The 72,089-nt window shown below is 41.0% G+C and overlaps 1 protein-coding gene across 3 annotated transcripts; it reads right to left on the reverse strand.

Moving 5' to 3' along the window:
• Positions 1 to 30,582: 30,582 nt before the first annotated feature.
• Positions 30,583 to 58,818, reverse strand: SNX20 (sorting nexin 20). Of its 3 annotated transcripts, XM_089689488.1 has the most exons (5): positions 58,708 to 58,818; positions 55,967 to 56,046; positions 50,329 to 50,462; positions 39,708 to 39,859; positions 30,583 to 31,972 (listed from the first exon to the last, which is right to left on the reverse strand). In XM_089689488.1, the coding sequence occupies exons 3-5, from the start codon at positions 50,453 to 50,455 to the stop codon at positions 31,286 to 31,288; spliced, it is 966 nt and encodes a 321-aa protein (XP_089545614.1). In that variant the 5' UTR covers positions 50,456 to 50,462; positions 55,967 to 56,046; positions 58,708 to 58,818; the 3' UTR covers positions 30,583 to 31,285. The 3 variants fall into 3 exon arrangements, with proteins under 3 accessions (XP_089545614.1, XP_089545616.1, XP_089545615.1); XM_089689490.1 differs by lacking the exon at positions 50,329 to 50,462; XM_089689489.1 differs by lacking the exon at positions 55,967 to 56,046 and having other exon boundaries at positions 58,708 to 58,801.
• Positions 58,819 to 72,089: the final 13,271 nt, after the last annotated feature.

Consider the following 72,089-nt stretch of genomic DNA (forward strand, 5'->3'; position numbering starts at 1 on the left):
CCTCATTGTATACCTAGACGATATCCTTATCTTTTCCCCAACTTTGGAGGACCATAGGGGTCATGTGAAGCGCGTGTTAGAACGGCTCCGCCAACACAGCTTGTATGCCAAGGCAGACAAGTGCTGTTTTGAACAGAGGAGTATTTCATTTCTGGGCCTAACCATCTCGCCCATGGGAATAGCCATGGATCCCCAAAAGGTTTCGGCCATCTTAGACTGGCCAGCCCCCACCGATAAGAAAGCGGTCCAACGCTTTATTGGCTTCGCAAACTTTTATAGAAAGTTCATTAAGAACTTTTCGGGCCTAGTATCCCCTATCACCCAGCTGACCAGGCAGGGGGTCCGCTTCCAGTGGACGCCTGAGGCACAGAGGGCTTTCGAAGCTTTAAAAGAGTTGTTTACGGCAGCTCCTATTTTGAGCCACCCTGATTCGTCCTTGCCATATATCTTGGAGGTAGACGCATCCGAGAATGCGGTCGGGGCAATCCTGTCCCAGAGGAAGGGCATCAAAGAGCTTGTGCACCCGGTGGCTTTCTTCTCCAGGACACTAACTCCTGCTGAAAGGAATTACGATATCGGGGATCGGGAACTCTTGGCGATCAAGGTGGCACTAGAGGAATGGAGATACCTGTTAGAGGGGGCGGTACACCCGATATTGATTTTCACGGATCACAAGAACCTAGAGTATTTGAGAACAGCTAAACGTCTGAGGCCACGTCAGGCCAGGTGGGCACTGTTCTTTTCACGGTTCTGTTTCCATATAACTTATAGGCCAGGGTCTAAGAATACGAAACCTGATGCGCTCTCCCGCATGTTTGGGGACCCCGAAGAGAGTCCCAAGCCGGACACCATCCTGACCCCAGGGAATTTCCTAGCTCTCCAATCAGAGCTTCATTCTCAATTGCAGACCGCATCCGTAGGTATGCAAGGCCCACCCGGTGTCCCCTTACTAAATAGGGAGGGACTCCTCTGGAAGGAGGATCAGATTGTGGTCCCTGAGGAAGCCCGTACATTGGTATTGGGATACTGCCATGATCACCCACTGGCCGGGCACTTTGGGGTACGTAAGACCTTGGAGCTGTTACAGCGTACCTTCTGGTGGCCTAATATGGCCAGAGAGTGCGAAACTTACGTAAAAACCTGTCCTGTTTGTCAGAGGAACAAGCCTACTAGGAATAAGGCTTGGGGTCTCTTGCGTCCATTACCAATACCCGACAGACCATGGACAATGATTTCCATTGACTTTATTGTGGAACTTCCACCCTCTCAGGACCACACAGCAATCTTCGTGATTGTAGACCGCCTGTCCAAGATGGCCCATTTTGTACCTCTAAAGGACACACCTACGGCCCTTGAGACAGCACGTGTATTTATTAAAGAAGTGGTAAGACTCCACGGAATTCCCAGGGATATTGTATCTGACAGAGGGGTTCAGTTTACATCCAGGTTCTGGAAAGCTTTATGTGATACCCTGGGAATTAAGCTGTCATTCTCCTCTGCTTACCACCCACAGACCAATGGCCAGACGGAGCGTACAAACCAGACCCTAGAACAGTACCTCAGGTGCTATACCACCTTCCTCCAAGATGACTGGTTTACTCTCCTGCCACTTGCGGAATTCGCATATAACAATGCGAGTCACTCGGCTACTGGACAGTCCCCGTTTTTCGCAAACTACGGGTTCCACCCTGTATTCCTGCCAGATCTGATCCCGGAGGTCGCAGTCCCGGCCACGCAGGATATGTTGAAATTTTTGTCAACCAATAGTAAGGTATTGCAGGAAGCAATGGCAAAGGCCCAGGGTGACAAAAAGAGGGCTTTTGATAAGAAGAGAAGGGGGGAATTGAGTTTGCAGCCAGAGGACCAGGTTTGGTTGTCCACCGCAAATTTGAAAATGCCCTGCCCTTCGAAGAAACTGGCTCCCAAATTCTTGGGGCCCTTTCGTGTGAAACGTAAGATCAACGAGGTGGCATACGAGCTTGCACTGCCCGAGTCTATGAAGGTTCATCCGGTCTTCCACGTGTCCCTGTTGAAACCAGCAACTCCAGATCCCTTCCCGGATCGAAGGTCCAAACCACCGGAGGCAGTAGACGTGGATGGGGAGGAGGAGTTTGAAGTTGAAGCTATCTTAGATTGTAGGAAGAGGGGAGGCCGAACTCAGTTTCTGGTTAAATGGAAAGGATATGGGGCGGAGGAAAATTCATGGGAGCCGGCCCAAAATGTGCACGCCCCAAGACTTGTGCGGGAATTTTTTCGGAACCAGCCATTCGGTAGGGGTCGGTGGGGCATCCGGAGGTTGCCCGTAGGGGGGGGCAATGTCAGGGATCCCGGGTCCTCGGCGGTGCGCGCATGCGCAGACGGCCGATCTGTCCCGGCCGACGATCGCGGCGGCGGCCGCGCATGCGCAGTAGCGATCGCGGCCGCACCAATGGGAGAGCAGGGCGCTCTATTTAAAGCTGCCCTGTGCATCTCCAGGTTGCCGCAAGGTCTTGTTCCTGATTCTGTAAGTACGCTTCCTAGTTGCCAAACTCTGCCTGTTCTGACTTATGCTGACCCTCTCCTGCTCTGACCCCGGCTCGTCCCTGACCATCCTCCTGCCTGACCCCCTGTACCGCGCTGCCCGCTACCTGTTGATCCTGGCTTGTGACCCCGACCATTCTCCGCTTACTCCCCCTGTACCACGCTGCCCACACGATACCGACCCGGCTAGTCTGACCTTGCTCGCTCCTAGCTGTCACCCATCCATCCCGCTCGGATCGGGACCTGGCATCCGTCCTTCCCGCTCGGATCAGAATCTGCCACCCCATCCATCCGCTCGGATCGGACCTGTCGTCCCCTTCGCAGCAGGCTCATCCCGGGCACATACCCCCAGCGGGACCCCTCTACCACCGCCGGGGGTGCCCAGGGGCGCGACCTGGTCTCAGTCTTGCACCAAGTCCATCCCCACCATCAGGGGCCCTGGTGAAGAGGCAGACTGGGACTTAGACTCCGCGTCCTGGGAAACCCCGTGCTGTGGACCACTAGAGATCCCGTTGGGCGGAGCCTGACACAGTCTGTCCACTCTCCTCTAACCTCTGACATCAACAAGACATTTTTGCCCACACAACTGCTGCTCGCTCACTGGATATTTTCTCCTTTTTGGACCATTCTCTATAAACCCTAGAGGTGCATGAAAATCCCAGCAAATCAGCAGTTTTTGAAATACTCAGACCAGCCCATCTGGCACCAACAACCATGTCATGTTCAAAGTCGCTTAAATCCTCTTCCTTCCACATTCTGATGCTTGATTTAAACTTCAGCAAGTCATTTTCACCATGTCTAGATGCCTAAATGCATTGAGTTGCTGTTATGTGATTGGCTGATCAGTGTAGTAATTGCACTTACAAATATGGACGCGAACATCCATTTCGGTAAAGACCCTCTATCTTGTATCATTTCTCACTCCAGATCAGCTCCCCCCTCCCTCTCTGTTGAGTGACACGTGGTCCTTGTGTGCTGGGTTCAGAAGTGCACAGGACACCGTTGGATATCCTTCATGGTTGTAAACCCAATTAGCTGATGCCAGGGTGTCTGGCAAACTCTTGCTCTGAAGCTGATCGTAAAGCCATAAACCTGGCAGTCACTGAACTTCAAAAACATTCCAGGATAGCAGTAAAACATATATCCCATGTGAAAAAACTTTTTCATACAATTTCGTAATTTCTCGTAGGTAATACCATAAAGCAAAACATATATTCAGATTGGTCATTTTAATGCGAGTTGCCTGATATCTTACACAACAAGTCTACAGGAGAGTAGGAAGCCATATAGTTCTACACTGCTCCATGTACCTAGGGAAGGTTATTGACCATGATATAAACTGCGAGGGATTTGGTCATAGCCTGAGTTCCCCGCCTAAAACACCCCTCCCCAAATGAGGCGATTGGTTCTCTGCTTTAAGAAGACACCCTGCTGGGTTTCTAGAAAAAGGCTGTTATGCTTGGAGCAGTAAGTTGAAGAATTCTCCCTTTTAACATCAGGAACCAACTTTGGGAGAAAAGGCACCCTTTTGCTTAGGACCCTTGAAGCTGCTTAAACCAAGGCTGACGGCAAGTATCCTACCTCTCTAAACTTCTTTCTGTTATCTCTCTGTTGTGGTATTGCTCTCTGTATTTATATATACAGTTGTATTAAAAAAAAATAGCAGGGTGTTGAAAAAAAAGTGAATAAAACTCAAAATCCTTCTAATCGCTTTTATTTCCATACACACAAATGCATTGGGAACACTACACATTCTATTCCAAATCAAAACATGAAGAAAAATATCGAATTTGTGTTGTTACTCTAAAAAAATTGAAGAAAAGTGAATATTAGACTGTTCAAAAAAATAGCAGTGTTTGTATTCTTCTTTACAAACTCAAACATTCACTATATAAACTGAAAAATGTTTGAAGATTTTGCTTTCCTTTGAATCAATAATTCATATTTTGTTGTATAAGCACTGTTTCTGAGAACTGCTGTACATCTGTGTTGCATGGAGTCAACCAACTTCTGGCACCTGTGAACAGGTATTCCAGCCCAGGATGATTGGACTACATTCCACAGTTCTTCTCTATTTCCTGGTTTTGCCTCAGAAACTGCATTTTTGATGTCACCCCACAAGTTTTCTATTGGATTAAGATCCAGGGATTGGGCTGGCCACTCCATAACGTCAATCTTGTTGGTCTGGAACCAAGATGTTGCACGTTTACTGGTGTGTTTGGGGTCGTTGTCTTGTTGGAACACCCATTTCAAGGACATTTCCTCTTCAGCATAAGGCAGCATGACCTCTTCAAGTATTCTGATGTATTCAAACTGATCCATGATCCCTGGTATGCGATAAATAGGCCCAAAACCATAGTATGAGAAACATCCCCATATCATGATGCTTGCGCAACCAAGCTTCACTGTCTTCACAGTGTACTGTGGCTTGAATTCAGTGTTTGGGGGTTGTCTGAGAAACTGTCTCCGGCCACTAGACCCAAAAAGAACAATCTTACTTTCATCAGTCCACAAAATGTTGCGCCATTTCTCTTTAGGCCAGTCAATGTGCTCTTTGGCAAATTGTAACTTCTTCAGCACGTCTTTTTTTCAACAGTGGGACTTTGCGGGGGCTTCTTGCAAATAGTTTGGCTTCACATAAGCGTCTTCTAATTGTGACAGTACTCATAGGTAACTTTAGACCTTCTTTGATCTTCCTGGAGCTCTTGGCTGAGTCCTTGCCATTTTGGCTATTCTTCTATCCATTCGAATGGTAGTTTTTTGCTTTCTTCCATGTCTTTCAGGTTTTGGTTGCCATTTTAAAGCATTTGCGATCATTTTAGCTGAGCAACCTATCATTTTCTGCACTTCTTTATAGGTTTTCGCCTCTCCAATCAACTTTTTAATCAAGGTACTCTGTTCTTCTGAGCAATGCCTGGAACAACCCATTTTCCTCAGAATTTCAGAGAGAAATGCACTGTAACCAGCATGTACAACCTTTGCTGCCTTCCTTCCTTAAATAAGGGCAATAATTGCCACCTGTTTTTCAAAGAATGAATGACCTCACTAATAGAACTCCACACTGCTATTATTTTGAACATGCCCCTTTCAATTAGTGATCCAATTACACAGAAGCAGCAGCATGCATGTCATGACTGTTGGGTCTACTACACCTGCTAGTAAATTATTTGCCATGTAGAAATATCATTTCTACAAAAAACAGTGATTGATCAGGTTAGTGATGTCTGACTGCTATTATTTTGAACACAACTGTATATATTGGCTACATTTATTTCTGTAAATATTTTATTTGCACCATTTTGACTTTTTTAGTAATAAATCCTATTATCTGAAAAGTGTTGAACTGTTTCTAAAGCTCTTTAATGCAAACTAAGAATCCCTGTCTCTGAAGAGCCCTACTGTGTGTTTTAAACTTCTGAATACATCTGCCTGCGGTGACAGTGTGTATACAGATGATTATTCAAACATCATAGTGTTACAGCTAAGATTGTCGAGTTTCCTCCTTCTCCGTGCAAAAAGGCAGTGGTGGCAGTGTGAAGGGTTAATTGCGTAATTAACCTGACCCAGTAACAATCGCTCTCAGGCTGCGGTACATAGATTGTGGTCCATTAGCTTGAAAATCTTTGTGCAGGGTGCAGCTGAGCGTTGTATTGTTACGCACATGACAGCGCGGTTTTAGATTGGCTAGTCCTTCGGTCACAAGTTGGTTAGAAGGGCTGGGGGTCTGACACCGCGTCCATCACAATCAGCAATTTGTGTTACTAAGCAATTGGACAGGTGTACCTAAAGAGGCCGGTAAATGTATATATATATACTGTACACTGCTCAAAAAAATTAAAGGAACACTTTGAAAACACATCAGATCTCAATGGGGAAAATATCATGCTGGATAGCTATACTGATATGGACTGGGTAATTAGTTGTTTAATTGTTAGGAATCTAAGGATGCCACACCGTTTGATGGAAATTAAAATTATCAGCCTACAGAGGACCGAATTGAAAGACCCTCCGAAAATCAAAGTGAAAAAATGATGCAACAGGCTAGTCCATTTTGATGACATTTCATTGTGGCAACTCAAAATGGTTCTCAGTAGTTTGTATGGCCCCCATGTGCTTATATGCAATTCTGGCAACGTCGGGATATGCTCCTAATGAGATGATGGATGGTGTCCTGGGGTATTTCCTCCCAGATCTGGACCAGGGCATCACTGAGCTCCTGGACAGTCTGAGGTGCAACCTGGTGGCGTTGGATGGAGTGAAACATGATATTCCAGAGGTGTTCTATTGGATTTAGGTCACGTGAGCATGGGGGCCATTCAATAGTATCAATTCCTTCATCCTCCAGGAACCGCCTGCATACTCTTGCCACATGAGGCCAGGCATTGTTGTGCACCAGGAGGAACCCAGGACCCACTGCACCAGCATAGGGTCTGACAATGGGTCCAAGGATTTCATCCCGATACCTAATGGCAGTCAGGGTGCCATTTTCTAGCCTGTAGAGGTCTGTGCATCCCTCCATGGATATGTCTCCCCAGACCAATACTGACCCACCACAAAAACAGTCATGCTGAACGATGTTACATGCAGCACGACGTTCTTCACGGCTTCTCCAGACCCTTTCACGTCTGTCATGTGTACTCAGGATGAACCTGCTCTCATCTCTGAAAAGCACAGGGTGCCAGTGGCGGACATACTAATTCTGGTGTTCAATGGCAAATTCCAATCGTGCTCTATGGTGTCGGGCAGTGAGCACAGGGCCCACTAGAGGATGTCGGGCCCTCAGGCCACCTTCATGAAGTCTGTTTCTGATTGTTTGGTCAGAGACATTCACACTAGTGGCCTGATGGAGGTCATTTTGTAGGGCTCTGGCAGTGCACATCCTGTTTCTCCTTGCATAAAGGAGCAGATACTGGTACTGCTGATGGGTTAAAGACCTTCTACTGCCCTCTCCAACTCTCTTAGAGTAACTGCCTGCCTCCTGGAATCTCCTTCATGCTCTTGAGACTGTGCTGGGAGACACAAAAAACATTCTGGCAATTTATGTGCCATTCTAGAGGAGTTGGACTGCCTGTGCAACCTTTGTAGGGTCCAAGTATCGCCTCATGCTGCCAGTAGAGACACTGACCCTAGCCAAATGCAAACCTAGTGAAAAACAGTAAGAAAAGATGAGTGGAGAAAAAAATGTCAATGGCCTCCACCTGTAAAACCATTCTTGTTTTGGAGATCATCTCATTGTTACCCATCTAGTGCACCTGTTGTTAATTTCATTAACACCAAAGCATCTGAAACTGATTAACAACCCCCTCTGCTACTTAACTGACCAGATCAATATCCCAAGGGTTTAATTGACTTGATGCTATACTCTGATTAAAAAGTGTTCCATTAAATTTTTTTGAGCAGTATGTACTGTATATATAGATAAATATTTTATTCTATCTTTTCATGTGACAACACTGAAGAAATAACACTTTGCTACAATGTAAAGTAGTGAGTGTACAGCTTGTATAACAGTGTAAATTTGCTGTCCCCTCAAAATAACTCAACACACAGCCATTAATGTCTATGGTCATCTACTATTTACTTGCGAAAATATACCGGTACATTCTTTATTTATAGCTGAGCAGTTTGGTGCCTATTTCTTGATATCTTATCATAGTTGTGTGAAGGATACTGATACTTGTGCTTATATAGGTGTAGCACCCACCTAGTTTAGCTAGGGGGAGCTAGATCCTACTGGTTAGACAGGAGCTGAATAACAGCTCAGGTGTAATAGCCAGAGGAGTGAAATTGTGGTTAGGGCTGAGAGGCTCTGCAGGCCAGCCCCTCTGGAGTTTCCTCCTGCTCTGAGGCATTTTGGAGAAAATGGATCTCCTATTAAACTGTCATATGCTTAGATAGGGAGCCTGAGATGACAAGGGTGATCTCTCCTACTACTCAAATCCAGGCACCCCTTGATAGGGAGATAGGAAGTGTAGGAACAATGGAGTGGTAGGAGTGCCAGTGGGCACCACCAGAGTTTGAGAGCAGTGCCAAAGGTAGAAACAGAGTCAGAAACAAGAAGAGTTGGTAACTTGCAGACAGTGAAGTATCAGAGGGTCAAGCAGGAATCATGGTCAACAAAACAAGCCAGGGTTGATACTGGAGCAGATAAGCAGAGAAAATGTACAGTAGCTTTAACTAAAATGTTTTTGTATGTTCATTGGTTAGCTGAAGGGTTTGCATGAGGAGAGTATATCACATCCAATGGCTTGTGTTCACAATTTCAAAATCCATAAAGGTATGTGTGAAATGTTTCACATCTCCAAACATTAGCTGAAGCTTCTTGTTCAGACTGGAAGTATTGTCTCTCCTTAGTAGTGAGTGCTCTGCTGGCATACTGAATAGGTGTATAATCCTCTGCCATGTTGCTGTTGAACTAGGAAGATACTTAAACCTGTAAACATGGCAGACCTCCCAAAGACCAGGCCTGCCAAACAGTGCCTTATAGCCTGTATATTAAATTGTACTTTATATCACCCAAAGCAACAGTCATGTAAACACATATTTGTAAGGTTTTACAAAATCATATGTAAGCATTTGAGGATGATCTCACCCCATTTGCAGATTTGTAGGGTTCAGTCAATGTATGCTACGAAAACTGACACATACTGGAATTCACATATGGGAAGAAACCTACACTGTTCTAATATCTGGAAACAACTTCCCTACAGTGTATGGTTGGGGTATACAGATTTGACTCTAAAAGCTGGGGTTAATACAACCTGATAATATCCTCGTTTAAGTCAAAGTTGCTGAAAATCATTGCTCGATTTACGTCTTACGGAATATCCTCAGTTGCAGAAACTGGAAGCTTTGCCATCATTGCCTAATTAGTATATTGTATATCCACACAGAATGGGATACTAAATGCCTTTGGTATGACATTTATTAAGGATACCTAAGGAATGAGTCCCAACTATAGCTTATTCCTCCACACTTGTAGGTATAGGTGGAGGTTCACTAAGCTGCTTTCTTGTAAGGTGTCTTCATAACTGGATCACTGAACAATTCCTCTGTTAGTGCCATAATCACAAGATTTTCCTAACCTAGTCACACAACTGTCACCTGTTTCCCCACTTGTTGTGCAGCTTGCCTAGCCCTATAGTTTTCAAAATAAATATTTTTCTTTGTTAAAAAGTAATGCCTTAAAGCAGTATTAAACCCAAAACCAAAAATGTAATATATTGCAGCTTGCCAATGTGTGGTGGCTGCATTAGGTTTGCTTTCCTTGGCTTTTTTCCACTTTGTTTTCACCTGGTGATCTGGCCAGTAACACACCTCCGGTACTAGAGTGCCCCCATTCTGAATGAAGGAGCACAGGGGCACCTTTGGAGAGCAGCATTGTCAACTACATTCTCAAAAAACACTCCAGCACTAAATCCAGGAGTTTTCTTCAACAATATGTCAGTCCACAATGCCTCTCCGGGTGCAGCCCCCCACAGACCAGGAAATCTTCAATATACTGCAAAAACACACAGGAAGGTCCTAAATCCTTGTGTATTAACATAAATACATTTTTTAAATCCACCAAGACAAATGGATACTCACAGACCGATAAAAACTATAAGCATGTGACTGATGTACTTCCACCAAATAAGGTGTAACCCGTCCCAGGACCAAATGGTTAGAAGTGTGACACATTTCGAGAGATTGGCTCCTTCCTCAGAGCTAAAGTAACCTGATGCTCACTAGCCCCTTATATAGTCTCAGATCAATGGGGCACTCCTCCTAGGAGATAAACCCAAGGGTGGAGTCTAAGCCATAACAGTGGATGATCCAGCGACCTACCAGCAATGTTTGCAGGTAGCCAGTAACGTAAACACCATGGTGTTCCACACCCATGGAAAAATCATTTTAAAAATACAAATATTAAAAACATAACAATCAAGCAAAACCACTCTCCACATGTGGCAATGCACCCAAGCTTAATAAATATAAATGTATATATGTATAAATATATGTGCACATAAATCATCCCAATTGGTGATCACTTTGTCATATAAATGTAACTGCATTGTCTCACCCATGTACTGTATCCACTCCCTGATGGAAAATAAATCACACTCCATGTGTGTGGACCAAACTTTTATCTTCGGGGTTGCTGGAAGGCTCTGTGTATATATATCGTATAATATAATACAAAACATAGTATATAACATATAAAAACCTGATTATCTCCTATCAAAATAAATATAAGAGTAATTAAGATAAATTCAAGAGCTGTGGTTACTATAGAAACTGCAAATGAGACCAGTGATGAGACTATAAATCTACCTAAACCAAAGTGTGTACATCAATACCTTCGTACAGAGCCCTCAGGGAAAGAGAAGGTCTCTATCTTGCATCATTTTTTAAACCTTCTGCCCTGATCACTAACCCCAACAATGGCCTCTACTCCAAACACTTTAAGACCTTTAGGAGTTCTTCTTGTGTGCATCCCTAGAGTGGCGTGAGACAGAATGCTTGTCAAATCCATGAATGATGTTCCTTTTGTGTTCCCCAAAACTTATTCTTAAAGTGCGTGACCTTTTGAGGAAAGTGTAAGAAATACTAGCAAATTTAGATACACTAACAAATTCCAGCTTACACTGCAGTTACAGCACACAGTTTTTTTTATCCTTTTAGGACAAAGGTTTTACATGAATAAATAAAAGCTGATCAATGTAAGCACCCTTGTCAGAGGTAAATGGTTTGTCTCAACATAAATAAAAACAGCTACATTTGCAGGAGAGTGTGCTCTCTTGAAAAACAACACTTACTGGCTGTATCACCAGATGAAAATAAAGTAAATTAAGCCTAGAAAAGAAAAAAGAATACAGCCATCACATCTCGGAAATGGCAAGCTGCAATATAATACATGTTTACTTTTGGGTTTATTATTGCTTTAAGCTGACCATACACTTGTAGAATTTTGTTTTGTATGTTCATACAGAAATTCTGAAAAGTCATTTGTTGGTAGAGATGAGAATGATGGAAAAAATTGTTTTGTTTCAGATTTGTTTGTTAAAAATTTAGTTTCATCATATTTTTTATGTTGGCATAATTTGTTTTCAGAATTCATTTAGTATATTTGGATTAATTTTGTATATTTGTTATTTTCAAACCGATTTTAAAATTAGACTATATTTGTTCTATTTTATTCTAGTCTATTTTTTCTATTCTATTCTACTATTTCCTAGTCTATTATATCCTTGTTTTATTCTGTTTTATTCTATTATATTCTTATCTTTATATTCAATTGTATTCTATTTTATTCTATTCTATTCTTTTCCTTTGTATTCTTGTCTATTTTATTCAGTTCTTTTCTATTCTATTGTATAAAACAGCCTAAGTAGGAATCATAATCTTTTTTTTTCACTTTTATACCTTGCTGTATTTATTGCAATATGTATCCATTTAATATTCAAATTGACTTTCAAATTAATTTTCAGTTTGTTATAACTTATTTTGGATTTGTCGAAATTCATTGCTATTGTGATTCGGAAATTCGCATACATACAAATCTCCACATAACAAAAAATTGCATGTGTGTTTGTCAGAGCATTTAATATTGCCATCACCAAGTCAACTAATTCTGTTCCAAAGCTCTAAGAAATAAACTCCACCTTTCAGATCAAGGTATATGTTACACCCATATTTAGGGTGAGCCAAGCAGACTTCCTTCCACCTCCAAAAGGGCTCCCACTGACACCATGCATGGGGTTCTTCTCCCCTGAAGCAGCTGACAGATTTGAAATCAATGCTCTATACTTGAAAAAAGTCTACTGCATCATATGGACTTGTAGTTCTCAATGGAACACAAATGCTGTGATCACAACACTCATAGCTCTTTATCTGAAGGTTCATGCCTTGGTACAGATATAGAACTGGAGGAAGACTTTGCAGGAGCCCGGCACTGCACCCAAAATCCACTAAAAAGTAATAAGTGCACAAATTGTTTCTGCAAATATATTGCATGCACATTACAATATGTAGGATTTTTCCTGAACAGAAGCCAAATTCACAGTAGGAATTTTGTTCATTCAAGAAATATTTTCCACTCCGCTCTTTTGAAATTTCTTTTCATTGTGATTGAAAAAGAAAGTTGATTTGAGTCTATTAATCATTAGAATATGAAAAAACACTGTATTTTGAACACAAAAAAAAATTCTACTAGTGCATGACCAGCTTTAAACTCTGGCTGTATCATTATGTGGAGCTAAACAAATCCCTCTCAGGGAATAAAAAATGTCCCCTGTAAATGTGGATTCAAGTTTTTTCCACTTGCCCCAAAGCTGTGAATTAGTAATGGGATCCTGAGAATCATCACATTTTCCTTGTCAATATATAGTGTATGATTCAAGTAAGTAAGGTATAAACATCAGGTTGTTACTCTGTTCTCCAGCCAAGCAGAACTCTAACTGCATGAGCTGGAATGAGTTATGCAATTGTAATTGGTACTCCTCTCAGTTTGATACATCACTATCCAAGAAATACTACACATGAAAAAAGTCTTGATCGCAGAATATGTCGAATTTTTGGGTGATAAAAGAAGCACATTTCAGAGGATCCAATATTCAAATGTGGCTTACTTGCCAACTTGAGGTGTTCTTTGTAATATGTATGGATGTTTCACACATGTCCCCAATATACAAGGGTTGGACAAAAAAAATGAAAACACTACATGATTTGCAGGTGTGAAAGTGATGGCAGGTTTCACTTTGAGACACCTAGCTGACAGGTGGGAAGCCTCACTTTCGTCATTCACTGCTTATGCTCTTAGTAATACAGGGTCATGTCAGAGCTTACTGAGCTTCAAAGAGGGCGGATTTTTGGTGCCCACTTAGCTGGTGCATCTGTGAATGAAGTTGCCAATTTAATTGCCGTGTCGTGAGGTACAGTATCAAAGGTTATGATGGCATATGCAGTTTCTGAGTAACCGTCTTCTGATAAGCATAAGCGTGGTCGACATGGTCAACTGACCAAAAGAGACAAAAGAACATTGGGCTGGATTGTGACCTGGAATAGGAAAACAACTGCTACATAGTGGCTTCAGAGATCAATCTCAGTTCCGTGAATAGCAATGGGAACAGGTCAGTACCCCAGGTATCCCCATCCAGTATAGAGGTACAGAAAATCAAGAGTTAAGTGAGTGCATGCATGGAGTCTGCGCTAGGTACATAGCAGCTTTATTCTGTTACTTGGAGTGTGGTAGTAAACATACGCTGGATCAGTGGAGAAGGCATAGGCTCTATGTGTCCCTCCTAAATGCAACAAGTGAAGTAGTGTGTATATCAACCGCAAGAGAGTCAATTAGAGTTCAATCGTCTGTTCGAGAAAAGGTACCCCATGTGCTGGAGAGTGACCTGTTTCAGGTCCCTAGCATAACCCAGAAGAACCCACCCCCAGGTAGGCCTCCCATGTGACCCACACTTGGTGCTCAACGAGTAGGGTAACATGGAGAGAGTGTCACCCGCCTGCCCACAGCTTGCACATTAATTTGTGGTGCCTTGTATTTGCTGAAATTAAATGATCAGGATCAACCAGGGGCATATTTACCACAAGGCAAACAAGGCATTTGCCTAGGGCGGCATTTTTTAGGAGGGCAGCACTGCCCCCTGGAAGAAGGGACACATGCAGCATGGGGACCAGGTGGGATCCAAGAGAGGCTGCGGGCTGCTTGATGGTGTATGCAGAGTCAAATGTTGTTTCCAGGGATGTCCAGAGCTGTGAAGGTTAGTGTCTCTTTCTGTTGCCATGGGGGGGGGGGGTGGTGAATGTTAGTGGAAGGCTCTCCCAGGTGGGGCAGATGGGGCAGGGGTGTTGTTGGTCACTGTCAGGCACTTCCCGCGGAGGGGTGGGGGTTGGGGGGGATGTCTGGTATTGGTCGGTGTGAGACAGGGTGGGGGGGCATCTGATTTTTGTCTTGCCTAGGGCAGCACAAAACCTAAATGCACCACTGGGATCAACACAACATCCATCAGATACAGTCATTTAAAGTGACACTAAACTTTGATTTAAGAAAAAAATTCTATACAGGTATGTATTCTTTACTAAAAAAAGTTCCTTTTATTGCTCTCAGCCTCCTCCAAATTCCTTTTTTTCCAGCTGTGCTCTGACTACCTGTTAGAGGGTGGCTCCATTTGTTCGACATAGTCCCATTGTATGTAGAAACATAACCACCTCCTCTTCCTCTCTCCTGAGATGGACTAGAGACTATGGGATTTGTAGTGCGCATAGAGCAATGCACATGACTACAACTTGCACTGCTTCTTCCTAGCAAATGGAAGTTAGAGGATAAAGGAGAGCTTCCAGAGCTAACAGAGGCAGACAAACACAGTAAGAAACAATTTAATAAAATAGAAATAGATTACATGGTCATTATGCAGTGGATGCGTATGGATTCTTTTTGGAGAATAAGAATATTGTTTTGTGTTACTTTAAATGCCCTGCAGTACAACACTGTGATTATATGTGCTGTGTCACAATCATTCTTAACATTCAGCTTTTGAAAGGAAACAAATACCAGTGTAGATGAAAAGAAAGATCAAGGAATAGATATCAAACACATCACTGTCATAGTGTAATTATAAAGTGTACAACACATTAGGTAGGTTCTTTCTTCTATCAAAATGTTTGACTGCAGAAAGAAATAGCAATTGAGAGAAAAAAGCAGGCTGCCACTGATGATCTCCTTCTGCATGAGTGGTTGGAGCCAGATCAGGGTGCAGAAATGGTAGCTGTTGTCCACTAACCCTAGACTTACCACCTTTTGGTCCATGGAAAATCGAACAGCAAGTCTGAATGTGGTTTAGTCATAATAGCAATGGAGAAGCCAGGTTTGCATTTATATTACTGTACCCAAAATTTGTTTTCTGTCTGGTAACTACAAGCATTTTATACCTCATAAAACTTACAAATTGTATTCCACGATTTGTTCCATTTATAAATGTTCTGAAATTGTTTCTGGTACAAACATTTTTTAACCACTTGCACTCTAGAGGATTTACTCCCTTCCTGACTAGGCCATTCTTTGCGTTACGGCGCTGTGTTACTTTAACTGGCAATTGCGTGATCCTGCAATGCTGCACCCAAATGAAATTTCCATCTTTATTTTGGTGGTATTTGATCGCCTGTGCGTTTTTTTATTTTTTGCGCTATAAAAATTAAAAAAGAGTAACAATTTTGAGAAAAAAATCTATATTTTTGACTTTTTGCTATTAAACATGTCCAGTAAAAAAAATTAAAAAATCAAATTTCGTCATAAAGTTAGGTCAAAATGTATTCTGCTACATGTCTTTGCTAAAAAAAAATCCCAATACGTGTTAATTAATTGGTGAAAGTTATTGCATTTACAAATGGCGTTATATATACTGGGATTTTAAAATTTTACTAGTAATGGCGGCGATCAGCGACTGATAGTGGGACTGCGGGACTGCAACGGGCATTCTGACACTTGGTTTCACTGACATCCCCAGTGACACCAATACAGTGATCAGTGCCAATAAAAAGTCCTAACACTGTACTATCGGCACGGGGCAGGAAGGGGTTAACATGTGGGGTGGTCAAAGGGTTAACTGTGTGCTGTGTGCTGTTTTACTATGGGCTGTGTCAGTGCTTACAAATGTAAGCACACTGCTTTGCATGGCTCTGCTATGCAGAGCCATGCAAAGCAGTGTGCAAGAGCTGACAGGGGAGAGAACTGTATTGTTTACATACAGTTATCTCTCTCCATCGGCAATGCTCTGCGATCACTGGGTGCCGGTGACTAATCACCGGCCAGGACCCAGTGATTGATAGCCGAGGCCGCAAATATCGGCGCGGGTAGGGAGCATACACAGCTCGTGCATGCCCCCTACCCGGAAATGCAAAATCACGTATATATACGTAATTTTGCGCACCCCTGCCGCCCTGTAGCAGTATATCTGCTATAGGGCAGCGGGAAAGCGGTTAAAAGCAGTTTTAAACCCAAAAGCAAACATTTACTATAGTCTAGCTTACCAGTTCTTAGATGTAATGGCTGCATTAGTTTCCATTTTTAGTTTTTCACTTGGTGATCCAGCCAGCAAGTCTGTTATTTTTCAAAAGAAAAGCTCTCCAGCAGAATGTATCAGTTTACATTAAGCACCAGGGGTGCTTAAATGGTTAGGTTTTATTTATTTATGTAAAACCTTCATCCCAAAAAGAAAAAAAATAACTGTTTGCTGTAGCTGATTATAATATGTGAGCTGGATTTTGAGTTCAATTTGTTAAATTGTATTCAAATCAGCTAATACATTTAACACCTCCCTTACCCACCAGACTGACAGTGTTACTGTCTGCTGTGCATCCTGTGCTTGTTCATCAAGAGTTGTGTCTCCCTAATACTGGAGATGTGTTACTGGACAAATTACCAGGTGAGAACAGAGGGCTCCCCACCAAAGTAAAGAAAATGTGTGAAGTGTGAAAATTATGTGAGTTGCTGACCCACTGCACTTTAACTAGAGGGAGGCACTGGCTCACTGTTCATCGAATGCTTTGTACTTTTTTCAATGACTACAAGGTATTCTAGGAATGGACAAGGTGGATATCATGATATAACTGTCCCTCTTCTCCACCTCATCCAATCAGAGAATGCCTTGAATGCATTTAAAAATATACAAGGAACTGAGTACTGCAATGATTTCCAGCATCCCCAACGGTCCTTCGGGCATGAGATATGCATACTTACATTGTGCAAAGTTGGACCAATGTAAGCATGCAATACAAATAATTCCTGGAGTTCAACTTTAATTAGGATTAACTGAATTTTGGTTAATAGAGGATTAAACTTTTATTAAAAAAAAACTTTTTAACAGTCTATGCTTCACACTAATTAATAAACAAATGGTACAGCTGTAGCCTTCATGCATAACTAAATAAGTTCAGGTTCACACTGCACATCACATGTGATTTGCAGAGGAATCTCACCGCATTCCTGTGCAAAACACATGCTATTTCTGTGTGGTGCAATTCGAGGCATATATTTTGTATGGCTCAAATTGCACCGCATTCGCACCAAAATAGTGGAGGATCCTTTTTTTTTGTCCACACCAGAATCGGATCACATGGGTGTTCATAGAAGTTGGTTTATTAACATGCACAGTTGCGCCATATTTTGAGTGAACCAGTTTTAGTAAATCTCCCCCACTGTGTGTATCAGGAACTGTTGTCAGTGGGCTTGATACAGAGTGACTGGCTGACATAAGAACAGTATAGTTCTGTTGATTATACCCCGACATCTGCTCTCCTAGTGTAATCAGTGTGCTGGGTTGTCAGTGGACAACCCAACCCTGAACATGCAGGAGACAGCTGGGGTGACAAAGAGACAGGAAAGCCCCCCCCCCTTTCCAGGATAGAACCCTCATTGTTTCAGCAAGTTGCCAGTGAAGCTAGACCTGCTGATTCACTTAGCTGTTTCTGTTCAGCAACTCAGAAAGTCTAGAAAAACAAAAGATCAGGACGAGATCCAGGAAACTATACTTTTCAGAAGGAGAGGTCAGCAAAGTCAGTCTACATATCTCTCAGCAGAGGTTTCATTTATAAGGAGGATTTTAGATGTTATAGTAGTAGTCATACAAGAAGGGTATAAGAGACTGTGGCAACCTGCTGATCACCAGGTCATGGGCTGCTCTTCCTTAGGTATGGAATCCCAGAGTCCTATTTGAGACAAGTATCACAAGATAAAGGTATATTGATAAGGTGACCTTTTATGTAACCCAACTTAAAAACTTCCTGCGAATACTGCAGAAATATTAGATGTGTGGTTGCAAAGATTGCTGAAAACCAAGTAAAAAAAATAAGATGGCTTGTCTTTCAGGTGAAATAATGTCACTTTTCTTTAAGGATCTTTGTTCTGTGTGAGACATATTAAATGTGCCTAAAGTTTGAATAAACGCGATGAGAAACAGGCAGAATTACTTAAAGTACAACCAAAAACTCCTATATGACAATCTAAAGAAGTACCAAATCCAGGTACTATGTAATGCACAAACGTCCTTTACCTTCCTTGAATGAGCCAAATTCTCCTTTTAGCATCCAGAAAAAACAGATGCATGAAAAAATGGTGATGCAGAGAAGAGCATGACTATATACAGCCATTCACTTGCATGGCAGGCTGTATGCAGTATGTAAAGCAAGGCAAAAATGATGTAATTTTCTTTCTATGTTGATGGATCGACTTCAATACAACCAGCCTACCCACAGATGGATCAAATCTTGCATGGTACCTGCAGAACACGCCAAGGATCAATCTATCTGCGGCCAGCTTAAGGCTCCAGAGGCACGGGGAAGCACTATGAAATTATGTTAGGCATAAAAAAAGCCTGATAAACCCCAGTGTGCATAAACCCTATCTTCATTTACAGCCATAAAGTTAATTACAAAACATTAATTGGGCTCTTTGTTTTATGATTTTCAAACAAACTGTGGCACAAATTAAACATACTCAAATTTACTATATTTTTTTTGTAATATTCAATTTATTAGACATTTTTCAGAAAACATATAGATTAACAACAAAAAACAAGCTATGGCCAATTACACAACAAAATAATAAATACAAAATACAAAAGAGAGGAGAAACATGCCGTGTTGTACAGGGAACATCAGTATAGATATACATTCAGGAGAAATAAGACACTTCCCCACCCAAAAATACATATATCCTACAGGATACAAAGAAACGCTCTCCACACCATTTCGATAGATAAAGGCTATGTTATCAAATAGTCCAGGAACAGGAATTCACTGGCCAACAAGATCGCTAAGCAATGTACATGAACAACAATCCAATATTAATTATTATATGAACCAAAGTGCAGTACTCCTCAATCTGCCACTGAAAGCGGGGAAGTAACCCAGCCGCTCCAGACTTTATCAAATTTACGGGGTACTCCTCTATTAGCATAAGTGGCCTTATAAAATGGGAGGGTCTTATTTATAAGAGCTTTCCAATCTGCAACAGTTGGAGCCTTGGGTTTCTTCCAGGACAGCACAATGAGTTTACGTGCATAATAGAAAAGGAGAGTGAGAAAAGTACAAATGTCCTTAGTGGGGGCCAAGATATCCACCAAATTCTGGAGACAATGTTGCACAGACAGACTAAGGGGTATGCTAGTGACCAACTTGGCACACTGAATTCTCCAGACCAGTATCGCTGTATGTCAGGGCAGTCACAGAAAACATGCATAAAATCGGCTCCAGAGACTGAGCAATGCCAGCAGGAGGATGAGTCTTTACCAAATATTTTAGCTAGCCTAACAGGAGTCAGATAAATATGGTGAACAAATTTATAATGGATAAGCTGATCCCGAGCAGAAATGAGCCTGACAAAGGGAGCATCCCAAATATCCTCCCAATAGGCATGACATTCAGCCTAATAAAGACAGAAACTTACCTAGTAATATGTAGCCCCAAGTATTTAATCTGAGTCACCCACTGGAGGTCCAAAGTAGCCTCCCAAGGCTCACAGAGGTCCCTACCTAATGGCAGCACCTGAAACTTCCGCCAATTCACCTTCAGGCCAGCAAAGGAGGCCGCATAGTCTAAAATGTCCAAGGCAGCAGGTAAGGAGACTATAGGATCCTCTAGAAAAAGCACGACATCATCAGCATATAATGCTGTCTTTTCAAGCAAACTGCCCACCTGAATGCCCCGCACCAAGGGGGAACTTCTCAGGGCCAGTGCAATAGGTTCCATTATCAGGGCAAAAAGACTGGGTGACAATGGGAAACCCTGTCTCATGCTTCTGCTGACAGAAAAGGGAGCTGATATTCTACCTCTCGACTTAATGGCTGCTACTGGATGGTCATAAAGCAAGCCAATCCATCTGAGAAACACCTCCCCAAAAACCATATGGGCCAAGACCTCCTTCATAAAACCCCAATCCAAAGAAGTTTAAAAAGACTAGAGCACGCATATCCAGGCCCTCAGGATGTAACTCTGTGTGTGTAAAAAACCCTTCTCAAGTTGATATCAGTCACTTTGTGTGGCATAAAGCCGGTTTGATCAGAGGACACCAATAAATGTAATACTGTGGATAATCTGGTAGCTAGAATTTTAGTGAGTATTTTGGGATCTGTATTCAAAAAGACTATGGGCCTGTAAGAAGAACATTGCAGAGGATCCTTATCAGGTTTGGCCAATAGGACCACATGAGCCTCATAAAAGGACCATGGCAGAGATATATTGTGCAAATTGTCCTCCCAGAGGCGGTGGAGCCTGGGGGATAAAGCATCCATGCAATGCTTATACCATTCTATCGGAAGCCCATCAAGGCCTGGCGATTTACAATTAGGAAAGGATGCAATAGCATTAGATATCTCCTCAACTGAGAACAGAGCATCCAGACAGGTCTGAGCATCTTTCGTGAGAGTGGGGAGAGGGAGATCTGCCAGGAATTTATTCAGGACAGCTGCGTCATACACTGGTATAGGGGAGTACAAGTTACTATAATAGTCTACAAATGCCTGGAGGACTCCCTCACCCGAGGTTTGAAGCATACTGTTTGGCAAGTAAACACATGGTATAACAGTAGGAGCATAAGCATCAGCTGTCAAATTTACTATATGTTTAATGCTGATGCAAAATTTGTTTCTATATAAGCTTTTCTCAACTAGGGTTCGTTCACAGGTTGCTGGTGGTCCCTTGAATATTAATTCATTTTTACATCTCAGATAGGTTGCCACTGACACCAATGATCTTTTTAATTGTTTGTAAGGGGCTGGGTTTTCCCAATGGCCACTAATGTAAGAAACATTCTTCCCATTGGCCACTAACAAAAGAAGCATGCTTCTCATTCGCTATCAGTGTAATAGCCCATGTCCAATCGTTGGCAAACTCATGCAAGCTCCACCTCCGAAACATCTCCAAAATATGTTCGTTCCTAACCCCAGACACTACTAACAACTCGTTCACTCCCTTATTATCTCACGTCTGGACTACTGCAACTCCCTTCTCATCGGCCTAACTCATCACAGACTATCCCCGCTTCAGTCTATCCTGAACTCAGCGGCCAGACTCATCCACCTTACCAACCGCTCCTCTTCTGCCACCCCCCTCTGTCATTCCCTCCACTGGCTCCCGATTGCCCAACGCATTAAATTCAAACTACTAACACAGACATACAAAGCCATTCATAATGCTGCCCCAAACTACCTCACCGACCTGATACCCAAATACCACCCTACCCGTAATCTTCGCTCCTCACAAGACCTCCTACTATCTAGCTCCCTGGTCTCCACCTCCCACACCCGACTGCAGGACTTCTCCAGGACTTCCCCCATCCTCTGGAACTCACTACCCCAATCCATCAGACTGTCACCTACCCTCCTCACCTTTAGGCGCACCCTAAAAACCCATCTCTTCAGGGAAGCCTACCCCACCCTCACCTAACAGCTGATCTCCACTCCTCCTACCACTCCATCCCCCACAGCCACTTCTTCCTGTACCACTATCCCCTCCCTCCTAGATTGTAAGCTCGAAAGAGCAGGGATCTTGAATCCCTCATGTTTTGTTTTGTTACTGTATTGTCTCATGTTCTGTCCCCCACTATAATGTACAGTGCTGAGCTGGAGGCTCTTCTCCACTTATCACCGGTCTAAGGAAGCTTTTCTTCACTAAAACACTGATGAACTCACAATCAATGTGCAGGAGCCCTACAATTTTTACACTTTGTTTAGTTTCTTGCCATTGTTAATATTTGTTTCATTCCATTATTATTTCTGAAAAAGGTCATCAGAACTAGTGTTCCCATTGGAAGAATTCCTCTCGCTGAGCAATAATGTGACTGCTGGGTTCTCGGGTCCACAGAGAACGGTGATTGTCAATCACTACTCTATGCTCTGCTTTTCCAGTGCTTACCTGAGCACCTGGATGAGAGACTGAGCCAGCTGTTGGTCAGAAATCTGGGTGGAACCTGACATTATTGTCAGGATCGTCTCAAAGACTTGAAGTGGGTCTGTGACATCAACCAATAGCGGACTTTAGCCCGCTTGCAGTGGCTATCCCTTGTGAGAAGTAAGGACTGAGTAGGAAAAAACCACCAACAGAAATTTTGTCCATGACCAAAGAAATGGTTAAATAAAAGGTATTGCCAAACTAGTTCATGCAAAACAGAGTGATGTTTGTTGAGGCACCAGACTGCACAAGTGTAAATAAAGATATTGGGGTCATCAACCTAAATATTGGTTCATGTAATGAAGGTCAGGTGTTGGCACAGTTGCTGATGGAGTGTTATATGCCAGAGAAGTTGATGTAATGCAGGGTTGCTGATCTGTGGCAAGCAGTCTAGTTTCCAAGGGTAATGATGAAGATACTTGTTATCCTGGATGAGAAGCTAGCAGGATCTAACAAATGCAGTGGCATGGGTGACGGCTCAGCAGCAATCCCAGAGATAGTGCAGTGCAGGTAGATTTGAGGGTAATTAGTAGGGATGCACTAATACCTTTTTTTCATCAGAGAGTACTAGTACCGATACTTTTGGTCAAGTATTCACTGATACTGAGTACTGATACTTTGTGGCCATAAAGAATACCATGTGATTTGAACAGGAATGCAGTGCGATACCTGTCCAGACCGCATGTAGCTTGTCATAGGAAGTGCTGTCACACAAGGTAAAGCCGCTTCACAGATCTGGGGATTTGAAATCCCCGCGGCTTTCTTTCCTTTCCTTGCAGGGATGACAGTACAGGCTAGACAACTGCTTGGTCAGCATCATGATGGTGCTGACCAATCAGAAGCTGTCTAGACTGTACTGTTATCCTTGCAAGGTGAGAAGAGGAAACCATGGGGATTTAAAATCCCCAGATCTGTGAAGCGGCTTTATCTTGTGTGACAGCATGGGATCGGTGCATGGAGGTTTCCCGTACAACTCCTGGAGGTTAATTTACTAAAACTGGAGAGTGCAAAATCTGGTGCAGCTCCAGTTCTAGTAAATCAACCCCATAGTATGCAAAAGAGACTAATGTGACACTTAATAGCAAGAGTTTGTCGCAATGCTCCCAAAAAATGTGGGGAGATATGTTTAGGTGGGATATTTTTAGTACAATGTATCAAAGGGAAGCAGGAAAGGTCGGCTGATGAGCCATAATGCAGATGATTAGGTAGCACCTAAGGTACTATGTATATCTTATATGGAGGAAACTAAATGTTCAGTTTCCTCTAGGATAGGTTAAAGTGTTACTAAACCCACAACAGTAAACTCAGTCTGTATATGCAGTAAAGCATACTTGTTATACTCACTGTGGAACCTAAGGGGTTAATCCTCTGCATTGTGTAAAAAGGCTATTTGATCCTTTCTTCTCTGCTCTTCCTCTTGTTGAAATGACCACCTGATACGGACTGAATCCGTAGTCATATGCACATGCTCAGTTTGGTGTGTATTGCTAGAGAGGTTTTTTTTTTCTTGGGAGAGTGCATGTGATCAGCACAGGGCCAATCAGTACTGTCCAGACAGAGGGTCAGAGGTTTCACATCCTCCTAGAGCATAAAGAAAACTCCTCCTACAAGCTTTAACTGTTTCCTGGCAGCCCTATAGCAGGAATACTGCTACAGGGCGGCACAGATGCGCAAAATCACGTATATATATACGTGATTTTGCCTTTCCTATCTGCGCCGCCATTCGACGCCACGGCTGTCAATAACCGGACTCAGGCCAGTGATTTCTCATCGGCGCCCGGTGATTTCCGAGGATCTCCGACGGGGAGGAGGACTGTTTAGTTTACTAACAATCCTTCTCCCTGTGATTACATTGAAGCACACACATCCCGCCCACTAATAAAACATTCCCTACACTCAGTTAACCCTTTGATCGCCCCTCATGTTAACCCCTTCCTGCCCAGTGCCATTAGAACAGTGTCAGTGCTTTTTTGTAGCACTGATCACTGTATTGGTGTCACAGGGGATGTCAGTGACACCAAGACAGTTCCCCCCCAGTGTCAGAAAGTTTATCCACTGAATATCCAATTGCCTCTCGGGGGATCAGGAAGGTATTTTTTCCTCTGTAGGAGCAAATTGGATCATGCTTTGCTGGGATTTTTTGCCTTCCTCTGGATCAACTGTGGGTATAGGATTATAACTTTTTTTTTTGGCTGAACTGGATGGACTTTTGTTTTTTTTTCAGCCAGACTAACTATGTAATTATGAGTACAGAGCAGTAAAACAAAAATAGAACATTTTACATTTCAGTGCAGTAATTTCTCATGTGTTTATTTGTTTAGGCCCCTTGCACACGAGCGTCATAATTTACTGATATTTAATCAGGAACTTTTGACTCCAATGTGCATGGGGCATCTTTACTCACCTATACTCAACATTACTCAGGTCTTTACACACAGTTTTTGACCCTTTGCACACAAGCATCACAAGTTCCTGAGTGAATATCAGTAAATTATGGCACCCCTTGTACACGAGTGAACCTGTGCTTTCATGTACAGGCACATATTTGCTAATTTTAACATGAAGTTGATATATTTGTTACTTTTGCAGCGGTATTATTCAGTATATATTGTATTTATCACCACCATGTTGTTACTTGAGCTGCAAAATAGCGAGTGGGTTGTATACTGATTTTGTAGTCTTTGCATAACATAAGCCTTCTTCTCCAGGCCCTCTGTGTTATTCCTAGAATGAATGATCTGCAAACTAGGCTGCTGAGCAATTCACAGCAAATGCTTTTCTGCCACCTAGTGGTAAATTATCATATGCTTTTAATGCTCTGGAAATGTCAATTATGACCAAAAGAGTTTAATTGAATTTTTCTGTTATGTCAGCTATGGTCAAAATAAGATTCTAAAATTTACTTTTACGTAAATATTTGTATTACAAAATAATCTGTTAGATGTTTCCAAACCATAGGCACGAGTGACCCATTAAAGAATATGTAAACCCAACATTTCATATTCTTGATACATGCTATTTATTCGGCATCCTGTTCTTTTTGTATTGCTTCCTTTGTGTGAAACACGTGGTGTTGTTGGCAGTCTCTCTGCTTTCCTATTAAAACTGACCACACTAAGCAGGAGAGCACAGCATGGTCAGTTCTCTAGCTGTGCTGAGAACTCAGTCTGCTCTCCTCCAATGATCAGACTTGTGCTGACAAGCCTCCCTGCACAGCCTGTCACTGGGAATATCTGTATGCAGCTGAGAACAGAGGGTATGTAATCACATATAAAAAAGGGAAAGCAAGGTATTTATAATGTTTTTTTTATTTCTACACACAAATGTTTTGCCTTTCATTTCTATTTTAAACTAATTGGGTTGTTTTACAAGGTGAGGGTTCACATATACTTTAATTCAGGAAAACAGAAGTGAATTTAAAAAGTATAATATAACATAACTGTGCGCACTTTCTTCTTTGTAGATTGTTGGTGTTTCTTTAGACAATGAAAAAAGTCCAAATAGCAACTTGTATACTAAAACACAAACATGAGCATATTGTTACAAGTGCAGACGTTGCTATTTTGCTTCAGTTTTATTGTCTAAAAAACACCAAATATCAACATTTACCAAAGAAGCAACAAACAAAAAAATAAAAAAAAGTTTTTATTCTCACACTTTACTGAGGTGCAAAAGTAATCAGGTTCAGCCACCCAGATCACTTCTACAAAAAGTCAGGAGGCAGCAGAGCAATTTTAAACAAATTATTAATGTGGTGAACATGTTCTTTACAGTAAAAGGGTTAAAACAATCCCACCTTTGTAGTTGTCTCCAATGTATTTTGTTGTATTTTGTTTGCATGCAACATTTTGACTAAACAAATATGTAAAGTTTAGCAAAATGTCAAAGGAGGAAAAATCACTTTATTTTGCTCAATTTAGTAATACATTTTTTTCTCATTAAAGCTTTAACCAGTTGCCGCCCGGCCTATAGCCAGATGGCGGCCAGGCAAACAGCTCGTCCCTCCAGGTGGACGCCATATGGCGTCCTTTCAGGCATGCGCATTGCGCCTGCCCACAGGGCTGCGCAACGGTGCGATCTGTTACTGGCCGTGTACCTCGGACACGACCGATGACAGATCTGTGTACCGGCCCGTTGCCAGTACCATGTGACCTGCTGTGACCAATCACAGTGTGTCTAGCTGTGAATGGTCACAGTAATCACATGCACAAGCTGGGCCAATCACAGCCCAGCTGTGTCATGTGATTAGCTGTGGCCAAATCACAGCTAAGCACAAAAAAAAACCCTGAATGAATCGATTTCATTCAGGTAAATGCTTCCTCATAGCAAAGAAATTCTTTGCTATAAGCAAATTGTGTAAAAAAAAAAAATACTGATCACTTCCCCAAAGTAGTACAATGTTACTATGGTAACGTTATACTACTTTGGTCATAGTGAAATATGAAAAAAGAAAATATAAAAAAAGAGAAAAAAATGTAATAGAAAAAGAAAATACAGAAATTTAAAAAAAAGTATAATTTTTTTTTTCGTACTGTCACCAGTCAGTGTCCCTGATCACCACCATGCCAGTTATATGAAGATGCTGTACAGTACTGGTGAGAGTATGTAAAAAAAAATAGTGAAAATTTTTTAAATTTTTTCATTTCCGAAAAATTATGACAAAAAAATTACAACTTCAAAAAACTCGCCGTGCCTCTTATAAAATACGTCCGATTGTCTACTTTGCAAAAAGGGGTCATTTGGGAGATATCTGTACTGTTCTGACATTCTTGGACCTCAAGAAATTAGATTGGCTGTCAGTACTTCAGGATTGATCAGTTTTCAGATATATCCCATAGTTTGTGAACTCTATAACTTTCCTACAGACTAAATAATACATCCTAATTTGGGTTATTTTCACCAAAGACATGTAGTAGAATACATTTTGGCCTAAATTTATGAAGAACAATTATTTATTTGCAAACTTTTATAACAGAAACAAAGAAAAACGTGTTTTTTAAAAAAAAATTTTGTTCTTTTTTTGTTAATTTAGCAAAAAATAAAAACCCCAGTGGTGATTAAATACCACCAAAAGAAAGCTCTAGTTGTGTGAAGAAAATTATAACATTTTAGTTTGGTTACAGTGTTACATGACCGCGCAATTGTCATTCAAAATGTAAAAACACTGAAACCTGAAAACTGGCCTGGACAGGAAGGGGGTAAAAGTACCCTGTATGGAAGCGGTTAAAAATAATTAGCCAAGATTCATAAGAACAGCAGAAGGGACTGGAGTGAGTGCACAACTGTCACATTTTATTAAAGGTTTATCCCGCCCAAAATGATATTTCAGTTTTTGGTTGACGGTGGGGAGTTAGTCCACCTCATGAGTTCCTGTACCTTTCAGACATTCTGGCTGTAGTATCTCTGTCATTGTGCTACTAGATACATACACCTTATGTGTTATAAGAAGATACCCCTCCTCCTATCACAGTATATTAATCAAATATTTTCAATTGGGCAGGATCTCCATTTCTTTATTTGACTTGTCTACACACCCCATACATTTGTATTGGTACTATTTAAAAATGTCAATATCTGTTAAGCACTTTATCATTTTGATGTTCTCCACATATAATGTTTATAGATCAAATTTATGTAGTTATAATTTTTCTAGTACATTTCATTGGGAGACAGTAAGGACTGACAAGGGGTTAAATTCTTACACATTGTTCGGTTTCAATGCACCATTTCTTCAGAGAGTGAGGGATATTATTCAGTGCAAGGAATCAATATACTGTCAATATCAGAAAATTCTCTAATACCATATAATTAATTTGATATTTAACACTACAGGTGAAACTCGAAAAGTTAGAATATCGTGCAAAAGTTAATTTATTTCAGTAATGCAACTTAAAAGGTGAAACTAATATATGAGATACTCATTACATGCAAAGCAAGATAGTTCAAGCCGCGATTTGTCATAATTGTGATGATTATGGCTTACAGCTCATGAAAACCCCAAATCCACAATCTCAGAAAATTAGAATATTACATGCAATCAATAAAACAAGGATTTATAGAACATTATCGGACCTCTGAAAAGTATAAGCATGCATATGTACTCAGGACTTGGTTTGGGCCCCTCTTGCAGCAATTACTGCCTCAGTGCGGCGTGGCATTGAAACTATCAGCCTATGAGGTGCTGAGGTGTTATGGAAGACCAGGATGCTTCAATAGCGGCCTTCAGCTCTTCTGCATTGTTCGGTCTCATGTCTCTCATCTTTCTCTTGGCAATGCCCCCTAGATTCTATATGGGTTTCAGGTCAGGCGAGTTTGCTGGCCAATCAAGCACAGTAATCCCACGGTCGTTGAACCAGGTTTTGGTGCTTTTGGCAGTGTGGGCAGGTGCCAAGTCCTGCTGGAAAATGAAGTCAGCATCCCCATAAAGCTTGTCTGCGGAAGGAAGCATGAAGTGCTCCAAAATCGCCTGGTAGACGGCTGCGTTGACTCTGGACTTAATGAAGCACAGTGGACCAACACCAGCAGATGACATGGCTCCCCAAATCAACACAGACTGTGGAAACTTCACACTGGACTTCAAGCATCTTGCAGTGTGTGCCTCTCCATTCTTCCTCCATACTCTGGGTCCTTGGTTTCCAAATGAGATGCAAAAGTTGCTCTCATCAGAAAAGAGGACTTTGGACCACTGAGCAACAGACCAGGTCTATTTTTCTTTAGCCCAGGTAAGATGCTTCTGATGTTGTTTGTTGTTCAGGAGCGGCTTGACAAGAGGAATACGACATTTGAAGCCCAAGTCCAGGATCCGTCTTTGTGTGGTGGCTCTTGATGCACTGATTCAAGCCTCAGTCCACTCCTTGTGAAAGTCCCCAACACTTTTGAATGGCCTTTTCCTGACAATCCTCTCCAGGCTGCAGTCATCCCTGCTGCTTGTGCACCTTTTTCTTCCACACTTTTCCCTTCCACATAACTTTCTTTAGTGTGCTTTGATACAGCACTTTGGGAACATCCAAATTCTTTTGCAATTACCTTTTGAGGCTTTCCCTCCTTATGGAGGGTGTCAATGATGATTTTCTGCACAACTGTCAGGTCAGCAGTCTTTCCCATGATTGTGATTCCCACTGAACCAGACTGAGAGACCATTTAAAGGCTCAGGAACCCTTTGCAGAAGTTATGGCTTAATTAGCTGACTAGAGTGGGACACTCTGAGCCTAGAATATTGCACCTTTTCACAATATTCTAATTTCCTGAGATTGTGGATTTGGGGTTTTCGTGAGCTGTAAGCCATAATCATCACAATTATGACAAATCACGGCTTGAACTATCTTGTTTTGCATGTAATGAGTCTATCTCATATATTAGTTTCACCTTTTAAGTTGCATTACTGAAATAAATGAACTTTTGTACGATATTCTAATTTTTTGAGTTTCACCTGTATATACTTACAAATCAGTATCCACCATTAGATTTCTTATGTTTCCACTATACCATCAATCCCCAAATATTCTGCAAAGAACCAGGGGTCAAACAGACTAGGTTAAAATGTGTAGACATTTGGGTTGGAACTCCACTCATATCCCCGAAGCCAGGGTCTCACTTGTTCAGTCACAGGTTCCTGTTTAATTTCAGATTCCATCAGGGGTATAGTATCAATGGATGTATAATAACAGCGCTAGTGTCTGTAAAAGTATAATATCATCCTAATGCTAGGTTCACACCTATTCATGCTGTGCGGGTTGCGTTTCCATTGGCACGACAGGCCAGTCACTTGAATAGGCTGCAGTGCCTCACAAAATGCAGGGAAAAGGTCCCTGCATCTTTCCAGAAATTTCAGCCTGCACTGGGAACCGCACTACAATGTAGTTCCCAGTGCGGGTGCGATTTCCAGTGTGGGCAGCATTCCATTAACATTAATGGCACCCGCCCCTGGGTCCTGCATTTTGTGTGCAGGTGTTTTTTTTTCATTTCAGAACACAGGCCAAGGACTCAGCAAAGGACTGCTGATGTACTGTTATGCATATACTGTATGTTGGCCATATGTACCTACACAAATTGGACATGTCTATTTTGTAATATATAATACATACACCACTGAAAGGGAAGAATATTGCAGGTAATGATAAAACGTAATCAGAGGTTAGCATTTATTACATTTTAGTGCTGAAATAGGTTGTCTGTTCACAATCTTCATTGCTCCAGTTATAGTATAATATAGCCTGGGTATTCATTCTACAGAAGCATTTGTTACCTATATCACCATTATACATGATAAATAATGTTTATCACTTTGCAGAAATAAGTTGGATTTGAAAACCATTCCGACAATAGTAATTTTAGACATTTCTAGAATAGTACAGAAAAAACACAAATATATTTAAGACACAGCTGCAACCTCTACTGTCCATGCGCACTAGGAACAGAACAAAATGTCAGAACCTCCGGCAGAAAAAGCGACATAACAAATGCTCATATTAGCTCGTATTGCACAAGAGTTTAAAAGGATTTATGGGCATTTGCTTTTATAAGGGTTTTTATTCCAAAATATTCCCCTCTGCTCATTTTTCAGTGTACACTTGAAATGCAGACTGTTCCTTAACACCGCTTTAAAGAGCGTTTTTAAGTTTTTAGTGGTTTTTTTCTGCTTAAAAACTCCTCTCAAAAACATACTTATGATAGGTTTTTTTCTGCCTTTAAACACTTCTCTTGCAATATGCTCCTAAATGTCCTAATGTGCATGGACACATAGAACCACATAGAGCTGCTACAGGCAGGAGAAAAAAACCACAAAACTCCTGTAGAAGCATTGTTTTGTAAGCTTAGTGTGCATGGACACTTAATCTGTAGGTACTCTCTCCTTTACTACAAGCTCCTTCAAAGTGATCATTTCACCTTCAAAGCTGCTCCTTGTTTTCCTATTTTCCCCATGTTCAAATTTTTCCCTTAAAGACAGGAAGTCTTTTCCTAGTTTGTATGCCAATGAAATCAAAGTTTCCAATAATGGGTTGTAATATCTATGTCTTGGGAGTTTCTGCAGAAGTTCCAGTGCCTTCATTCCAGTCTCATAAGCGCTTTCTAATTGGTCCATATCTTTATGGCAAACGACTAGGGCACATAGAGTTAGCACCATCATGATGGGACAATGTTCAACCAGTTTTTCTTGAAGGTAAAGAACTTGTTCTAATGTCTCTCTAGCTTTTTTGTACTGTCCTCCTCTGATACAGCTGTATCCTTCCTCTAATTCTGATTCTATAAAAAATGCAACAAATTGACAAGATTTTCTCACACTTCGTATAGCATACAACTCTCCAAGGTAGTCTTTAAGGGCAACCATCCTTTTACGAATTATCTCCTCAGTGAGGTTTCCCATGAGAATTTTCTTAGGAAAGACCACATCTTCCATTTCATCCTTAAAGTCTTTTAATAAGTTTCTATGAAGTCTCTCAAAATCAGAGTATCTTCGTTCAATGAAGACTTTCTTCCCATCAAAACTTCCTGTCTTGATGATCACAATCTTGTACAACTGTTCAAGGGAATGAGTGTATAAGTAATAATAATGTAAGTAATATATATATATAATATAGCCAATAAGTATGTTAGATTTTTGCATTTTCTACCTTAAAATATATATATTTTTTTAGTTTTGGTTAGAGTTAGGTAGTGTAAATAACACTGTCTGATTTTATTGCTGTCATTGTTCGCGCTGAGGAGATTCACCCTCTCTATTTGTCTTGCTGACTTTGTCTCTGAAACAGAAAGTGAAAATCCCAAATGTTGTCACAGAGACATGGGGTGAGCAATAACCTTCTAATGGGGAACCTGTTTTCTAGCCAGAACTGTCTAGGAAATTTCCTTGTAAATTCTGTTTCTCTTGAGCAACAAAGGAAAATCTTCATGATGAGATACAAACATCGAAAAAATACAGGGGTCTTAACCATTGCATATGCCATACACATTCATGACACAACCCCAAAATTACATATTGATTTTCACCAGTTCCTTAAATTGTAATAACTGCAAAAGCATTGTAAATTTTATTATTTCTTTGTAGTATATGTGACTTGTTGGTGGGGTGGGCTGAAAAATGATCATATTGTGAAATTTATCACAATATAATCATGCAGAGCTTCCAAACTCCATTGTATAAGCAGAGACTTCTCATGACTTTGCTGAATTCAGCCTTTAATGTTTGGAATATGCTTTTCACCCACTAATCCTACTCTTGTCCTAATTCATAGCATACTTTATTTCACCTCCCTCTTTATTCCTTTATATAATAACTCTAAAAAAACTTTAATAACTTTAAAAAACAACCCCCTTTATACGATCAATGTACATTGCAGGGATTTTAACAAACCTTGTTGTAAATTCATACCTGTTTCTTCTCTGGTGAAATAGCTCTTTGTTTGAATTTGAATAGGAGTGACCTTTTAATTATTATTCAGCTGATGCACTTGCAGTGTTCTAATGAGGGAAGCTGAAGCTGCAGTGTCTCCATCTCTTTAGAAGTAAATAACCCTTTAGAAGTGTCCCATTAAAAATTAAATTACATTTCTAGGAATGTTCTGAACACCAACAGCGTACAGAAAGCCTCTAGTAAAAGGTAATTTTTAATAACATTCAATTACAATATGGCTTGTGTAGCAATTGTTTATGCTTTTTTTTTGCTATTTGTTTTCTATGAAAATAAAGTTACCCTTTAATAAAGTGACTCTGAATGAGAATCAGCAAAACTCAAGAAGGGACTGCAATGTGCACACCACAAGATGCCTGTACTTATCTCCCTGATACTCCCATGCTGTTTACTCCTAAGTAAGAGTAAGTAGGTAAAATAAAAGCCCAACTCCTGCCACTTTTTTGTTGTTTTGCATGGAGCAAGTAAGTGTTAATATGTCTGTTTAAAATCCAGTATTACACTGTCTCACCCTACTCTACACATGATCAGTTGCTCTCTATTTTTCGACACTGTGCTGAAAATGTAGAGGCCGATCTGCTGATGGCCTAAAGATTTACTGCTGCTTAGGGGCTCTGAGCTTCAGCAAAATGGCAGCCTCCAGCAAGGAGAAACAGGAGCAATGATGGAGGCAATTTACAGCACAGACTAATTTTGGTAGCATAATTATTGTTGTGGAATGTGTGTTCCTTGATAAAGGACATTATTTTTTACTAAGTTGTTATGAGTAAAGTTCTCTTTTAATACATCATTAAGGAATCTAAGTATAATAAAAAAAAAAATAATAATTTTTATTGCACCAACATTCACATGAAAATCACAAATAATACCCACAATGTTTGTAATATCTATGAAATGTCAGTTTCTTTTGCCTTTTGCACGACACATGTAACATTCCTTAAAATTTGATCCAAACAGAGAAAAAGCCTGAAGAACAATTGACTTGAAGAGGAAAAGAAAATAGACTGACACTATAGTTTAGAATATTCAACCAGAAGGGGAAATAATGTAAGGTCTCTGCACTATGTACAATAGTTATGGGCTGCGGATCCGTTCCCTGTTTATAAGGTTCAGCAAACAGATGAACAGAAGGGTGATTGGCCAAGACAAACCTCCAGCAGAAGCAGCAACAGAAACATTTAGAAGTGGTATTACTTTTGCTATTGAATGTGAAAGCTTCCAGCTCAGGGCTCCTGGTAGTTACACAGCTAACATCCACCAACATCCCAACAACCAATGGCTCTTTACTGCCTGACACATTCAGCTGTCAACCAGGATTCCCAGCTGACAGGTAAATGTAAATAAAGGTGGGAGGATAGTGTGAAAAAGGTGGTTTGGCTTCCCCCCTAAAATTCATACCAGGTCCTACAGGACTGGTATTTTAAGAGAAAAGACAAAAAAAATGGCGTGGGTTCTTTTTCAAAATCTAAAATCTATACCAGACCCTTATTCGACCATGCAGCCTGGCAATCCAGGAAAAGAGGAGATCATATACCCATGTTGATGAGGACAAGGGCCTCTTCACCACAACCCTAACATGGTGCTTGTGTGGGTCTGCAGGTATGGCTTATCAGCATCTCTAAGCCTCCTTAAACAATAAGCGGGGCCCCAGATACCACCTTCCCTGATTTGTAGGAGTATGTTGCATATAGTATCCCTACTCATTCATGAAAAAATATGTCCTTTGATTTAAAAAAACAAAAAGTCCCACAATTTAAATTCACCATCAATTACATTGTCCAGCAATACAGATTCATGCAAATAACAATTAACAATGTCTGCCAACTCACCTGTCATGTACCTGATAGGAGACTGAAATGAGGAGGTTGGCTTTACTTGTGTCACTAGCCCTGACCCCACTGGAGGTGGAACAGAGGGTGTTTAGGGACCAGGGGGACAAGAGCGCCAGTAGATGTTGTTTGCAGCTCTTGTGATTGGTGACTTTGGAAGACTGATGAACCTCCGATTCAGGCATGGTAGTAATATGCAGAGCTGGTAGGGTAGATCACCAGGTGTGCACCAGAGCAAGGCAGGAAGCAGGGGTGGGAGACAGGAGCAGTGTCAAAGGAATAGCCAGGGTTATCAACGGGCGGACAGTGAGGTACCAAATCAGAAGCAAGCCAAAGTCAGGAGCAGAGCCGAAGTCAGGAACCAGTATCAAGCAGGAGAGTAATCAGAGTCAGGTCAGGAACAAGTCAGGTCAGCAACAAGGAAATCACACAGGAACGAGTAGGAAATGGAGAACAGCTGAAGACCAGTCAGCACTCAGCACAGGCAGAGGAACCTTTTAAATAGTCCATCTGGCGCCAATCTTCGCCGTGCGTGTGCACGTATGCGTGCATGTGCGCGATCGTGCATTTCTGTGCGCATGGCAACGTCTATTCACCAGCCGTCTCACGGGAATTCCCTTACATCACCAAATAAAGAAACCTGACAACAGCCAGGGGCAGATTCCCACCACTAAAGTAAAAGGGGTGGGGACTCCCAGGTGAGGCCATTGGCCAAATATGGACAAGACCACAACCCCCACAGGGTTGTGTAAAAGTGGTTCTTTTCCCCATCAACATAGGGAAAAGGTCCTTTGACAGGAAGGGTACCCCCATTTTGAGGTCATATGGCCTAGTATGGTTTGGGGGGGGGAGCATGCTTTTCACTTTTTGTTTTAAGTGTGGAGTTTCCCCCTAAAGTCCATGCCAGACCTGAAAGGGGGGGCCCAGTGCCATTTTTTAGTGTATCTTTGGTGGAGCCCCCCTTAAGATCCATACTAGACCTGAATGGCCTGGCGTTGGGAGGTGACCACACACCATTTTCTTTACACTGTTCCCACCTCTTTGTTTACACTTGTCACTCAGGAATCCCTGGCTGACACCTGAATGTGCTGGGCAAGGATGCATCAGCTGTTTGTTAGGATGTCCTATCAACCAGGAGCCCTGAGCAGGAAACTCACATTTAGCATCCGTTTTAATATATTTCAATTCCTGCTGCAGCTGGAAGAACAGTTGAACACCCCTTCGTTAGGTCATTCTTTGAACCTACCAAACAGTGAATGAACCTACAGCTCATAAACATTGTATGCAGAAATCTCATAATATTTCCTCTTCTGGTTGAATGTTCTTAGCTTCTAGTGTTAGGCTATTTTTTCTATTGGTCAAATGTTCTTCAGCTCTTCTAGTCGATTGTTCTTCAGGCTTTTTTTTCTCTTAGTATTGAATTCTAGGGAATGTTACATTTGCCCTGCTAAAGGCAATAGAAACCGACATTTCACACATATTACAATCATTATCATGTTAACAGTGACTTTCACATGAATGCTGAGACATCTGCAAAGCAATTTTGTATACCTTGACCCCCTAAGTGTTTTTTTTTTTATCACAAGTAGTGTAAGTACTCGATTTGATCTGGTACAGGGGAGGACTAACCATTCGAGCACTGCCTGAGGCCTTGGGGGGCCAGTAGTGGACCTCATGAGCAGGGCTGTGTTTTTGCATAGGCACCCCCAGGTGCATGGATGGCCCCTGCAGTCCCCCCTTCAACAGAGGGGATCGTGTGGATAGAGTGGGTGATCAGTGCAGCGGGAGGTGGAAATAACTGAAGACAATATTTTGTGGCTCTCACTGCAGCAGCTGAAAGCCAACATCTCCTGCTTCAGTGAGAGCCACAAAAGATCAGTTCCAATTGTTTCCCCCACCTGCTGCACTGATCTGGATTTTTCTCACTGCATCACCCCCCCCCCCTCCCCCGGGTGTCTGCACCCCCTCACAGCGCTGCCGGTGGGAGAGAAAAGAAGAGAAGTTGGCAGCGCTGTGGTGGGGGGATGGGGGCACACAGCTGGGGGTGGTGGGAAGAGGTCCCTGCAGCAAGAGAAATTCAGATCACTGCAGCATGCTGTAGGCACACAGGGGGATCTTCAGGATAGAGAGTGGGAAAAAGGCTAGTAATTATGTAATTTACCAGTCCCTTCCTTTACGAAGTGATCACAGTGAGTGATCGATAGTGATCACTAAATGTATTAATTCATAACTGAAGCATAGTAAACATAATACGCCTCTGTCTCCTGTTCATTCCTCTGCAGTGCAGCTGAGGCTACAAAGAAAGGGACTAGGGAATGTGTCCTCAAAAGTGAAAGCCCTGATATCTCCCCAAAGCCTCCTCTCAATAACATTGTGAAAAAAATGTAAAAAATTATTCAATTAAAAAGAATTCAAAATTAAAATTAAAAAACTGTAAAATAAAATATTAAAATTTGTAAAAAATTAGACTAAAATCAGACAAAAATGTACAATCAGCCACGTCAAATATGTGGCATAATTTAGCCGGTCACCATCTCCCTTGTAGGGGCCCCAGTGCATTACTTTGCCCCGGGGCCCATGATGCTGTTATAGTGGCACTGCCCATGAGAGGCTCCTGGTACCTTTATTGGGTTGCCAGCTTTAAGTCTCCTTCCACTCTGTATGTCGCTGAGCATGGGTCTGCTGCATTAATGCTGCTGCATAAAGATGGCTGCTGTGCGGTGCCCATCTTTACATATGGGGACCCCATGATCTCCTTTTGCCTGTGGGGGCCCCATGAGTTGTCAGATCTGGTATCAACTTGTACAGCAGGGTTAGAGTGTGAGGTAAAGAAGCAGTGTGGCAGAGTACCCACTTACTCACCATGCTCAGATGCAAGCAGATTGCCCTTCTCTTGCTATATCTGTTTGATAGCTGAAAGAATACCTGTTGATCCTGCCAGAAATCTTGTGAGCTGGTAACTTTCTGAGCTCTCTGCCTCTGCCACTCTCTTATCAGTTACATCAGTGACTTTTCCTTTCCTAGAGTTACAACACTGCTTCTTCAAAGACATAGTATTGTGAACGAGGGTTGTCCCTCTAGAACAGGAAATATTTTATTGGCAGGATCACCTGGTAAAAGTAAAGGAAAAAGAAGCCTAAATAAAGAAAACTAATCCAACCACTGCATCTAGGGACTATTAAACTGCAATATATGTACAATTTTTATTCTTTAGTTTTGATACACACTAATTTTTTTACTTTAATAGTTAGGCCTCAAAGCCATTTTTGATTTTCAGCTATTTGTCTATCATTTCAGCAACATTGGTATTCCATATGATTCAAGGCTTATATTATGTTCACCGTTTTGGGCACAGCTTCCATAGTTAAGGTCCTCTTATTAGGAAGTGTAGGGATTTCATATATTGTATAATGGATAAACAATCTTTTCTAATTTATTTATTTATCTCAACCACTAGCTTCCTGTTTTTGATTGGCTCCTTGCTGTATACTATACTTGTTGTTGTGTCTACTTAAAGAAATTCTGAGTATTTTATGAATCAAAAATTCCCCTTAGTAAACATGTGTTTTAAGATCATGAAATACAAACAGATACAAAACCTTGTCTTGAGCAAGGTTTGAGGAACAGCTATGAATTTCAACATTTTCTGTGTCGCATTGCATCTCCATACTTACAACATACAGTTTAAGAAAATGAAATGGGAAGCACCGTCAAAAACTATTTGTTCAGTTGTCATTTATTAACATGTAAGATTAATGCAGCTTGACTGACAAGTTATACTTAAGGCCCTCATAGATGGCTCAAATTTTTACTGATTATTGCTGAATTGGTCAACATTCGAGCCATAGGTGGCCCTGCAAGCAACAACTGGCTCAGGTAAAATTGGATTAATAATTGACTGAGCCAGGCCGAACAGTGAATTCATCTTATAAAACGCTGTCACTGTTTAGCAGCAATGTATTCAGGTGGTCACAGACGCCATGCCTGCTTTGAAACAATAGTTGGCAGTGGAGATTCATCCATCCATGCTAACAGCATGGATGTGGGAATCAATTGATTTTCTCCTGTTCAGCCCACAGGCTGGATGAGAAAAAAACAAGTCACGTCTGGTGGGCTTTAGCACCCATTCAAAGCAGTTTTTTTGGGCATCCCCTCCATTTGCTGCTGATATTGCTATCCTATCTGTATGTTGAAAGAAGGACTGAAGCCAGTAGTACTACTTTGCTATCAGATACTTAAAGACCTGTTGTATAAAGAGTCAGTGGGGATGATTTACTAAAACTGGTGCACTCAGAATCTGGTTCAGCTGTGCATGGTAGCCAATCAGCTTCTAACTTTGCTTCGATTACGCTTTGACAAAAATCCTGGAAGCTGATTGGTTTCTATGCAGAGCTACACCAGATATTGTAATCTCCAGTTTTAGTAAATAAACTCCACAGTCTTTTGTGAGACTGACAGTTGATGGCATGACATATCATCTGTTTGCAGTCAGTCTTCCTACAGTATCTCACAAAAGTGAGTACACTCCTCACATATTTTCACTTAGGGGTGTATTCACTTTTGTTGCCAGCGGTTTAGACATTAATGGCTGTGTGTTGAGTTATTTTGAGGGGACAGTAAATTTACACTGTTATACAAGATGTACACTCATTACTTTACATTGTAGCAAAGTGTCATTTCTTCAGTGTTGTCACATAAAAAGATAGAATAAAATATTTACAAAAATGTGAGGGGTGTACTCACTTCTGTGAGATACTGTATGAGCATTTTATCTGTGATACAGGTCTGATAAAAAAAAAAATCATAATGAAGGTGACTATGCTTGTAAAGCCACAAGAGGATAACAATTCAGACAATGTTCTAGAGCAAGGGACTTCATTTTCAGTACAATGTCATCATCACCCTGGATCTACAACATCATCTTTTCATCAGTTAATCTTGACATTCTACACAACACTTCTATGCAGAGTTTTCTGGTCATATACTAAATTTATACTGATTTTATTTTTCCTTACCACAAACTTGGACAGAAAATCCTCAGCAATGCGAGTTGAGTGGATTTGAAAAAGAAGCCGAACTGGCTTTCCGTCATATTTCTCCTTCTGCCAGTACAGCTGGAGTTCTCTTGTAGTCATAAGATGATGCTCACGAGGAGGGGAGTTGTTATCTAGCCATAAAAGTTATAAAATTAGTTTGAAGAAAACATGTGATACATTCTGGCTATAAAATACACTAGTGTCATTTAATAATGTGTAGTATGTTAAGTCTGTTACATTGAAGAGACTCTAAAAAAATAAAAGGCAGCCAGCAGGCATAAAACTATACTTGCAGATACCTAGAGGAGCCCACATATACCTGCAGCAGTTTTCATTAGGCCTCGTTCACACCATACGTGCAGAAAAACTGATGGAAACTGACACGCAGATTTCACTTACAGAGACATCAGTTTACATCAGTTTTCATGCGCACCTCAATGAGTTTTATACTCATTAGAGATTCCTGTGCAGAATAAAATTTGCAGGTGATACTAGTGTTGTGGTGTGAACAGGGCACATAGAGAACAATTGATTTTGTTGTGCCCTTGCAGAACGTGTGCAGAAAAACTCAAGTCTCTGCACCATGGTGGGAGCAGGACCTTTCTCTTTGCTACAGCTGAGTGCAAGCTATTTCTACCAGAAAAGTACTGACTCTTCTTTGTAGTGATGGAGCTTCCTCACACCTTCCTACCATCCCGTTGGCCAATGGTGCAGCTCATCATAGGTATAAGCCAAAAGAAATGTGGGAAAGACCAAGCTCCAACACTACCAGACGTGTCTGAGCTTCACTCATTCAGAAAGACATGTATTTCACCACAGAGGGGGATGAGAGCAGTAGGTTTCTGCACTTTGTACCTGCTAGCAGCCCTCTTTTTTAAGGGATTGAGTCACTCTAAGGGTACATACACCTGTAAACTGCAATACAATAGTGTACAAGTCATATAAATCACATAATCTGTACATATTTATATAACTGATTGAACTAGATGGACTTGTTTCTATTTTTCAACCAAATTGTAAATGTGAACACAGGCTGCACCATAGTCACATTTAGGCCTGTAATAGGTTTTCTTTATGTTAAGGAGTACAAGTTATGTACAGATGGTGTGACCCACATTAAAGCCAATTGGATTCACTTTATGCTTCTAATGGCCTATCTACAAAACTATACATTTACTATAACAACAAAAATGTAGAGGGACAAGTATGCAAAAATATGAAAGTCATGTCAATAATTGTTTAAAGGTAAACACTACAATAATAATTCATAATACTTACTGGAAATGTACTACCTACCTTTTAAGGATATATACTTATGGAAAGGTCAGGCTTTCCAACATACTCTTTCCTGTCATTTATGATGAGCTCAGCAGCTGTGCCAGAAGAGAGAACATGCTGCGCATGTGCGTCCCGAATGAACAGGATGACGCTCCCTCCCATGACTCTAGGGGCACTAGTGCAAACATATCCCTCCTTACAATAACTCAGAATGGAGCTATCACTGACTGCAATGGATTTTAAAAATATCCTTTTAAATGCTGATTTAGATAACATTGTTCAAATAAAAGGAAACTCTGGCTAGTAGGTAGGTTTAGCAAACTATGCTGCTTTACTCATATGGGACAGAATAGTGTGTTTTTTGTAAAGCTAAACTTACACTTTAATGAGGGATTGTTGTATTCCAAACTATACACATTCTAAATACTAGATTAACTTTAAAAGCGGTAGTTAAGTCCAGACCTAAAAATAAAAAGCTGTTCCCCCTGCAGGTTTAAGTCATAATGTGCTAGTATGCACCACATACTAACACATTATGATAAACTTACCTGCAAATGGAGCCCTTTCCTATCTTCGACCAATTGAATGCATGCACATGGGAGTCACATCACCGCAGGCTGTAAATGGACCCATAAGGTTAACTTGTTGGTATTGCTATCTTAAATTTTTGATGTTGATGAAAAAAAATTTCCCAGGAAGGCAGCTTCTAGACTCCAGAGGATCTCCATGGCCTCCTTGGCTTGTAGTGTAATGCAACAAAAAAGTAAATTGAAGTGCCACACCATGGCTAAGAGGTCCAGATACAACTTTAGGGGTACAGTCCAAAGAGTATCCAACACAGTTTGGGGGTCCACAAACACCCACTTCATCAGGGCTTGATTGGACACAGTGTAAATAGACTAGAAGTAAACTGGAACGTTTTTGTTATTTATTCTAGTGTGATTACAAGCCCAGGCCTTGACCGCAGCTGGTTTAGCAGCCTAACCAGCAGATGGCAAAGCCTGTGTTACTCAATGGACTTCCTCTTGACATTAGAATAAAGTTGCATCTGGACCTTTAAGCAGTGGTATGGCGCTTCAGCTTAAATGTTTGTTACATGACAGGGATGTTAGAGACAGATAGAGTTCATGTCTGCTTTATATACATCCCCATAATAAATACAGGACATGCAAATTAAGGCACTATCACTATCTAGCATCATCATCTCTTCTCCTCTCTGGTTTTCCACAGGAAAATTATGCCTTTATCTGTTGTGTATGTATGCTGTATCTGTCATCTTGCAAAAACACACACGTGGGTAAATGTTGCCTCAGATATCTGTTAATTTATTCTTTGCTATTGACAAATGTTTGATTTGTTTCCTTGTCTGATCAAATGAACCAATGTATATCATTACAACTCTAGTCTATCTTGAAGTCTGTGTGTGAAAAGCTCCCTTTGCCATGCATGTGTCTTTTATCTACTCTAAGTTGAATAATTGACAGGCACTCTCAGTATAAAGCTCGCCATACATTGGTAGATATGAATGTTTGTACAAAAATTATCATCAGTAATTTAATAATGCCTACAGAGACTTGACAAATATCATTCAGAAGTACTTCAACATTTTGTTTACTTTTAGCATTTGATTATGGAATGAATGGAATTTCCCAAATGAAAACCACATACGCTGTTGGAAATTTGTTTGTTCAAGAAATATTTTCTATGCTGTTCTTTTGAATTTTCTTGCCACTATGGTAAAAAATAAATAGTTTTGATCCCACTAACGACTGAAAAACAAAATTCTACTAGTGTATGCAAGCTTAAGTTTAGTTGTTCTTATAAGAGGAAGCACAGACAGGGTGTAAGGCACAGACAGAATCCATCTCTACTTTAACCCCTTGGCACTGGCACCTCCCAGCCTTTTAAGAGGTTTCTGATGCAGGGAGGTGGGGCGGGGTGGGGTTTTAGTCACGTGACCGCTGTGATTGGCTGCCACAGCAGTCACATGACCTGAAAGCTCCCGACTGCATGTAGCGATCGGAAGCTTTCCGTGAAGTGTTGGTTTTACATTGGGTACACAAATATGTGGCCTCTCGGTGCCAAGGCCCAGTCACCGAGAGGCCACATATTTGCCAGCGCCAAGGAGTTACAAGTACAAGGCACTTAAAATAAGGCACTTTAACAAATGCAGACCCAAGAAACGACTGACAAACAGAACTCCAAACAGACTGCAAGTAAACCTGACTCTCTCTAGCTCTTTCTTTTTTAGTCTGCTTCTGTTCTTTCCACCTTTTAACATGCTTTCTCTCTTCCTTTCCTTCTCATTACAGTGTCTTCTCTCCTTAAAGCAGAACTACACTCTGTCAGGTACCGACTGGTGGTGACTCTAGAGATCCACAGGCCGGGATTCCCCAGGGCGCGGAGTCTAAGCCTCAGTCTGCTTATTCACCAGAGCCCCTAATGGTGGGGATGGACTTGGGGCACACTGAGACCCGGTTGCGTCCCCCGAGTACACCCAGCTGCGGTAGAGGTAAATGCCAGTGACACGTAGCGGATAAGAGCCTGCTGTGAAGGGGTGGAGCAGATCTGGGCAGTAGCAAATGGATCCGTGCAGGATGGATGGACGGATGACACCGTGGAGAGATAGCGAAGCCAGGCAGGCCAGGTCGGTAACAGCGGAGGCGAAATGGTACAGAGCAGTAGGCAGAGAGTAATCGGGTCACGGGCCAGGTTCAGCAGCAGGAGGTCAGATAATCAGGAACAGGCAGAAGAGAAGTCAAGACGAGCCAGGGGTCAGGGCAGGAGACGGTCAACAGCAATCAGGGTCAGGCTAGGTCGGCAACAAGGCAATCTCAGGAACAGAACGAGCAGGAACAACAGGAACAAGACCTTACGGCAATTTCAGCATTGCAAGGGGTCAATTTAAATAGTGCGCCCTGCGCTGTCATTGGTGCCAGGTGCGCATCAGTGTGTGGATGCACGGCCACGATTGTTGCCTCGGTTGCCTATGTCCTAGCGCCCGCATGCTGGTGCGCATTGGTATTCCACGCATGCGCAGACTTGTGCGCCGCTGCGGACCTTGAGATCCCTGACACACTCACTTAAACAACAATGTCTTATTTTGTTCCCCTACCTCTCTCTTACATAAATGCTAACAAAATTTATTAACATTTTTACCATTTTGTTGCATTTTGAGCTGCAAGCATTACTTTCTGGTGTCTGGCCTAGGCATCACTAGAAGTACCAAGGATATTAGTACTCATGACAGAGAACGCTTTGCCTTTAGCATCCCATTCCCAATCTCCTTAGACCATGTTTAATGAGATGGGATGACTACAACTGGCTCTTCTGGCTATTGGACTATATCACCCATGGACTTCTGCTCAAATGCAGGGCCTCTGCATTAGCTGACTACATCTGCATGCTGGTGTTTGGCTCACACACCCTGACTGCCCTACTCCTATCCTGGCATATACATGGACACTTACTACACCCATGACAGCACTACAGGAAGACTCAGTCTAAAAGGGAACCTAGCACCAACTTACATAATTCCCTATTACCACACTATTCTGGAAGAGAGTCACCTAGTAGCAGACTTGCTAACTGCACCTGTTTACAGTACATGCAGGCCCTGCAACCTTTTTCATTAGAGCCCTGCAAGTGCATTGGTTGATCAATAAAAAGTCACTTCCGTTCAAAATCAACATCCAAAAGACTTAGAAAAACAAATAGCTTTACCTTCAGTGCAGTAACAAGTAGGACTCTTTAGGTTCCTGCTCCTCTTGGATTCTGAAGATATTTCACCCAATCCTGGAGCCCTACAATTTAATTTCAACAAGCACTCTCCTTCCTCTGGCAGCAAATACAATCCTAAAATCTAATTCTTTTCTCCTTTGGTCCAAAAACCAGCCCCCTTCTCATGCTCCTCCCTGGGATTCCAACAAGCTCACATCCATGCATGACATTTTATCACCAACTCCTTTAACCTATTTACTGTTACTGAAACCTTGCTTCTGGAATCTGCCTCTCCAGCTGTTCCATGCCCCAGGAAGGCCTCCATTGGACTCACTCACCCAGACCAGTGGATGAAAAAGAGGTTATGTCAGATTCCTTCTATCCCCACAAAGCTTTTTTCAAGTTCTTCCCACACCTCTCTCTCTATCCTTCTCTTCTTTTGAATCACAATTTTCTCAAATTTCTCTGAGGATTACTGTGATCAAGGGGTGTATCATCCATGGGTGCAAACTATACAAGGAGGATGGAGCGCACTGTGCTCTGACCCATATTGAACCCATGGATAAGAAGCCTGAGGCACAGCAGCCATGCCTGTCATTGTCTGCTCTTTGGCTATTATCACAGAGGATCTATGTACCTCATTTCTCAGTCACACACCGATCCTGTTTCTGGAGCTCAGAGCGGCTGTTTGGGGATGTGTACTGCTTCTCTGGGGTGGGGCAGAGAGGTGTTGTCATCTGCTGAAGCCTGGGGGAAAGGAAACCCCCCATGTCTGCAAAGATGTTTATGAGAGTTTAGGTAAAGAGGGGAACTGTGCAGATGAGTTGGAAGGGGGCTAGAAAGACTGAGGATGGGGGGGGGTTCTGTGAAGATCGAGGATGGGGAGGACTGTGAAGCCTGAGGATGAGGGGGGCTGATGAGAAGACTGAGGATGGGGGGAACTGTACAGACCAAGGACGTGGGGGGGGAGGACTTTGCAGACATTCTCACTCGTACTCAACTATATACTTTATATTGTACATTACAAACTCCTGCACTATATACACTATATTGTACATTACAGGCCCCTGCGCTAAATACACTATATTGTACATTACACACTCCTACACTATATACACTATATTGTACATTACACACTCCTACACTATATACACTATATTGTACATTACACACTCCTGCGCTATATACACTATATTGTACATTACAGGCCCCTGCGCTAAATACACTATATTGTACATTACACACTCCTACACTATATACACTATATTGTACATTACACACTCCTACACTATATACACTATATTGTACATTACACACTCCTGCGCTATATACACTATATTGTACATTACAGGCCCCTGCGCTAAATACACTATATTGTACATTACACACTCCTGCACTATATACACTATATTGTACATTACAGACCCCTGCACTATATACACTATATTGTACATTACACACTCCTACACTATATACACTATATTGTACATTACACACTCCTACACTATATACACTATATTGTACATTACACACTCCTGCACTATATACACTATATTGTACATTACACACTCCTGCACTATATACACTGTATTGTACATTACAGACCCCTGCGCTAAATACACTATATTGTACATTACACATTCCTGCACTATATACACTATATTGTACATTACAGACCCCTGCACTATATACACTATATTATACATTACAGACTCCTGCGCTAAATACACTATATTGTACATTACACATTCCTGCACTATATACACTATATTGTACATTACAGACCCCTGCACTATACACACTATATTATACATTACAGACTCCTGCACTATATACACTATATTGTACATTACAGGCCCCTGCACTAAATACACTATATTGTACATTACACACTCCTACACTATATACACTGTATTGTACATTACACACTCCTACACTATATACATTATATTGTACATTACAGGCCCCTGCGCTAAATACACTATATTGTACATTACACATTCCTGCACTATATACACTATATTGTACATTACAGACCCCTGCACTATATACACTATATTATACATTACAGACTCCTGCACTATATACACTGTATTGTACATTACAGACCCCTGCGCTAAATACACTATATTGTACATTACACATTCCTGCACTATATACACTATATTGTACATTACAGACCCCTGCACTATATACACTATATTATACATTACAGACTCCTGCGCTAAATACACTATATTGTACATTACACATTCCTGCACTATATACACTATATTGTACATTACAGACCCCTGCACTATACACACTATATTATACATTACAGACTCCTGCACTATATACACTATATTGTACATTACAGGCCCCTGCACTAAATACACTATATTGTACATTACACACTCCTACACTATATACACTGTATTGTACATTACACACTCCTACACTATATACATTATATTGTACATTACAGGCCCCTGCGCTAAATACACTATATTGTACATTACACATTCCTGCACTATATACACTATATTGTACATTACAGACCCCTGCACTATATACACTATATTATACATTACAGACTCCTGCACTATATACACTATATTGTACATTACACACTCCTGCACTATATACACTATATTGTACATTACAGGCCCCTGCACTAAATACACTATATTGTACATTACACACTCCTGCACTATATACACTATATTGTACATTACACACTCCTGCACTATATACACTGTATTGTACATTACAGGCCCCTGCACTAAATACACTGTATTGTATATTACACACTCCTACACTATATACACTGTATTGTACATTACACACTCCTACACTATATACACTATATTGTACATTAAACACTCCTATACTATATTGTACATTACACATTCCTGCACTATATACACTATATTGTACATTACACACTCCTGCACTATATACACTATATTGTACATTATAGGCCCCTGCGCTAAATACACTATAGTGTACATTACACACTCCTGCACTATATACACTGTATTGTACATTACACACTCCTACACTATATACACTGTATTGTACATTACACACTCCTGCACTATATACACTATATTGTACATTACACACTCCTGCACTATATACACTATATTGTACATTACAGGCCCCTGCGCTAAATACACTATATTGTACATTACACACTCCTGCACTATATACACTATATTGTACATTACACACTTCTGCACTATATACACTATATTGTACATTACAGGCCCCTGCGCTAAATACACTAAATTGTAAATTACACACTTCTGCACTATATACACTATATTGTACATTACACACTCCTACACTATATAAACTGTATTGTACATTACACACTCCTGCACTATATACACTATATTGTACATTACAGGCTCCTGCACTAAATACACTATATTGTGCATTACACACTCCTGCACTATATACACTGTATTGTACATTACACACTCCTGCACTATATACACTATATTGTACATTACAGGCTCCTGCACTAAATACACTATATTGTACATTACACACTCCTGCACTATATACACTATATTGTACATTACACACTCCTGCACTATATACACTATATTGTACATAACACACTCCTACCCTATATACACTGTATTGTACATTACACACTCCTGCACTATATACACTGTATTGTACATTACACACTCCTGCACTATATACACTGTATTGTACATTACACACTCCTACACTATATACACTGTATTTTACATTACACACTCCTACACTATATACACTGTATTTTACATTACACACCCCTGCACTATATACACTGTATTGTACATTACACACGCCTGCACTATATACACTATATTGTACATTACACACTCCTACACTATATACACTGTATTGTACATTACACACTCCTACACTATATACACTATATTGTACATTACACATTCCTGCACTATATACACTATATTGTACATTACACACTCCTGCACTATATACACTGTATTGTACATTACAGGCCCCTGCACTAAATACACTGTATTGTACATTACACACTCCTACACTATATACACTGTATTGTACATTACACACTCCTACACTATATACACTATATTGTACATTACACATTCCTGCACTATATACACTATATTGTACATTACAGACTCCTGCACTATATACACTATATTATACATTACACACTCCTACACTATATACACTATATTGTACATTGCACAGCTGCATGGGAATGGCTGAGTGATGCTCGGATGAACTCTGCATTATTTCTGGTGTGGTCTCACAGCCAGAACCCAGCACTGTGTACTGTATGTAGCTAAAGCTACATGCAGTACATACAGTGCTCAGAGACACAGTGAAGAAAATAGTTTGTCTGGACCAATCTGGTCCAAATGAACCATTTAATAGGCTCCAAACCATAGCTTTCATTTTATGAATGGCCTGTAAAATGCAGAAACTGTGGACTTACATTATTGTACAGTATATAGCTATCAGGGTCTGAATCTAAACCTAAGACCTCTGTGGTGTTTGAATGTAGCTCTACGTGCTGTGTCACCTGAGATGCTTGACAGCTCCCTGCCTGATTCTTTAGAAAACTCTACTTTGTATCTTGCTTCTGGTAAACCTCCAACTCTTTGCTCCTCCCATTAACTTCCTGATTTACGCCATGTCTCTGCACTTCCTGTTTGACAGATTATTGTGCTCTTACATACCTGCTGCTATCTCTATTACTTGTTATAGACCCTTGGCTAATTCATTGACTACACTTCCGTATGATCCCTTGTATATACTTGTATATTACCCCAGCTGATTACTCATGAACCTCTCTACTGCTACAGCCACTGGCCTCCGAGCCAGTATATTTATCTGACCTCAGCCAAACCCTGGGAGGGGATGCCCACAAGGTGGCCGAGGAGAAGATAAATGTTTGGAAGGCTTGTTCAGGGCTCTCTCCTGGGGTCTCTGGCCTGGGAGGTAGCTGTGGTACTGAGTAGCTGCTGGGCCTCAGCATGTGCTTGACTGAGGGCTTGGAAGAACCTGGATTTAAAGATTTTTGCTACAGGACACTACCTTAGAGAACTGAGCTGGAGAAAGAGCCCCTTCCACTGAAGAGTGTTGCATGGAAGCTGGCTGGGGACTGCTGTCGTTGGCCACTGTGAGTAGGACCTTTTTTGCCTATAAATCTTCGTGTGCCTGTGCTCTGGGGGTTATATGCTAGAGGTTGCTACAGGGATTGTGACTGCTTTTACAGAGTCTGATATGGACTGGCTGTCCCCTCTATCTCCAGCAATACTTAAGGCTGCTGCTAAAGAATTTTTGCTTAAGAATCTGTCCTCCTGTACCTTTTGGCATTTTTGGAGTATCAGGCACCCTTATCCCTCTATCCTGTTTAATTACTGCAATAAATCTTCAAAAAGACATTCCCTAGACTGAACCTGTGTTTGTCAGTGTGTTCTGGAACTGCTACCTGGGCCTAGCAGCTTCTGAACAGATAAAGGAGACCTGGGTCATTTCCAGCTGCCCCTCTTGCAGTGAGCACTATATATTATCATACAGTAATTTTTACAAGTCAATAAACAGAAGTTTAAATTAGCATTACTTTCTTGAGTCTGATCTTCATTTGATTCATCATTCACTGTATTCCCCGAATGCTCTGCTTCCTCTGGTAATGTTGGGGAATCATGTATTCTTAGTGGTTCATCCTCCACAGAGCCTTCAGCACTCATGCTGTGCCTGTAGGAAAGAATGTGACTTAAAGCAATGAATAACAAAGTTTGAAATACTGATTTTCACTTATTTATGTCACTAATAGACCACATTTCACAACTAACCAACGCAGAAATTACAAAAATGTGGTTGAAATAAGGTAATGTACTGTGCATAACTTCAAGCAGTAAATATGATGTAGCAAGATTAATAGAAGACTGAAATTCAGCCACAGACTACAGGATTAGAGTGACAGGTAGGAATTATAGATGTATGTCTAGATTATACCAGTTAAAATATTACTGTTAAAATGTCCACACCTTTAAGGTGTGGACATTTTAACAGTATTTTTATTGATGTTTGTCTGTATATTTTCTTAGATTGAATTGAAGCAGCTAAAGGCTTTCCTGGACACAAGGCAGTGTTTCTCAAACTTTTTCTAGTCAAGGCACCCTTTAAAATTATGGACAATCTCAAGGCACTCTTTGACATTCTGCAATCTCAAGGCACCTCATTATAAAACATAAAAAACTATTCTAGGGGCGCATACGTGGTGATCCAAGATGGCGGACACATGAATGGTGACCTCTGCTGACCCTCAGCCTTCACGGCCCTCCTGCTCCACTCCTGCAGCTTCCACAGCTTCGGGAGAGCCCTCTCCCAGGTCATGACATACCCACACCGCCTCCGGATCCCCGGCCTTCCATGCTGGATAACTTCTTCACTAGGCCTGCATCCCCGGCCTTGAGTAGCTGCAGTGGTCCAAGTGAGTGCTCCGGAGGGTCCGCTGAAATGGAGGGGACGGACACTGATCCTCCTGCTGCTCTACATCTCACCCCGATGGTCCCTTTTCTGATGGTGGATATCTTGGAGGACAAACAGCAATTATTCCTACATAATATTACCCGCACTATCTCTGCTGAAATCGGGAAACTGGCTCAGGAGCTTATGGGGGAGATTACCCAGTTAGGAGACCGCACAGACCACCTTGAGTCAAAATTTGATGAATTAGTGCAATATGTCCATGTTCTAGAGAGGATAATGCAAGCCTGAAACACTCCATGTCTCAGTTACAGCTCCAAGATCTGGAAAACAGGGAGCGCCAGCAGAATATTCGTATTCACGGCATATCCAAAACGGTCTCTGACTCCCAACCTTACTGTCACTTGCTGTCTCTATTTACCACTCTGGCACCCAAGGTCTCAGATGTTGATTGGTGAATGGAACAGACCCATAGGTCATTGGGCCCGAAAACCTCCTGAGTGCACCAGGCCTGGAGATGTTATCCTTGGTTTTCAAAACTTTGACAGCAAAGAAGCCTTGCTCTCTTCTACTCGCAACAAGCCCTCTTTGGAATTTAAAGAGACAGATTTTCAGTGATTTATCCCCCATCACCTTGGCAAAAAGACTTGTCTTCAAACCAGTCACCACTCCAGCAGCATCATATCACGTACAGGGGATTTCCCTTCAAGCTAGTTGTCTCCAAAGATAATGCCCAAGTCATACTCTGTGACTTACATGAAGCGGACTCCTTCTTTAAACAGTTGGGACTCTTTCCCCTGCAGGCAGAAGCCTTTCCGCAACCTCCTACTACATCCATGCCCTCTGCTACTCCCCGCAAGATCTGGACACCCACTAAGCCTGGAAGGAAGAATTTTCCTCGTACTACTCAACATCCATGACTACCTGGTTCAATGGGCTCCGCCACCTGACTCTTTTATATATCAGGTTTCACGCCCTATTAATTGGGCATCTTTATTCCCACATGTGCCTTAGCATTTTTTCACATTGCTATGTCCTGACTGCAACTGCTATGTGAATTACTGAGGTAGGCATCTGCCATGTCGGGTCAGCTGCTGTGTTGTGCCCTGGTGCATCAGGCCTTTGGCCCTGATGACTCGGGATATCTCCAATATCTACGGTGCATATCTTCGATGATATCTTTGTTTCTATCCGTAATCCTTACAGCTTCTGTTCTGAGCAGGGGCGGACTGACCATTCGTGCTCTCGGGCCCTGCCCCACTAGAGGGCCCCATGAGAGGCTCAGTCTATCCTCTGGATATGCCTCTGCTGAAAGGAGGAAAAAAGGAAGTGTTGCAACCTACCTTCCTTCATTCCTTTCTCCATCCATTTCCTTCCTTCCTCCATCCATTCCCTCCCTCCCTTTTCTTCCTTCCTCCATCCCTTCCCTCCTTCCTTCCTTCCTTCCTTCCTTCCTTCCTCCATCTCCTCTCTTCATTCTTTCCTCCCCTCCTTTCATTTCCTTCCTTTCTCCCTTCCCTTCCCTTCCTTCCTTCCTTCCTTCCTTCCTTCCTTCCTTCCTTCCTTCCCCTTCATTACTTTGTCCATCCATTTTCTTTCCTTCCTTCCTTCCTTCCTTCCTTCCTTCCTTCCTTCCTTCCTTCCTCCATCCATTCCCTCCCTTTTCCTCCTTCTCTTCCTTCCTCCATCCCCTCCCTTCATTCTTTCCTCCCACTCTTCCTTCCTTCCCTCTCCTTCCTTCCTCCATTCATTCCCACACCATTACTCTACTGACACCATCCACTGGCCACCCAAAAGCATTTTGAAAAAAAATGATAAAAATAATAAAACATTTCATTTGTACAAAAAATAATAAAATTGTAAAAAAAAAAATAATAAAAATGAAGAACTACTGAGACCACCTACTGACACCATCCTACACATACTATCCACAACCACCATACACTTCGCACTCCTCTCCCTGTACATACTACCCACTGTCATACACACCATCAATGAGCTTGTTTCTCTGTTCTTTTATTGCTTTGTGCTTGTTACTTCATGATTCTATGCAACTCTATTTGTTGTAAGCATTTGAAAATTAATAAAAAGTAAATTATAAAAAAAATATATATTCTAATAGTTTTACATAATACAGCAACACCCACACGCGTAGGACACCCAACATTAGAAGTGATTTATTCTTCCAAAGCAAATATTACTTTGCAAACTAGGACTGACTAGTATTCTGGTGTTTCTCCCTCAGTTTCTCTCCTTTACTCAGCTAATGTGACCCCAGTGCTGACGGAGAGGGGCAGGGAATGGGCAAACAAGGATGCTGTGCAAGCACCTGACTGCTCCTTATCAACTAATGATGTAGTTGTTTGTTAGGATTCCGGCAGCTGGCAGGTTGTAAAAGTGCACAATGAAAACCTTTGGCTTTGTGCACTAAAAGGCAGGCTTGATTCACCTGCTGGCTTGTATACAATGTTTGAGCAGTTTTTAGGCATTTTGCCAAGGCACCCCTGAAAAAAACCTGAAGGCACCCCAGGGTGCCTGGGCGCCCTGGTTTAAAAATACTAAGATTGGCTGGTCTTTGCCTGGAACTTCCACAAGGAGGTTTGGATGTTGTGGTGTGGCACTCTCAGGGTATGGCCCTAGGGTTTGCCATAATCCTCATTAAACTTCCAAAACCCATTGTGATGTATGCCAGTCCAGCTTGTTTGAACCACAATTGATCCCATCAGCAAACAATGATCACATTCTGAGCACAGATGAAATTATACTTTCCTAGAACTAATGTTTTATGCCACCACTTTCTACTTCAGTTGACTACCAAGGCTGATATCACACTAACACACAACACACACAAGACACTGAAGGCCAGAGGAACAAAGACAGCCACCCTGTGTTAATGTAAAGACAACCAACAGGTAGAAGAGTAAGACACACACTACTAGCATTTCTAGGTGTATGTACCCAGAGTAGGTGAAATGTAAATGCACATTAAAAAATTTACAAACTGAGTCGCAACAGCTAATGAGGATCTAGCTAGATTGTCCTGGTAGCATAGCAGTCTAGAACATTTTTTTTTATACACAGGAATATGTTACTGACATTAAGCAACATAAAGTGTGGAAATCTTTGTTCTGCCCCTAGCAGCCTTGCTACCCAAGGCCATAGGCCATATTGGCTATGCAGTAATCCCACCCTAATTGTGAGTAATGCTCTAACATAACAGAAATGAATAAATAAAACAAGATCATACACAGTGCACAAATTAGAATTTAGATCTGTAGCCACACAGACTTAGAAACACAGTTATAGGGTGCATGCAATCAATTCCTTATTGTGGCTAGTAGATGACATGCGTACTCACCTAGGAAGAGTGTGCCCAGACTATCGTGGAAGTTACTGGAGTACAGAACTAGTAGGGCTCCATAGGAGGTGCTGGGTGCTGCTAGTTCTTTACACACCCTTTACCGCCATTAGAGCAATTTCTTGGGAAGGGGGCACATTTTTACCCTTTTTATTAAATATTATAGAGTATGGAATGATATAGAAATGGAAGACCATTAGAAAACTATTTTTGCCAAAGGCAATGCTGAAGGAGACCTTATTTAGTGCTTAGATGATGCACATTACAACAAAGTCATTAACACTGTTTTCAGGTAGTTCACAGGTAAGTGTGAGAAATGAACTCCATTGTCTTTAGAACACCCTAATGACCACCAACTTGGAGCTGCACTACTATGTTAAGACCCCAAGACAATGCTACTGTAGTACATAAGTCTTCTTAGGGATATGTGTGAGCAGACATAATATAAAACAGACTATTAAATTGGGTAGGGACTGAATGATAATTGTAGGCAAAATGTAATTGTGTTCTCCGATATAAAATGAAGTGAAGACCCAATGAATTATTGAGCTCTAAGCAGACTGTAGATACAACCTGTTTTTGCAGTCAATGTAAATTTGGACAGTACCTTCAGATTATTGGAAAATTTTCAGGGCAGATCTCATAGCCAGTAGGTCACCGTCTCACAAGAATACATATTTTTCAGCCATCATACACAAATTGGAAACAAACCACAGGATTGCAGGATTGTTGGAGCTCCAGTCTTCATCACGAAAACATCAGCCTCCAAATAGGAAGAGGCATAGCATGTACTGTATTGCTGCAGTGGTTCTCAATAAAATGCCTGGTTTGTTTTTTTTTTCAAACACCAGGACAGCCTCCTGTAGCCAGATATTCTCTTTTTGGTGATGAAAGTGCTGGCAGTGACCAGTTTGTAATAATCTGACAGTATGTGTAATGTCTTATTAAGTTTATTAAATCTTTAATTGAGATCCATATCAAGAATTGTAGCTTAAAAAGGGTATTTTCTTGAGCTTGGTATGTACTGTAGACATTGGACCTGGGAGCTGCCTTCTTCTATCATAGTAAAAAAGAACCATGCACCAACTGATGTAACTGACTTCTCAGTTTGTTCTCAGATTGGAATAAAAAGACTTCAACTGGCCATGAGGGCAAAAGACAAGAATTCTAACATGAACAGACAATTCTAGCATGATTATGCAAGTAGCTAGGTTATCACCTTTTCCTCCTATTTAGCAGCATTTTGTGCCATGTTAGCCATCGATGAAGGGAGGAATTGTGGAGATGGAGTATACTGACTTGGTAAACACTAGAAATATTTATTTTTAAATATTTAATAAATAATAATAATCTAATAAATAAATATTTAATAGAAATTGAATATATAAAAAGAATCTTTATATAGCTTTACCCTTTCAAGAGCCACTAGAGTTGTTTGGGTCCTCTTGTCCTGCTCAGTGATGACCAGCCCTGTACTTGTCACACCTGGAACTGTATAAATGGGCTTTATTAAACAGGAAAAGTTCTGAAAGCGAAATTTAGTTAAACTAATAATGAATAGGACTGTATTAAAACAATAGTGAATGAACACAAGCACGTCTCCTGAAAGGGTAAATGCTAGAACAATATACCAGTGACCACAATAAGGAATGGTTTAGCTATCAAAAAAAGTCACTGGCCAGTGAAATAGCAACCACTCAGTCTTGCCCACCTTGGGGTCTTTTAATTTGCCATAGAGAGCTCACTCTCCAGTGAAAGCATTTGTACCTCACAGAGTAAGTCCCTTTTGGCTAAATTCTTCATGGCAGAGAGAGTTAACATACAGCATGCAATCAAAAACAGCAGTGGCCATAGACCTTTCTTCAGGACATTCCCTGATAACCTTTCCTATAGTTAGGATGCAAATGTGCATTTATTTATTTTCTGTTGAAAGGTGAACTTTTCCTTTAAGACCTCAGTCAGACAGACAACAAAAAACAAAACCTATGTCTTGTCCTAGAGTGTAAATCTCTCCAAAGTGGGGGGGGGGGGGGATGAATCCACTCAGACAGTTGTCACTGGAACAGGTGTGCATATTGGAAGATTTTCCCTCTACACCTGTTTTTGTGGCAGCTCTAAAATGTTGGATTTCCTCATCACTTTGTAAACCAGAGAATGAATTCCCCCAGTGGGGATATAGACAGCATGTTTTTCTGCAGTGGGGATGCACAAGTATTTGTAATCAGCCATGGTCAATTGCCTGTACAAATCAATGACAGTTGCCACAGCTGTTTGTATGCAACTGCACATCCAAGCAGATACATGTGATCAGAGAAAGAGAAGTGGACATGCAAGCGGATGTTTTGCATCCATGGCCACTCAACTGTCCCTAATCACATGTAACCGCTCTGATGTGCCCACTTAACAATAGAATAACAAAACCAGCTTTTGTTGCAATATTCATCTTTAATCTAGAAGCTTCCCTGCAGGTTGTTCTGTCAATAGATGTTCACAGTCTGATGGCCTGCATCATTCAACCCACTTCTTTTAAGTCCAGGTCAACATGGACCCACCCCAGCCTATGGCTTGACAGCAAAAGAAGATGTAGCACAGTAATGAGCTCTTCTCTCTGTCACTCTGCTTTCTCTTCCTATCAGCATGCATTTTCAGAGCATGAATTGATTGGACTGAAAAAGGCTGTGTAAAAAACACTTAAAAAGTCTGTGATGGACAGTTCTCTGTTGAGAATAAATCTCTAATGTGATGTGGAAAAACCTAATGTGCTCCAACAATGTGCAGAGTGCCTGCTCACCTCCAATATTGACCCATATAGGTCAAAAATGCTTTGTGTGTGAATACCCAATAGGCAAGTGTTTTGTACACAGACTTCTATTTCTATCTATGATACTGGAATGCTGGCAGCAATGAGACGCTGGTCTCAATGATCAGATATAAAGTTTGTTTATAGTGTTTTTTGTTTTAGGTTTGGAGATTAATGTATTACACAAGCTACACTGCGATACGATCATGATATTTATGGAATTTGCACAGCAGTAACCACCGTAGGTCAATTTGCATTAGTTTTTTCTTTAATTTATTTCACTTTTACTTCTCTTTTTTTCCTTCTGTTATATTCAGTTAATTATCTAACAGTGTATTTTGGATAGTGATCAATATTTGCAGCACTGGTATTGTTTTTTCAATCACTTGTTTATGGAATTTAAGAATTTTACACAGATATAATGTATTTAAGGGTTTTTTCGCTACACATACTTATGGTTTACTTTTGATTCCTGTGGTAAGTTACACAGACAGGCGCCAGCAGCAGCTCAGATTCAGTATTTATTGTGGTTTAGGTGGCAGCACACAAGTTATGTCTGTTAGTTTTTTGTCCATAGAAGTCAATGCCACTAACGGATGCTGACTTAGAGAGAATTGATGTACGCAAAGCAGGAATGCTGCAAGCCTGCTGTACTAGGGGGTCGTAGCTGAGGTCTACTTTATTAACCCTAAGTGTTGGGGGTAGGTCTCAAGGCCTTTACTGAAATTTAAGTTATAGTTTCAATGTCAATTTTAAGGAAACATTGACTTTTTATTTTTTACAATGGTGAGGTGTACTGTAACCACATGATGACATTGAATTTAGACATATACTGTATATATACATCTTAGAGGAAACCTAATTTCAAAACTTTGTGCCACTGACCTAGAACAAACATGCTGCCCGTAAATGCAAACTTGCTAATGTGAATTCATGTTTCATTTCGTGATCTAAGTTGCACTGAAGTCAGCTGAAAAGTATGGCCAACAATATGCATTTGAAAAAGAAAGGATCAGATATAGTGATTAATATATTTCTCTTAAAGCAGAGTTTTTTTATAAAAAAAAAATGTAGTTTAAAAAAAATTTAAAATGTTAGTCTTAAGAATAAATACATTATATAATGTAAGGAATGCATAAATAGCATTAAGAACGGGAAATATATTTTAAAGGTAGACCATATAAATCCAACCATGATAAGAAAGGTTTCTTTTTCTTCTACAGGAGTGTTTCTTTAAAAGAAAATTTCAGGTGAAACAGCTGCAGTTCAGGCCAACAGGTAAGTGAGAAGGAAATAAGATACCCCCTGAAAGAGAGAGAGGGTGTGGTGTGAATGTACGTGATTCTGCTTACCTTTGGCTGGGGTTACAGCAAAGAAATTGTCTTCTTTCATTACCAAATCTCAATGTTGTTTTACCTCCGAGAACAGAGCAGTTCTCTAGCAAACTTGCAGCTCTGAAGAAATGAGGAAGTGACGACTTTTCCTTCCTTTTATTTAAATACAATAATATGGGTGTTTACACAGGTTTAAACAGTTCTGAACCTTCACACATTACTTTTACTTCTATGCTTGCAAACAGGCACATAGGACATAAAAAAACAGATCCTAGCTGGGAGATCATTGCCTTGACTATCTTCTTCTCAAGTCTACAGTAATTACTCAATGCCTTTGTCTTTCTTTCCTCTAAAAGTATTCTCCTTTAAATGTGACATGTAGGCCTTGATTCACTAAACAGAGATTTTCATGATTTTTCATCAACAACTTGAAATTACTTCTTTTTTATGTATTTTAGTATATTATTATCACATTGAAAATGAGGACAGAGCAAGATTTCTATTCAAAAGAGAAGAATCAACACAAGGGACACATTATACTAACTCTAAGTTATGTCCCTTGAGCCGATGTTTCTGTTTTTATTTTTATCTAAACTCAGGCTTTGACATTTTTATCTTAAATGCATTCACGACATAAAGGTAAAAGACACCCCAGTACATATGCCCTCCCCCATCCCTAAACACTTGTCACTGCTGCTGGGGTCCAGGATCGATCTGTGCTGTGCCCCAAACTTCCTACTTGCACAGGATACACCGAGGGCAGAGGAGTGATAGCCTTTAGCTGCTATCAGTCAAAATTCTGGGAGGAGGAAGGAGCAGGAGTGTGGGTTACTTGGTGCTGTGTGTGTCTATGGATGCACACAGCTTCATCTGGAAATGCATACAAATGGGCATCTTCTCACCACCCACCTAGGTAAAGGAGACATTATCAAACAGGTAGGGAGGGCCAATGGCTTCGAGCCCCCCTAGGACAGTAGCAAAGGAACTATTTCAACGACCACGATAGATAGTAATAGGCATGTCTGGACCGCTTTTAAAGTTAAAAACTGAGGGTTTAATATCACTTTAGATTAGTTTTTCACCTGTTTTGCCCCTGAAATGTTGCCATGTCTATGCAAAATCCAATATTTTGTAGTGTTGCAAGCTAGGTCATCTCGGAAATGTTGCAGGGCCAGTGCTTTAACCTCCCCATAATGATCACTTTCTTAACATAGAACAGGGTTTTTTTTATTTGACCACTTGACCTCCTGAAGGTTTTACCCTCTTCATGACCAGGGCATTTTTTTGCTATTCATCACTGTGCTACTTTAACATGCAACACTATACCCAAAACAATTTTCACACGGATAGAGATTTCTTTTAGTGGTATTTATTCACCACTAAGTTTTTTACTTTTTGCTATATAAACGAAAAAATACAGAAAATTGTGAAAAAACAAGTTTTTCCTGTTTCTGTTATAAAATTTTGCAAATAAATAATCTTTCTTCATAAATGAGGCATAGCGAGTTTTTTGAAGTTATAATTTGTCACAATGTTTTGAAAAATGATGACATTAAATAAAATTAGTTTTTTTTTTTCATTTATTTTTTTTTTTTACTTACTGTCACCAGTGCAGTACAACGTCATCATTGGACTGGTGTGGCAGTGACCAGGGATACTGACTGGTGGCAGTATGTAAAAATAAATAAATAAATAGATGAATAATTTTTTAATTTTTTTAAAACATTGTTCCTTTTCTAAACTTTTTTTTTTTACAATTTTTTTACATACACCATATGACACTGTACTACTGTGGGTGGGCGATCAAGGATTTTTTTTTCACACTGTGATTGTTACTACAGTGATTATCACTGTGACAGCAATCGTTTGAACTGTCATGAATGGGTTACATTCATAACAGCTGGGCTTATTGTTAAAATGCTGTGATTGGCTACAGCTAATCACATGATACAGGGTGCTGTGATTGGCCCAGGTACTATGTAATAGCCGTAGGTCAATCAAAGCATCACATTACGTGAATCACAGCTCTTATGAATGAAAGTCATTTATAACAGCTGTTGACACTGTTCACATGATCCCCCTGCACACTCAATGCAGCCAGGTACTGAGAACCGTAATCAGCTGAGTCGTGTGGACAGGATTTCAGGGAGCAAGCCAGTGTACATATGTCAGGCAAAGTATATTTAAGTTGCTGAGCCTGTCCGTACCCCCTGTCCACAGTAAAAGTACTGTGTGCGGTCGGCAAGTGGTTAAAAGTCCTTCTTTTGTCCAGTACTTTATGTTACTCTTCTCTCGGTATAAAAATCCTGTAAATATGAAGGGAACATTTACAGTTGTGTTGTAGTAATACAAGGGAGAAACACATTGGTGATGCCTTAAAGTGGTTGTGTCAAATTTCTCTACTGCCTAGTTCCTCTGTTATCTACATGGGCCACTTCTGACAGCTTTTCCCCACTCCAAGGGATAATTGATGATGGAAGGAGGAAAGCTCCTCACAGTACACAGGAAACATGCACAGCTATGGCTGTCAATCACAGCTTGTGATTGACAGCCACAGCTGTGCATGTTTCCTGTGTACTGTGAGGAGGGGGTGTGAACCTTCCCTCCAATCAGGGCTCTGAGCTCTCATCACTAAGCTCTACAATGTGAGACTTCAGATCTCCACCCCCTGCTTTTTTTCAGAGGTGAGAGATGCTATGTAAAATGTGTGTTTTAGAAGGCTTTTGAGGAAAGAGAGCTGCAGATAAAGAGGTACAACTTATGTAGGATGATGTATTTAATCCCTGTGTATCACCTAATGCTAGTCGCTTCACTGGGTATACAAGATAATTTAATTCCCGGAATGCCCGTGGCGTACAGTAGCACTATGGTGGTGAGACACACAGGCATTCAGACTGACATGGTCTAACTTGCACTCACCTGGGTTGCAGAACAGTTGACTCTACAGGGTAGTAGAAGAAATAACAGTTGTGTGCATTGTGCTGTTGGCAGAAAAATGAGTGTCAGAATCTGGAGCTGAGGATTAACATCAAATTTTGCATGAAAATTGGCCAAAGTGCGAGTGAAACTTTAGCTCTGTTACAACAGGCTTAGGGTAAACATTTCATGAAGATATCAAGTGTTTTTGGGCATAGGCGGATTAAGGAGGGGATGGAAAGATGTCTACGATTGCGCAAAAAGTGGGTTTGGGTGAGAGCAGCGTGGTGTGGCGCCAGAAACCACTCAGAGTCCAGGTGCAGAGTAACAGGAATCTATTGCAATTGAAGTTAAGTCATACACAAGTCCGACGGGAAGGCCACCTAACTAGGAACACTCAAAGGGTAAAACAACAATGTATCAGAGCAGTAGGTCACAGGAGTGCCAGCAGCATCTGTGGAATGCAGCCTAGCCGGTCTTTACCAAAAGTGAGGAGGTTTCCAGGAAGTCCTTGCACTTTCCCTACTTACTCCTCTGGAATATTTCCCTGATGCTAAGCACTGTCCATGACAGACGGGTGACCTCTCCCTACTTTCGCCACATGCAAAATGCAAGCTAAGCCCAGGAGCCAGGGTCTTAAGTAGACTCTGCCTGACTTAAGATGTCCGCCAGAGTTTCAAGGGCTGCTAATAACCAATCAGATAAGTTTCCCCTGTGACCCAGATAACCACAGAGGAGTTAGGTTCTTGTTGACTTCCTCTCCTTCTGCAATACTGCTGCAGTTAGACACCATCTGCAGTGGAGAAAATAGTCTGCACCTGCCTACACAGGCAGCCAAAATAGAGGAAAGGATGAATGGAAATATGGACTGACTGTGAACCCTTGTACACTCAAAGTTTGACTGATGGATGAAGGGGGAAGAATTGAACATGAACACATGAATACAGGGGGTTTGAGAATGAGAAAGATTTCCACAAAGATGGTGCCTTGAATCTCCACAGAAAATCAGCAAGAATGTCATCTTTAAATTTCATCCAATCTTTTGAAGATTGCAGAGACATTTGATATTTTTTGCACTCCATTCCAAGAAATAAATCATCACACCTCATATGTAAGAGTTTTCAACCATTACAATACACTGCAAAACTATAAATGGGCCTTAAGACTTACAGTACTTCACACTTATGTGTCTCTTTACGGCTGCCAAGCCAGACTACCTGCTCTACTGATTATAAGTTCTGTTATGTTTATGTGTCACAAGATATCCAGTAAAAAGTTTTATTGCATCCAGAGTGAGTGTGTTCAGTCACGCTAGCTGCACTTTCTTTAGAAAAAAAAAATAACCTAGGCAATAAGAGCCCGTGCGAGCAGAGTTTGGGGGCCGTGTTTATTGGCAGAGGTGTGAAGCAACTACAGTCATGTGAAAAAGTAAGTACACCCCATTAATACTATTGATGTTTTTAGCATATGTGAAAAAGCAAACTTTATAGAGGGAAATCAAAAAAGCACTTGAGATGCTTTTCTGGCAGTATGGTCCCTGGTAATGTAATGCCCTGCGCTAAATTAATGAAAGCCTTGCAACAGTTTTGGAAACAGTTCGGACACGTATGATGGATTCATGTAGTACTTATTTGCATTGTTTTTACAATGTGTTGCTATAAAGATAAAAAGGTAAATGGCGTAAGGCAGGACAAGTTAAACCAGGTGCTCCATATAAAAGATCAATACCACATGTATGAGATGTGACATAACATTCATGAGTAGTATTTAAAAGTTAATGAAAAATGTTCTGGGAAATGATGAATCAAAGACAGAGATGTTGGGCCACAGTGACAGTGGATACATTTATTGCAAACAGAACACAGCATTTCTTAAGAAGAACCTCATACTAACTGTGAAGCATGCTAGTGGAAATGTTATGGTTTGAGGTTGCTTTGCTGCTTTAGGGCATGGATAGTTTGCAGTCATCAAGCCTCCTATGAATTCTGCATCATATCAAAGCTTGCTTAATGAGAATTTGAGCCGTCTTTAAAAAAAAATATATACAATTGTAAAAACTTTAAAGTGATATTATTTTCTTGTTCAATAATTTTATTAGGTCTCAAATGAAATAGTACAGAATATTCATAACAAACCATAAAAGGAGAATAATGGACAAATGAAAATGAGATTACAAATATCTGAAACATTAAAAGCAATTGTCAGCAAGGATACATTAATGCACATGAATCAACCATACAGAGGGTAGAACAAGAGTATATGGAACTCATTAGATTCAGTATCAGTAGGTCTATGGGAATTCTTATTTAGCATAACATTAGAAGAAGAGGGGAGAAGTAAACGATGGGAGGTAGGAGGGATGGGAAGAAAGAAAAAGTTTGCAAAGAATTAAAGGTGAAAAGGGGGGAAGGGAGAAGTTGGCGAGGGGGGTGCTCGGCGGCAAGTGTTGTTAGATGCCCTAAGTGACCATTAAAAGTCCAATAAGTGATGATCAATGGACTTTGGGAGGAAGGCCTTGATCCAGGGGTCACAGACTTTAAGAAATTTGAAGACATGCCGTTAGCTTTTTGTTGATCATGATCCAATATATGTGAGATTTGACCTCTGCGAATTGTAGTACCACTACTTGTTTTGTCAGAACACAAGTCATTGGGGCAAACTGAGTTTTAGAGTTCCATTCAGGTTTGCAATTGCGGAGGGATTCTGATAGGTACAGCATGACGGAGGGACATGCAGAATATCGAGGCTAATACTTACCACCTAACCAATAAAACAACCACCTTCTCAACCTTCTCCCACCTGAAATAACCACGCGACTCTCCTTTTGGTGTAAAAACAGCCATAGCAGCCCATTTATTTAACATAACTCTTACATAACACTTCATACTACACCACCTCAGGGACAATACTACAGCTACGTAGTCCCAAATACAGCCCATTAACTACCACCTTACCAACAAAACCTTATAATTCGGAAAGAACACCCATATCTACGATGGGCCCAACCCATAATCCACCAAATTGTCATTCCAGCACCTCCTTCAAAGACCCAGCGACCCCTGCCAGCTGCCATGACAAAACAAAAAACGCTAGACAAACACCTCAGGACACAAAAATTTAGATCAAGGAAAGAAAACAAAATCAACGAACCCACACAAAACCAAACAATGCAACAAACACAAAGGACAAGCCCAATAAAAAAAAACAAAAAACAGCAAAACAAAACAACAAAACAGGTCCAGGGAGGGAGGGCGGGAGAAACCTCACCCGTGCTGGCACAAACTCCGACTGACACCCGACAAGTCCCAACTCCTCTCCTCATTCTGGAGAGACCACCCTCAAACTTGAATACTCCAATCAAGTGAGTAACCACCCCTACCTACTGAATATCCTCGCACCCAAATCCAATCCCCTCGTCTGTAAGCCCCAGTCATGCTGGCCCTCCCCTTAGCTTCACTCAGTCCAGACCATGACTTGATATTTAGTTTGAAAAAGTGTACGTTAAAGCTGGTAAGCCTGTTAAACCTTCAGTTTTTGAAGCACTTTCAGCAGCTTATTTCAACACTTACTGAGTATGCAGCTTACTTTTAATTCTTGCCCAACCAAGAAGTAAGTGCAGAAATGTAAAAAAAAAAGTTTAAAATACAACCACTTACCTGTCCCTCGGTCCAGCGGTGTCCTCACCACCTCTGGTTTCACCGGTCCTCTTCTCTCCCTGGTGCTGGCATGTTCAGTGTGGGCATCCGGTTGGGACAGCTTGCGGCTTCATAGCCAGGTTCCCACTGAGCATGCGCTTTGTGAATGCCCCCCCCCCCTCCACCTGCTCCCAAAAGGTGCCAGTCCTTAATGGGGAGCAGCGGACAAAGGCTTAAAGCGGAACTTTAAATTCTCCCCTATAGGTCCAAGAAGTATAATGTGCTTCAACTTCACACTCTCAGCCAACATTGACTATTTTTAATTCTTATGTATTATTAAATAAATAGGAAAGTATATCATATTTACTTGTTTTAAACTGTTTTTTTTTTACATTTCTGCACTTACTTCCTGGTTGGGCATTTATAAAATATTCTTTAAGTAATTGCACAAACTCAAAATAGGTGGCTAAAAACTGAAAACGACAAACATAGCAAGCAGAAAATTTACTTCTGCTTTATGATAGGCCCATACTTGTATTGAAAGCTTTGTTATGTCGTCATCTATCGGTCTTTTATGGTAATGCAGAGTTAAAACACAGGTACATACAAATTTTGTGTTACAACAGAATTGACTGAACAGAAAAGGCTAAATGTTTACTTTTATTTTACCTAGGGCTCAATAAATAGCTTTATTTTATGGTTTTCATGTTTTTTCAATTGCTTCTAATTGTCTTTTAACATATTTATTATCATGATGTCTTCTCATTATCAATGCAGCCACATTTACAGCGTGTTTTTCTTGCGTGTCTAACAACTGCAAGCCAGATACTGATGATTATACATGCTTTTAATGAGCAATAAGATCTATGACTTTATACAAACATTTCTATATGATGTAAAATAAGCAGGATGATTCTCTTATTTCTCTTATTCTACTTATGACATTTATTTTATATTATAGCTGTTGTCAGAATATAAAGTGTACAGTGTAAAGGCTGTAACCTGGGTATCCCCAGGAAATTTAAAGTGAAAATATCCTGTCTCTTTAATTATATACAGTACATTGAAAGTGTTCCAACCCACTTATATCATTTTTTTGTATTGAATTGCATTAGGTTATTATTGCTCTTTAGTATGCTGATATCTAATGGCAGTTTAGAGCCGCTGCAACTTGTTTGATTATGTGATTTGGTGTCATCTTCTGTCCTCTTCTCCTGTTTAGTGCTAGTTAGTTAATTCCTAGCCTGACTCTACCTGTTTCTTTCTTGTTCCCTCAGTCAGTGTTAGTACTTAACAGAGATAGAGCTTAGGAAAGTCATTGTCTTCTTAAGCTTCAAAAGACTGGAAAAACATCCCCTGTACTGCATTGTTCTTAAGTAAAATTGCACTGGATTCAACTTCTACATCTTAATGAAGAGTTAACCTGCCTGTGGATAATGACAAGTCAGCAGGTGACCATACTGTCTAGACTGACCGAGTCTAAGGAGGTATGTCAATGTATAAAGCGGCATTTGAAACAGAACAGCAAGAATGCTAGCAGGGTAGCATTTTGCCACATGAAAATGCATGTCAAGTAGAAATCCTGTTATTTCCTATGTGGCTGGTTAGCATCCATGTGCTGTGTTTGTGAAAGACAAAGGGAAACTATCCACCTGTTCACTCCTATACATGTGTGTTACCATGCGAGCTGCATGCATATTGAACAGTGTAAATCCAGCTCCAAGCACAATGAATGTTAAAGTAGTCATGCTGGCTTTATTCTACATCTGGCAAATCTGTTTATTTACATGGCAGCTCCCTTCCTTCTGGCCATTCACAAAATGAAGCCTGGATCTGTGTGATTTGTGAATTGCTTTAGAGCAGAGGAAGGCAAAGACACAACCATAGCATAGGGGGTCTATGAGACTTTCAGCGCTTATGTCCAAGAGGGCCGGAAATACACAGGGAACTGTACTAATCTCGGCATGAAAAAGAACAGATTTGCCAGATGTGGAATAAAGCCAACATGATTGGGGGGAGGGGTTGCTTTTGTAATAAAGGAATGTATAATCATTTTAAAATGTGTGGGTTTATTGTGCCTGGAGTTGGGCTTTAATGAAGTCTTCTTTCCCCAGATGTAGCACGCTCCGGAGCTTGTTCTGATCTGTAGTGGCACACTGTACATTGCCACTGGGAAAACAAAGCTGTGTGATCAGTAACTGCTCTGATGTGGCTAAAGTATAACTAAAGGCAAAACTTTATTTTTAGTTTTGGATAGAGTGGAGAGGGATTAGAACACCTGTCAGCTTTTAGCTTTTTATTGCTCTATGTGCTTTCGCTAGGGAGATGCACCCTTTTTATTTGTTTACTATCACCAAAAGTGAAAGAAAATCCCAAATTTGAGTTGTCACCAGAACAGGAACAGAGGGGAAATCTTCCAGTGGGGACACTACTTTTGATAACCCTGATGACAACCAGGAGTTCCCTAACTTCTTGTTTTGGCTATAGGACAAGAGGTATAGGGAAATCTCTCCAATAGGACACAAAAAAAAAAACTTGATGAGGAGTAAGACCACCCTCACTCTATCCAAAATGAAGAAAAAAAACATTTTAACATCAGTTTTACTTTACCAATTAACATATTGAACAGAAAAAAAATTCTAACAAACTTTTTTCTACTGCCAGATTATCGTAGGTCGCTAATCGCAGGTGCAATTTTCTGTACGCTCCTGTGAAAAAAATAATAAATACACATTTTATTTCCTGCAAAAATATGTGCATTTAATTATTTTTTTTTCACAAAAAGTGAACTTAGCCTTTAAAGCTAAACTCAAAGTAAACAGATAGATGCACGGATGAAATATGTAAGGGAGGATATGCACGGATGAAATATGTAAGGGAGGATGTCTGCACAGCCCTTCCAAACAGCGCAGGCCTGTCTGGCAATGGAGGGGACGTGATTTTCGCTGTCACTATTTAAATGCATATTAGTAATTAATTGTTCTTCTTTGACTGGACATTGAAAGGAGAATAAGCACAATGATGAGCTCATTTCTCTGCTATCTCCCCCTATCAACCTACATCCTGCACTGGAACAGAACTGATTTGATTCTTCTGCTGCTTTGCCCTCTTCCAGCCATAAATCTGTTGTCCAGGGGGCTGACACCAAGTCACATTAAGACACATACACAGCTTGTATTAAAAAACAAATTTAATATTATACTTTAAAAATACAGATCTGTATTAATTCATGTATTTCATATCTGCTTCGAATTCAGCTGTAAGTCTTTCGGTAGCAACAAGATTGAATTGCTTGTGTAGCCCTAGTCTTACGAAGAAGAAGTCAAAAAGAAGTATTTGGGAAAAACATAATCTCTGATCTTAAATTACTTACAACCTTTGTGGTGCGCTATCCCTTTAACTACATAAATTTCAAACTAAGTACATGTAAACCAGAAAAAAGTATATGTCCATCAATAAATGATATGAATGTCCATAAATTGTGTAAATGTTCATATATTAGTGCTGTGTCATTCAATCCAACAAATGTGCTCTTTCTCCTTTAGGCGAAAAACTTGCTCACCTTATAACTAGACCTACAACTCAATACAGGTCAAGTGCGCTGTGTTAATCTATGAAAAAAGACTCTTCTATCCAGGATATCCTTACTGGCTCCAAGATGTGAGAGTATGCGGAAAAAAATTAAAAACATATTTCATAGTGCAATACTGTATCAACCACTTTGTTACAACTACTGTAAACTCAATTAGTGCACTCACATATGGTCTTTAAAACCGTGCCCCTCAAATCCTCCTGTGTTTAAATAGTGTATATTTTAACACATCACTGCCAAATGTGCTCAACAGCCCATTACCCTTCAATGCAATACAGGCTCACCTTCTTCCTCAGGGTGAGGAAGTCCTGAGAAAGTCACGTGACCAGTGACGAAATGCATCAGGAGGAGCATAGTGACGTCACTTCCGGTACCGCGGAAACTGGAAGTGCGGCTACAGGAGCCATATTTGTGATGGGAAGGAGCTTTGTATGCATTTTTATTGTGTGAGTGGATATTTTGGCCATTAATACATTTTTTATTTACATGTGGGATTGCACTATGAATTATCCTTTCTTCTTTTCAGCATATTATACCTGAGTGGATACAGCAATTTTTGGGTCCCTTAAAGGGACAAGAGGAGTGGAGCAGCTGCTAACAGGTGGAAGTCAACATACCAAGTTTGACCAAAACTTTGCACATGTGACCTGTTATTCTATGGGTCAAATGAGAAGGTAAGCCTGCATTGCATTGAAGGGTGATGGGCTGTTGAGCACATTTGGCAGTGATGTGTTAAAATCTACACTATTTAAAAACAGGAGGATTTGAGCAGGGGTTCTTAAACTTTTTAAACAGGGGGCCAGTTCACTGACCTTCACACTGTTGGGGGGCCGGACTATAGTTTGAAAAAAATATGGACAAATTCCTATGCACACTTCACAGTGCAAAAAAACAGGAAAAAACAATACAATATTAAAAATGCATTGTGCATTGTAACGCACTGGACACCAAAATGTACTGTACACTGTAATGCAGTTGACACATCAATGCACTGTATACTGTGACGCACTGGACACCAAAATGCACTGTACACTGTAACGCACTGGACACCAAAATGTACTGTACACTGTAATGCAGTTGACACTTCAATGCACTGTATACTGTGACGCACTGGACACCAAAATGCACTGTACACTGTAACGCACTGGACACCAAAATGCACTGTACACTGTAACACATTTGACACCAAAATGCACTGTACCTGGTGCCTGGTGTGCTCTCCTCCCTCCTCTCCTGTTGCTCCTCTGGCTGCAGAGGGTAAAATCAGGGGGTGAGTCTTCACCAGACTGCCACACGCCATTTTTTTTTTTTTCCGGACAGCCCAACGGGCTGGGTAAATGTCTTTGGCGGGCCATATTTGGCCCATGGGCCGTAGTTTGAGGACCCCTGGATTTGAGGGGTACAGTTTTAAAGACCATGTGTGAGTGCACTAATTGAGTTTAGTTGTAACAAAGTAGTTGATACAGTGTTGCACTATGAAATATGTTTTCCTTTTTGTTGGCGCATACTCTCACATTTTGGAGCCAGTAAGGAGATCCTGGATGGAACGTTCTTGTTTCATAGATTAATGTAGCACACTTGACCTATATTGAGTTGTAGGTCTGATTACAAGGTGAGCAAGTTTTTCACCTAAAGGAGGAAGAGCACATCTGTTGGATAGAATGACAAAGCACTAATATATGAAAGTTTACACAATTTATGGAAATTCATATCATTTATTGATGGACATATATGTTTTTTATGGTTTATATGTACTTAGTTTGAAATGTATATAGTTACAGGGATAGCGCACCACGAAGGTTGTACATTGTTTATGTTAGGTGTGTAAGAGCGCACTATGGTGTCCGTTTATGCCACAGAGAATAGCTGCGATTCAGAGGATCACAGCTATTCTCTGGTCATTCACAGTTTATGACACTCAGGAGAACATGTTCAGCCCTTCACTGAAGATCTGTGTTCTCCCTCCAGCTTCTCCAGCCCAGAGCTGGAGAATCAGAGGGACCGCAAACTAAGCAGCAATAATTTACCTCTGCTTAGTAAACTGATCTTTTACTGTAATCTCGCGAGATTATAGTAAAATCAGCCGTTTTCCAGCGTTTGTAGACCATTCTCCCTTCGTTTGGAGAACTGATCTACATATGCTTCATAAACGGCATTCACATGAGAACTGTGTTCTCCAAGAATGCCGGAGAACTGAGCAGCGATCTATTACTGCTGGTTCATAAACGGACACCTTTATTAGTAGTTGCAGCAATTTCTAGTAGACTGTCAGGCTATTTTTGGATTGGAGTAATTGGGTGAAGTGTAGCAGTGCACTAAGCATTATGATTCTGCTTTTAAATTGCTATACTTAGCAGCCTTACCTCTTGGGAATAGATGTATGTGTTGTATTATCTTCCATGTCAGAGCAGAAATGTTAGCTCAGTGTCAGGCTGTTAGTCCGCTATGGAGGCTGACCTGCCTCATGTGAGGATTGACATTTAGGCTTGATCTGGGCTGCAAGAAGAACAAAAACTTTCACTCAACAAAGCTTTTAGATTTCTTTTATTTAATCCTGACAGAACCTTTGTTATACAGCAGGTTTTGGAGTGTATGTTATCACCATTGATTTCAGGCTATAGGACAGCCTTACAGCCTGACACGTCTGATCTGACAGGAAGAGCATACAAGTAAACAGTAACATTTTAAATTGTCCCTGAGAGGTACGTTGTGCTGTTAAAATGTAGAGCTTACCCCCGAAGGAGCCACTGATTCCTGGATGATAGCAAACCTTCCAGCAATGCCATGCCCTCTGACACACCAGGGATGAGGAAAGAATTTATTTGTGCTTTACAATAATAAGACAGGCCATAGATGGAGCGATTTTCTTTCCTGCAATCACAGGTTGATGAAAAGAAAATCGCTCGATTCCTTCATCAAAACAGTCAGTGTTGATGGGGGAATCCCTCCCACTGAGCCATTGTGTTCTACCGGCGGGGGAAGGGAGGGTGGCAGGGTTAAATTCGACCTGCCCATACATGCTTCAAATCTCGGCCACTGCCTGCTGAACAGGCTGAGATTCGAACTGTCTATGGCTGGACTAAAGCAACAACAAAATACAACCACAAAATAAAACAAATGTGTACTTTACAATATGGTGGTTTATGTAAGGATTTATTCTACTTATAAAGGGCGGTGTCCCTTTCCCTTAGATGAAATATTACAGTGCCTCCAGCCGTTAAAATACGGCAAATATTTAGTGAACCAATAATTTGGAC

The sequence above is a fragment of the Staurois parvus genome, unplaced genomic scaffold, assembly GCF_062004578.1.
Source record: "Staurois parvus isolate SC_StPar_1 unplaced genomic scaffold, SC_StPar_1.0 ptg000476l, whole genome shotgun sequence".
NCBI classification, from domain to species: Eukaryota; Metazoa; Chordata; class Amphibia; order Anura; family Ranidae; genus Staurois; species Staurois parvus.

Bases quoted from the DNA above. Each gene is read 5' to 3' on its own strand.
- SNX20 (XM_089689488.1), bottom strand. From the start codon at position 50,455: ATGAGTGCTGAAGGCTCTGTGGAGGATGAACCACTAAGAATACATGAT. The intron at 39,860-50,328 runs GTAATGCTAATT...TTTTATGGCTAG, and splicing joins TGAAGATCAGACTCAAGAAA to ATAACAACTCCCCTCCTCGT. The intron at 31,973-39,707 runs GTAAGGAAAAAT...TCCCTTGAACAG, and splicing joins ATTTTCTGTCCAAGTTTGTG to TTGTACAAGATTGTGATCAT.